A 66,432-nucleotide genomic window follows, 5' to 3' on the forward strand; every position below is an offset into this window, starting at 1 on the left:
CAGTCCCTATCATATCCTAAGATGTGATGTGTCTATTCATTAAATCATTAGAGGAGTTCTAGGATATATGTTTTCTTTGAAGTGATAAACGTCAAATTTTTGCTACTATTTGACTACCTGGATGAAATTTAAATTTCTAAAAACTTACTGCACATCTATAGAACAGTATCAATCACATCCCAAGATATGATGTGTCTATCCATTAAATCATAAGAGGAGTTCTTGGATCTATTTTTTTTTTTGAGTGATAAAGGTCAATTTTCTGCCACTATTTGACTCCCTGGATGAAATTTAATTTTTTTAAAAACCTTATTGCACATCTTTAGGACAGCCCCAATTATATCCCAAGAGATGACATAGCTACTTCAAAATTGTAAGAGAACATCTGGGAACCATACTTTTTTTTTGCAAAAAACGTCATTTTTTGTTGTCCACTGATCTCTTTAATAAAAAAAATTCTGGAAACTGATCACGCTTCAATATGACACCCCCAATCATATTCTAGAAGATCATTTGGATACTGGGGAAAAAAAATGACGTTTTTGAAACCAATATTTTTGTAAAAAAAAAAAAGGACGTCATTTTTCAGCCATTAAATGACCCCCATGACAAAATTGAAAATTCCGAAACCTTATTGCGCATCTATAGGATACCCTAAAACATATTCCAAGAAATGATTTGTCTACTGTTGAAAATGTAGGAGGAGTTCGAGGAAGAAGGTTGTTTGTGAATTTTTTTTTTTTTACCAATTATTAGACCCCAAGGACTACCAGAGAATTTTTGAAACCTTTTTACAAATCAACATGACACCCCAAATCAAACTCCAAGAGTTCAGTTTGCTGGTTTATAAGATGTAAGAGCAGTTTGAGAAAGTAAAACGTGACAGACGGACGGACGGAACAGGGTAACAACAATATACCTGAACTTTCTTTAGAGAGTGCAGGTATAATAAATTAAAATATGTATTATTCTAATTCATGTTTGGTTTCTTTATGAGTATACAATATTTTCGACTTGTGTCTACTTTTATGAATGAATCATCTATTCACGTTGCATATTAAACAAGTTTTACAGAATCATGCAATGCTACAAAATAAACTGATTCATATAAATAAATACATAATTCAGCTTCAGCAAGTCATTAAAGGGGCATGGTCACGATTTTGGTCAAATTCTATTTTTCTGTTTTAATTATTAAGAATGCTTTAGGAATGCATTTCTAATGGTCAAATGAAACTTGAGAGTCATTCGTTAAGTTGTAAGCATTGATACAGAGCTCACAATTCTTTGTCATGTTAAAAAGGCTCGTGCCCTGTTTTTGTTTACATAGGTTTAATATACCAGTAAAAATCTTTTAAAGCTAATTTTTCTATCTTTTTATTCATTTAAAAACAAAAATAAGCAGTTCCTAAAATTTAACACATTATATATTTTAGGTCTAAAATTTGAATTTTCTATTCAACATTCAAAATGTAGACAAATGCTTTGCAAAGAGATGGAAGCTCTGTAACACGCTTTTAATAACTCAACGAAACACACTCAAATTTTGATTGCCTATTTAAAATGTCTTACTGAAGCATTTGAAACGTTAAAATCGAAAAAAAAAATTTGACCGAAATTGTGACCACCCCCTAAAATGGTTATGAGATATATATGTGATTAATGGCAAGTAATAGCTTGTACACATGTTGAACCAATGCTACATTCACAAAGTATCACCACGCGTTTACAATACACCTTAGACAAACAATGCAGGACGACTTCGACTGAATTAGTTAATTAATAGGTTTATATAGGATCTCTCATGATTTGCGATGGTATATGATTTTTATCCAACTCGTTGTGTGTTTTCTATCCCCGAACCTTGGCGAGGGGATAGAAAACACACAACACAACGAGTTGGATAAAAATCATATACCATTGCAAATCATGAGAGGTTCTTTTTATCACATGTTTTACAAAGTCGGCCTTTTCTGTAAAAATTGTAATTGTGAGCCGCACAACACATTTACTACAAGACGTCAACAGCTTTACGCATGGAAGAAAGTTCCTTGAAGTTTAACAAACAGACATTTCATTTTCGAACATTTTTGATTAATTGAAAACACATCAAATGCTTCACATTTACAACTCAACACTTTTCAACTGAATTAATTATTTTCTTTTTCAATCTACGTCAATCAACTGCCTAAATGTACTTATTGTTTAATTTTGACGTCACGTCGCGTAAGAACACACAGTGTAATATAAAAAATTTATCCCATGATCTTGAGTGATATCCACCGCATATTGAGATAAACATGTGATAAATTGAATTATCTAACTCATGTTCAAATCATTAGATGATGTTTCTAATTTTGACCGGTCAGTCATTTGCGTATTTTTGCCAGAGCAACTCACCATGTCATTCATGCACACCGTTGCACATAGCGTTTTGGGAACCGGGATAACAAATAACTTTTATAATATTTTCATGTAAAATACTGGAATCTGATTGTTTTAGCAGTTGATAATCTGTTTTATTACCCTCCGCGTTAGCAATACACTTGGCAACGGGTAACACAACGAATTGTTACATGCGCGTAAATTATGTGCGTAAGGTTCGCCGTAGAATTCGTGTTATTTTTATATACTAAAGCATAAAAATTTATCTTAAATTAAGACATTCAGTAAAATAAAATAAATAATGCCTGTTTGGGAGGGTAACAGTTTAAATTGACCCCCTCGAAAACCTTTGTCGCAGAAATTATATGTTATTTCTATGTGTAAATTTTTAAAGCATAAAATTTTTCTCTTTTAATATTAACATATTCAGTGAAATACTGTAAACGTATTATATTCGGCGTGTACGATATTTGGCGGAAATTAGTTTTTAAACAAGTTGGCGTAGATTTGAATTAGCGTATTCCTGTATGTGACTATTCTTATGCACATATGCATGGCATTTAGCGATGTACTTGATTTTTCGGAAGCCGCATTCTGCCAAAAACCGCTAAATAGAATACACAGCCAAATGTAGTACGTTTACAGTATCAGAAATAGTACCTGTTTGGGAGGGTAACAGTTGAAATTGACACCCGTCGAAAACCTTTGTCGCAGAGGTTGAAAATGGTTTTCAAGGGGTGTCAATTTCAACTGTTACCCTCCCAAACAGCCATTGTTTATATAATATTCACATTCAGTGTATATTTCCTCATATGTTTGCATTGAAAATCTGCGGCGTTCAATTTCCTGTGAATACACTTATAGTACTGATCAGACACAACCTATCACCAGAGTAAACCCCAACTAAGCCCTGGGTTTACTTTACATTTACATTGGGTTTACTCCGGGTTTACTTTTTGAAAAATTGGGTCCACTCGGGGTTTACTTTGGGCTCCTGGGGGTTTATTTGGGTTTGTTTGAGAATTGCTTTTGTGGTCAACTGTACGCATTGAAGTGTGAAGCAGACCTTTTTTTTTATCTAACCATCTACTGCCTGTAATTCCTGCCCCTTGTATATTCCGAGTATACATGTAGCGTCTACTTTCGGGGTATTCTTCTGATAGGGGTTTACTCTTTGTGTCCCCTTTTGGTTTACTTTGGATTTACTCCTGGCCCACTCTAGTAAACCCGGAGTAAACCCAAAAAGTAAATCCATGGTTTAGTTGGGGTTAAATTTTTGTTAGGTTTGGTCTGATCGGTATTTCAGCCTATTCATGCGCCATGGGAACAAACATAGAAGTCATCACGCGTTTTGAGTGTATTTATTACCTAAGATTAAATCAACGTTTAAACTTACATAACTAATTTGATATGTACTTATGAAAAATGATCATCAAATCACTCGTTCATAATTTTTTTCTCTACAAAGTTTCTAGCATTATGTTTTAGTCAGGGAAGCAAAATAAATAACATGTTACTATGGCTGTTCCATGTATGTTTCATATATCTGACAAAGAGCGCGTATAAAGACATCAATATGAAAGTAAATATGAGCATTGAATGCTTATATTTGGATGTCGTCTGTCCTATAACACTAACATGACTAAGGCGGTGCAGACAAATTCAGTACCGTGCCAACGTGCGGTAATCAATTTGTCTGCGCCGCATTGGTGTATTATAGGTAAGACCGACGACATCCAGAAAAAATAAGAATTCAATGCGTAAAAATGTAGATGTGCATACATGTATTTTCAAAACCCTTTGTTTCTTTTATTTTTCTTGGAATACTGGCCCTTTTAAGCTTACACATTTGACTAATTACTATCGAAGATACATTACTGGATCTATGTACGATACGGCTGGATGCAGCACAACTCTTCGTAAATCACTGCTTTACACTTTATCTTAAAAAGCATGATATGAAGGATACAAGGAAGTTAAAATTGAAATTTTATTGTTTATATAGGGGAAATGGATTCCCCCCTCCCCCCCCCCTCCCCCAAAATCACTTTTGAAAAATCATTTTTTTGTTTTTTTCTATTTTTTTCGAATTTGCATTTTGAACGTATCTTAGATATTTTGGTATGCATAGTCAACGGAATAAATTAAAACAGAAGTTTTGTTTTCGGGGGCCCTGGGATCGCACTTTGGTAAAAAAAATATAAGGAAACAGATTTCTATCATAGTGGTCTATATTTACACCTAAGAGTGTAAGTTCTGGATAGCTCAGTAGGTTAAAGCGTTGGCTGTGTAACACGTACGTGTTGTTTTTGTGCCATGGATTCCATCTGTGGGCATACTTTTTTCTTTTTTGAATAAAAGGCATTTATAAACACCTTTTCTTATAAAAGTACTGCAAAGTAGATGCAGTTCGTTCTTTACCAAAAAAGTGTGTATTGGTAACAATTTATGCCAAAAATGTAGGAGGAAGGTTTATAGAAAAAATAGGGGTGGGTAAGTTAGTGTTTGAAATACGTCCCTTTGTCATCCCGGCATCAGGTAAGCCCCTTTATACAAAGGATGCAGTTGTTAATACGGAAAAGAGTTCAATTGAATGTACGATGAATGATGATAGTGTACGAACGCCTCATAAGAATCCTTTATTGTTTGATAATTGATATCTTTGTTATGTGATCAAATTTAGAGTCATGCATTCCCTCTTCGTTCAAAATTTACGCAATCACATCGTGTATAGCTTTAAAAGTTGTTGTATCTAGAATGTCAATTTTTTAAATGTTATATAATCAATTTTAATTTTCAAACCAAATGATACGTTTTTTTTTTAAATCATCGTCACAGAATCAAGCTGTTGTTAGTAATCGAATCTCTTTCCGTTTATATACGCTCATCAATTCGTATGATTGGCAATTTTGAATAGTAATACATTGTACGAAAAAGTAATATAAAGTGCGATTTACCTTTGAAAACTTTTAAATTTCATTAGAAACACATAAATATCAATTTCTTTGTGTCGTCTAAATATACCTTTGATATGTACATGTATAACTTACACCGTAGTGCAAATGAAAGCCTATTTTGAACGGAAGCGTAATAGTGCAAGGTTGTAAATTTCTTTCTTTAAAATTCCAACTGTTGATTTTTTTTACCTTACAGTTGGAATTTTCAGTTTATTGCATACTGTTTTATTTACAAGATATAAGTTCAAACAGAAAAAAATGGAAATTCCAAGATTAAAGTTAGAATAACAGCTTCGAACTTCGAACTCCCAACTTTGAAGTTGGAAATTTCAAGATTAACAAAAAGGTTGGAAAGTTTAAAACTTTAAGTTGGAAATTCCAAAGTATCTGTAATAAAGAAAAATGACCCCCGTAGAATAATGACCGGGGGTCATTTTTCGACGTAAAATAATGACCCCCCCCCCTGCTGAAGAATAATTGGATCTTTATGAAGAAAAAAGACCCAGGGATTATTTTTCTTTATGTTTAACATGATGAAAAATGACTCCCTTAGTAAAATGACCCCACTGTAAACAAAAATAGAATTTTTTTACCTCGTATCCAAGATATTACTTAAATTTTCACTCTATTGAACTGATTTTGAAGTTATAAACACCGAAATATATCGCTGTATATATGTTTTCATATCCGTAGCAAGCACACACAAAACACTCTTACATTGCCTCAAATGAAGCTATTGTGTGATAAATAATGAACAATAATCATGAAAGAATAATTGTTGTAATAATATAATAAATATTCATTGGTGAATGAATTGTCAATCTAAGAATGATACATGTATATAGTTTTAGGGGAAAAGACTAAGGAGGCAGGTAACGTTGGAATATGAATACTTCTTATTTACATTTCTGGGGGAAAGTGATTTTTAAAAAATATTTTACGTTAGTTTTGTTTTCTTCTACGTAATACATGAACATCGGTATTCTAAACATGTGTTGTAATGTTGTATTTGTGATTATGAATAGACTTTATTTTTTTAGAGCAAATGTGTGAAGAGTACCTGACTATAGTAAATCTTAAATAGATAATAAACACTGATTGATTATAATAAGAAGAGATTGTTTCTAAAAGCGTTGATAAGGGGTTCGGGCTCATATTAGGGGTTTATATCAGATATTTTTGTATTGTGTACCATTATATTAGGTGCTATAAGACGTATGTCTTCCGCAATAAAGAAATTGAAAACTGAAATTGTAAAAGCTATGATTCAGAGTTTGGGAATGTTGATTTAGAGTTTGGGAATGTTGATTTAAAATTGTTTCGTGTAATGTTTCAAAACTGAATTTATCTAAAATTATGTGATTATTGTGTGTTTTATTTTACATGTATTTTTACAAGCATATGTAAATGATGTAGCCATTTTTTTGTTGTAGAGAGTTACCTAACATCAGATGCTTGTTTTGAACAATCTCACATTGCTATTTTCAAAGAGAAAAGTAAGACTGATTTTTATAGAGATGATCAACATGTGGTAATTGCTAGGACACAGACTGATTTATGTCCTGTCAGTTTGTTGGAAATGTACTTTACATGATGTGGATTTACTAATAAATGTGCACATTTTATTCTTTGTAATATTTACAAAACACAGTCGGGCTATCACATTAGAAAGGTAAACAAACCTTTGACATATTAAAGAATGCGGGGATTGTCTATTGAAACTTTCCAGTATAGTTCGAGATGTATCAAAGTATGGTTTGCATAGTTCAAGAGCAGGTGACGCAACAGTTTGTATAAATTCTGGCGTTTCAAATAGATTGATAGATTTTATAAGAGATATGGGAGTTGGAAATCAGAGTCCGCGAAGGATGATTACATCAAAGATATGCGGGATTCTAGATAACAGGTTTTACTTTGATTCGGTTCATAAGTACATAATGTTTCGTAATTATCCTTTCTTTCATTCTGTAATGCAAGAACGCAAATGCAATAGATGAATATTGATTTTTGTTTTTGGTGTTTATAGTTCTTATGACGTGCAGGTACAAAAGATATATGATTTATTTCTGTTGAACTCGGTGAATTCGAATAAAATTATTTTTTTTATGGAAATAACATTTTTCGTAAAAAAAAAATTTCAGTATGAAAATTGCAGCTCATATTGCTATAAGGTTTTATAGGTTTGTCGTGTTCGATTTGTATTCATTTTGGCGTTCAAACTTTGCACAGGAAAGTTTAAAGTGTATGGTTGTACATGTGGTAATGAGTACTGGATAAGGTTCTTATTGAATATACCAGTATAATGGTCATATTGTGCTCTTGATCATTTATGACAAGCTGCTTGTCAAATGAAAACATCCGAAGTTTTCAGATATGGTTGAATATTGTAGAAAATTGATGTTGAATATTGCATATTGTGTGTGAGGGACTTTCTGTAATGCAATAACGCAAATGCAAAAAATAAATATTGGTGGGTTTTTTTGGCTGTTAATTGAAGTGCAAGTACAAACAAACAGAAGAATCACGCGAATAAATGCGCTATAACAAAGAAATGACATGTATCATTCGTATGGAAGGAATGTGTATTGGGATGTGAAAAATAAATTTCGTAATATTTGCATGCGCAGACTCCGTAGTATAAAATGCTTGCAGAAATTAAGTTTCATAATCTCTTTTTTCAAAGTTCGACTAGACTGACTAGAGAGAATTTTCATTTTCAACTTGAAACAATCGAATACAGCAATGGGTCTTTAGATCGCTCATCTGTCTAAAGACCACTTCCTTCTTTCCTTTTTATATGAAACAGTTTTTAAAATAAGTATAAGGATTGCATATTGCAATATGCAGACGAATCAATTTAGAACGGAATCTTTCAATAGCTGCCTGCATGAAATTATGACAGATTTGTTTAAAAAAGTTAAAAAACAATAAATAATCATTGATTTATTTTAAGTAAATACATAATAATTTGATTTATTGTTTGATATTTCTTGGGAAAATATTACCAGAAAATATTGTGTTTTTTTATATCCGGATGCAATTTAACTATAATGCTTTAATTGGCAATAATTTAACCGTTCTCTAGGTCGGTATGGGGTGAAATATGAGAACACAAATTAACACGTGAAGATTCCATAACTTACTTTCTAACTGCTGATGATACTGCTGACAAATACAAATAAATATAGCTATTGGAGACAATAAAAGGGATTCTAGAAGCACAACTAACGGATGTCATTGAGTAAAACGTCAATCTTAGTTTGTCAATTTTATAAATCGAAAGTTATGAAGTAAGGATCAACAAGCTGTTTAAGCAATTAAAATTTATGTGAATATTCTTTTACGACCGATCGATAAACGGGCCGGGGGCATGTAGATTTTAGTCCGGCTAGAGCTATGAATTAACTATACGTTTCCGTAAGAAATAAATTAAAGAGGATCACACTCGGTAGATGTAAATATATAATTATAATGAGTTCAATCTAAGTTTATAAAAAGACATTCCGTGATAAAAGTTTCGGTTTAATATAAACATTTTTAAAAATTAAATAAATGCAAAGAGAACAATAATTTATTATTAAATGTCCATTACATAATGCTGATCTTTTTGTAATTAATAATACTAAGAAATCAAGTGGGCAATGTTCTAAATCGGTGTTTTCTAATTAAATATTTGTCATCCCATTTTTTTAATCTATTTTTTTAAATTAAAAAAAATTGTTTCAGTAAATGCCAACAATAGACAAAAAGTGTAAAAAGATGTGCATTTATTATTCATACCTATGGTATGATTTAATAATGCCGTATTATACGTCGTACAATTAAAATTCGAACATGTATTGTTTTTTCTTTAAACTGGACTGCTAAATATAATCTAAATCTAACAATTTCTCGAATCTAAATACAAAGGTACATGAAAAAAAGAAATATGCAATACCTGCACAGATTTAAATAAAAGAAAAGAAAAAAAGGTTAGAATCGGTTTAGGTTGATATTATGTTAGACTCTCAGTAAATTTAATCTTTATGTTAATTATAAAAAAATATTATACATAAACATTCAACTTCAGTTTCCAAAGAGATCCAGTCTGAAAGTAATTTTTATATACTTCTTTACGTATTATATATATATCAACATTGGTTCTCACATAATAATGTACATACGAAATTCTAATATATAGCCAGTATAAGATATACATGCATTGAACGCTACAATGGCCAATGACACGAGCAATAAAAATTGTCTTTTTCAATTTTTGCTATCAAATTTAAACAACACATATACCATCTTTAACGTGTGTATATAAAGTACCAAGTAATACACTTTTATCTTGTTTAAAAAAATAACAATCACGTCAACATTTTGAAAAATTTCTTAGATTTGGTCAAAGAACTATATATGATATGAGTTAAATTTGGCCCCCATAATTCGCCATTTTTTAAAGTGTTTCGGGTACAATAAAATGTTATGTTATATTTTAGAAGAGTTGATGTAAAATATATTTTTCAACTAATTATTTGTTTTATTTGCACTCACTAGAAGTATATGACGTCAGAAGTGACGCCATTTCTATAATTCAATCAAAATCAGCCAAAAATTGACATTTTTCATATCGTTTTATGAATGGGAAATATACAGCGCATGCTTGAACAAGGAAACTTTTTTGTCACTTATTAGCCTTGGCTAGATACATCTCTGATTAAAATATTTTGTTTGTTCAAACATGCGCTCTATGCTTTCTGAAAGAAAAATTGCTTGAAAACAAGCTGTTTTATGCTAAAAATGGCGGGAAAAGGTGGTTTTTATGATGTCTATTTCTAAACTGTGGGCAGTTGTATCAAACTGAACATAATGTAAAAACATCACATGTGTATCTGTACTATGAAAACAAAGAATTACCGTAAAATGATGATGTTCATTTAAGGGGGCTATTTTAGGCCCATATCATATATAGTCCTTTATTTAATATAGCACATTTTCTCATAGTTTTTTGAGGAAAATGTGCCCGCATCCGTCGGCCAAAACGAAATTAATATATTTTACGTAATATCACATTGTAAAGTTATAATGTGAGTTTCATCGTGGGCGACGGCTGCGAACATAGTTTTCTATTTTAAAATTATCGAAGGAACTAGTGTCTTCTGCTCAAATATATAAAAATTAAGCAAAACTGCACTGTTCATAACGTCACAATTAGTCTAATCAGGTAAATATTTATAAATTCTTAATTTATGGGTATTCTTGTGTAAATGAACATTACATTTCAACTTTCTGTGATATCTTTAAAAGTCACTCTAAAACGAGGAAAATATGACTGAAACTGTACCTACATGTAGCTCTTTTCAGGACAACCAGTCCCATCCTCAGGACACAAAAATACATAAAATGAGAAGGAAAAAAAAGAATTTTATAAATATGTAACTGTTCGATGTTATGATTTCTTTTATAGTTTTAGTTTAAGTTTGTGCTAGTTTGTTATAATCCAACACTAATTCATCAATAAGTAGCAGATGTTTTAAGTTTCCTTTGTATTTTAAGGACAGTGCTAGGCTAATTTAAAAAAACACGCTCAAAAATTCTCATCACACGTTCATTAAAAATCTATATAAAACACCGGGGCACAGCTTTCGTTTAATATCAACGTACATTACCATACATTACCATACATACATTTTTCTTGCTAGTTTATACATGAAGCATAGGTTTTCCAGTATATTAAATGAATGTTCCAATTGAAGATGGGGACAACTCCACCGTACCCTTCTTGATCTGTGCATGAAATACAACCTCAGTAGTCAATTTAGTAGAATGTCAGAAAGTCATTCTAAATGTTATTTCTCTCATTGATATCACCTCATCATTTTGACTTTTTCATATGTTTGGGTCGCCCTTTTAAATAGCTGGAATATTTTTCTTTCACAAAATCTTCTGTTAACAAGGGATGGTCCTTCCACTTTTTTTTATATTTGGAAGCACATCGATAGACAAATTCTTTTCCAATTGACCTAAATGTTTCATCTTTATTTACATCCAGAAAATCACAGTGTAAGTCACTATGAGTGGTACCGGGAGGTCTAAAAAGCTGAAGCATCAAATCCACTTCAGAGTTTTGCACAACTCGCAATAAACAGTTTTCTGTTTCTGCTACAGATTTAAATAAAACGTCAGTCAAAATATCATGAGCAAGAATTGCTTTATTGTTGTCGATTTTAGCATAACCAGATGCTGCGGCATTCTTAAATGAATCTTTTGTAATATCTGCACTGATGTGAACGGCCCATTCTTGTGGTTTTTCTTCACAAATGTGCTCTTGGACACACATCAGATAAACAAGACAACTGTAGAGTGAATTCTTATCTTGTCTCATTCTTTGGAAGTGCTTCATCATTGTCTGAATAGGGTTGACAGAGAAGGCTTCGTCAGAGAACAGCTCGTGCTGATTACAATACATAAGACTTAAGAAAGGACTTCCAATCTGACCTTGGTTCATTGATAATTTATCTAACACTGACTGAAATCCAACAGTTTTAAACCAACAATTGGAATCCGTTTTACAATGGCCTTTTTTAAGTTGTTCTTTGTATATAAGCAATGTCTCAGCAGCAGAAAGTTTATCCATTTCTACTGTAATATTCTTTTGTTGTAGAAAACTTAGCTTTAAATCTGTCTTTACTTCATCAAAAATATGTGTGTGGACTCCAATGGCAGTTTTGATATTGTCTTTGGAATTTTCAATTGTTTTTAGAATCTTTTCGATTTCATCAACGTCATTTTGAGAAAATACACAGCTCCCAAATCTTCCAAAAAGATTATCACACAGTAGGATTGTTGGTTTTTCTTTTGAAGTGTTTTCTTTTAAATTCTGAAACTCTACCCATTCTGTCTCCCATTGTTTTTCTTGGAAGTGGTTTTGAATTGCCATTAATGCATGTGTTTTTCCACATCCAATAGCACCTTTTAGAATTACTACATTCTTGGAATCCATTATTTTTAATGCAGAAGTTGTGCCTTCTGTAATAACAATGCCTTTCTCCACACTGCAATCTTCATTTAGCTTATTACCTTCAAAATAAAAGGTACCAATGTTAAAGTAAATCACAAATACATGTACATGAGATCGATAAAAAACTATTTTAAGTAACTGATATTTGCCACTTAATATTTCAGTTTACTAGCGATGAATAATGTTATCACTTTGACACACAAGAAGCAAATAGGCCTTGACGGTAAACTGAGTACCATAGGCCATACCCAAACTTTAAGCTTTCATTCTGGAGTAGAAAAATTATAATTTGTAATGCCGACCTCCTGAAATCTTTATAAAAAAGGACCATAAAACTTATCATTTTAGCGAAAAACTTAAAAATCATATATCGTAGGGTGCATGAAATCTTAATATAATATATTAAAATATTAAAGTTTAAAATTGCTTGTAATAGGTATGATCATTATGTTAGGATACTTAGCTGGTGCTTAATGATTTGCGTTTTTAATGTTAAGGTTTTTTTTAAATTTTGATTTTGCATCTGATCCATCAAAATAGAAAATTTGATTCCAACTCACACATCTTATTATATGCTTTTCAAGTTATGTTTTTACAAATTCATTTAGCTTTGTGAACTAGCAAAAAAGAAAGTAACGAGAATTTTATGACTAAGCACAATTGGTTGAATGCAAAAAGTATATAAAAGGTATCACTCAGTATAACGTCAATATACGTCATCTGCTTCCTGAGAATATCTCTTCTGAAGTAGCGAAAGTGATTTTATTATGGCATTATCATGTGAAGAATGCATAGAAATTGTACACACTTTCTATTACGTTTGTATTTTGCACAGTCACTGCGAATTGCGAAGATCTTTTTTATATAACACTGTCAATATTTCTTATTTATTGTAAGGAAACAGAAACATATTTTTGCCTTTGAAAAAAAAACTTGAATCTGAGATGAGTGATTACCAGAACATAACATGTCTGTGCATGATGTTTCATCTTATGTAATTCCGTTCTCTTCCCTTTTATCACACCAATACGATAACATTCTATGCCTTTATTCACAAAAATCACTGATCAAAATAAGTGAACCTGATAAATCGGATTTCCAATATTTTAAGATTATTTTCTACAAAAGTTATCTTTCTTATCAAAGAGTCATCTCTCGTTAAGGTATCTTCATACTTGATGTTTTTATGATTAAATCAACGTAATTTTAGTTTAAACTTGAAGATTTAAAAGTTAACAATTAAATTGAACTAAAATTTTGGTATGTTACAAATAGTTTTCTCATGCTGAAAGAGCTACCATAGGTACATTATCAGAATAATTATATAAACGACTGCTCTCCAATCAAACATCAAATGATTTTTTTAAACTGATTTCCTTATAATAGAACCATTTTATAGAAATTAATCACAATCCTTAATTTCATGTATTTTACATTAAACGCCATTTAAACTTGCTAGAACTAAATCTATCACATTTACAGTGTATTCATTTCAAACATGAAAAACTACAGTTAGGCAACATAAAAATGTTTTTAAATTTTAAAATAAACTCACTGAAAATGATTCATTTCTTATTCGTTTTACATTCTTACGAAAATTTGCAAAAATATTTTCTTTGCCAGGTAAAAAAAAATATAGTCTCTTTACACGATTGCATATGTACGGTCACAGTAGTCGGCAAATTATCAATTTGTTGTAAATAAATAAGAAACAAGCAAAATCCTACCAGTGAGCTTCGCGAGCGTAGCGGGCGAAGCGACAGGATGGCAACGAGTTTTCTAGATTTTTTTTATTTTGCTATCCAACAGATATTGAACACCAGACATCAACTCTGTGGTGTTATTTTATCAATTCCTTGCATTTATGTCCCTAAAATTACCCTTCAAAATCATTTTAATTCCATTTCTGAACATCTCGATCTTCAACAGCGGCCATTGCCAATTTCGTGTGACGTCACACTCAGAGTCGAAAATATTTCATTCATAAAATTGAAAGATACGTTATTTAGAAAAAAAATAAGTGCAGTGATGCTTTCGTTTTAAAATAATCAAATCAACAGTAAGATAAATCAACATTTTACCTTATACTATGTTAAATCCAACATTCTTGTTTGAAAAATAAAGGAGGTAACCCAGTGCTTGCCTTTGCGGGGAATTTAAAAACAGATATGAAAATCGTTTTGATCGGATGATGTAAGACACCTTAAATGTTACACAACTTTGGAAAGTCTCTCTAGTAAGTGGATTTCCTTTCATTTATCGCACAATTACATACCATGTTAAAACGCATGAGAAAAAATCCAGTGTTGACAAGTCTAGTGAGTGTGACGTCACACGAAAATTGGCAAAGGCCGCTATCTAAGAACAAGATGTACAAAAATGGATTTAAAATGAGTTTGAAGGATAATTTCAGAGATATAAATGCAAGGAATTGACAAGATAACACCACGGAGTTGATGTCTGGTGTTCAATATTGGTTGGATAGCAAAATAAAGAAAATCTAGAAAACTCGTTGCCATTCTGTCGCTTCGCTCGCTACGCTCACGAAGCTCACTGGTAGGAGTTTGCCTGTTTCTCATTTATTTAAAAAAAAAATAAAATTGATAAAAATCGCCGACTCCTATCGGTTTAATCAGTGTTTCATTTTATTTAGCAATTTTAGCTCAAACTTTCCAAATTGTTTAAAAAATATGGTTTTTATTACACTTAAATAATTTTTTTACACACTTTTGCTTGAACTATGTTAAATCGATTGACAAGAAATACTTGAAAAACAATTAAAATCCCATTACACTAATATTAAAGCAGATAGCATACCGGTAAAATATCCAGAAATGCTCCTAATGACGTCATGCAACAATCGAAAGACCTTTAACGAAGAACTGTCTTTAAAAGCAATCCATATATTCACTGGTTGAATGAATAATAGATATCTGGAGTAGATATTATTTAGTCCGCATTTCCTCTAATTTTTATAAATTTTAAAAATATTTTTTTGTTTATGCTTCCAATATTAAAATATTTCTGATTTTTACATATAAGGAAGATTTTACATTAAGATATAGTCGACAGAAAACTATTATATTTATCTTTTGATAAGAGAAAAAATCGGATTTTAGTAATATTTTCACACAAATCTTTTCATAGAACGAGCTAATTATAATGTAATTTGATAAGCATATCATATTTTAAAAACATACTCTAAAACCCAAGTATCTTATAATTAGTTCACATTACTTGACAAATCCAACATTAATGTTATTGTTTTAAAAATGATAAATAGACTCATGACCAGCAAAAACATGACATGTTTTCCTACGTCAATGTTCCGCCAAAAATATAGTCCTTTTATATAGATAATTGTTTAATTAGTTCCGCCAAAAATATAGTCCTTTTATATGGATAATTTTTTAATTAGTTCCGCCAAAATATAGTCCTTTTATATAGTTAATGGTGTAATTGTTAGCAAAAGGAAGATTTTGCCAGTAAACAGGTCAGCATCACAAAAAGTTTCTACATTTGACAGGTCGACTTATTACCCCACCACTTCAGTGTATTGAGTGTCACTTACAGTTATTCATAATCAGTAACTATAACAATAGAAACAGTTCGACAAGAATATAGCATAAAGAATAAAACAGGATTGACTATCTTGTTATCATATATATATATATATATATATAACTACCATTAAAAGGAGAACAATAGACAAACATGCGCTGCCTTTGTATTAAGTCTGTAAAAAAGTGAGCGTCCCCATTATCCTACGCACATTCAAGAAAGTGTAATGACCCCTACCTATGAAATCAACTTTGTTCTTTGTTAATTTGAACTTTACATTTATAAAATTACATATAAAGGTTACAGAAAAGCCATTGGCAATCCCTAAAATTAAAAGAAATATGCCCATTTTTAACATTTATTTTGCTGCAGTTTTTAAATATCCTTAAGTGCAGTCATCCTTAACTTACATAATGTTGATGTTGAATGGTGGTTTTTTTTATTTATTAATGCTTCATACATTACATAGCTGCAATACTTAAAACTATCGAGAAACAACAAACTCAGGGTAAATCTAAATACCCCAATTGAATCTTACACTTGTTAATATAAGACTTTGTTTGAAGTTAGCCTATTCCAAATACCAACAAATTCAAATATTTAATACGTAACGGAAATTGTTTAGCTTATTTTTAAGTTGACCTCTTTTTATTTTAAACCAAATCATTAAGATGGAACGACAAATAACAGAAATATCAGAAATTTTACATTTTTATTATTCTGCGAAAAAACACCTTATAATTTATCTCGTTCAACCACAAACTCGTGTTATACAAAGCTGCATTACGTAGATAAATCTTGTGGATGAACTAGACCCTCATACATGTAATAGCTCCGCAGAATCGCACAGCTATTTTTTACTCTCATATCATAACTGGCCGCCTAATTAGTATCATGTAATCAAAATTTAATTTTTTTCTCAGCATAATTGTTCTCATGGCGACATTGAAATATGTTTTAAAGTTATAAACAAATATAAATTGAACGATTTAGTATAATATTCATAATTAAAGTAACTAAATTGAGCATAATCACATTTTGTTCATTGTTATTGAATAATAATATTCAATATTAAAACTATACTCCACCGTACAAGAATATTGTACATTAGACATTGACATAGGTGTAGAAGGGAGTGTAGCGGTAACAACTCTAAATATAAAAATAGGTAATCACAGATTACTAAGCTCACCGAGACGAGGCATCACTTTTATGAGGCATCACCTTTATGAGGCATCACCTTTATGAGACCACCTTTATCATATTATATGAAAATTATTCTTTATGATCTTGGATATTCATGGATACTGTTTTGACACAATATCATATATCATTTGTTAAAAAATTGTATGATAATCATATGTTCATTTCATACGGTATTATAAGATACAATGTTTATCAATACAATAATATAAAATACAATATTGCATCCTATCATACTTATAATTTATATCATATAGTACACTACAATACCGTAATAAACAACGACGAGATATGATATTGTAACATATGATATGACATTGTATTGTGTTATGAATAATTGTATTTTATCACATAATACAATACCATAATATGTAATACAATTTACCTAATATTATATAATACAATATCATATCACATAATACATCATAATAATGTAACATATGATATATGATTGTATAATAAAGTATGATATTGTATTGTATGATAATGTATCATATTTGATACATAATATGATATTGTATCATATGATACAATATAATTTGATACAATATTGTATCATATCAAATGATACAATATAATGTGATATAGTAAAATATTATATATATAATACAATATTATATTATACAAATTGTATCATATGATACAATGATATATATTACAATATCAGATAATACAATTTCATGTGATATAATAGTTTATTATAGAAACCATTATCATATTATACAATATCGTATGATACAATTTTATACATTATATACAATATTGTATCATAAGATACAATATTCAATATTATATAATATTATATGTAACAGTATCATGTGATAATATAATAAATAAATAATATCATATCATATTATACAATATTGTATCATGATATACTATACTATACATAATAATATTATGATCAATAGCATATCATAAAATATAAAAAAAAATTGATACAATATCATATCGTATCATATAACATTTTCCATTATAACATATGATATTATATTGTATCATATTTAACAATAGTGTATCATATCATACAATATTTTACCATAGGAATCATGTTATATCATTTAACAACAAACACATCTATCGATCAAGCAGGTTTGAGTGAGATAGGAGATTTTATTAGCATCTTTGATAATGGAGATCAGGCTCTGCATCTGAAGCTTCATCTGCATTTCTTTTATAATATAATTTAATCAACTATGCAAGCTAATATCTATAAACATGTGACCTTTTCCAAAAAACAAAACCTCATCCAGCATCTGAAACCCATGGCTCAGATTCAGCATTCAAGCCTGTCAGGTGCATCAGTATCATAAGACGCATCATCAAAGCAAGTTTGGTGAAGTAAGGACCAGTTATAACTAATATATCATCATCAGAAGGCAACTGTTTCAAAAACATTAACCAGCTATTAAAAACTTTAACCTCCTCCAGCATCCGAAACCTATGGCTTAGATTCAGCATCCATGCCTGTCAGGTGCATCAGTATAATAAGACACACCATCCATTCAAGTTTGGTGAAGTTATGACCAGTATTTACTAAGATATATTTTTAAGCATCCTTGATAATGGAGATCATCTGAAACTACCTCTGTGATTCATTCATATTATAGTTTAATCAGCTATGCAAGTTTGAAATAGTACTATTATCTATAAAACATGTAACCTGTTCCAAAAAACTTAACCTACCTTTACCTCAACCAGCATCTGACACCAATGGCTCAGATTCAGCATTCAAGCCTGTCTCGAGCATCAGTATCATAAGACGTACCAACCATGCAAGTTTGGTGAAGTTAAGACCAGTAGTAGCTAAGATATAATCATCAGAGGGCACCTGCAACAAAAACTTTAACCAGCTCTAAAAACCTTAACCTCCTCCAGCATCCGAAACCCATAGCTCAGATTCAGCATTCAAGCCTGTCTGGTGCATCAGTATCATATGACACACCATCCATGCAAGTTTGGTGAAGTTAGGACCAGCAGTTACTTAGATATTGCTATCAAAGGGCACCTGCAACAAAAACTTTAACATGCTCCAAAAACCTTAACCTTCTCCAGCATCTGAAATTGAGGACCCATATTCAGCATCCAAGTCTTTCAAGTCCATAAGTAGGTCAAGATGCACCATCCATGAAAGTTTAGTGAAGATAGGACAAGTAATAACTTAGATACAGGGCCTGCAACAAAAACTTTAACCAGGTCCGGACGCCGACGCCGAGGGTATAGCATAAGCTCCCCTTGACTTCGTCTCGGTGAGCTAAAAAGTAGTGTTTTGTCAATTTGGTCTATTGGTTGTAGAGAGAGGTTAAAAAAAAATGTATAAACCTTACAGAAGGGTGAAGAGACGCAGGAAGGGCAGACAGAGGACAACAACTGATCAGAAAAGCTTAATGACCTTTCAATTTCATGAGGAAAAGATTTTTTAATGTTTCTCTCCTAAGTATTTATGACACGCCACACTTACAAAATATGAGCTAAACATAGTTTCACAGACAATACACTAAGTTTATAGACTGTAAACTATACTAAAGTTTATGAACCGTAAACTATAGTTAATTAACGATTTGTTAACAATAATTTTCGTCCGTAAAGCCATATATAACAGTTGTAAACTATAGTTTACAAATGCTTTTCTACAATTATCTGTCTGTAAATAAACGTTAACAATAGATTATGCTGATAAATATAGATTCACATCTGTAAACTATAATTTACATTTTTTAGCTAGAGTTAAGATGTCTTTATTTTATTTCACAATCGTTAAACTTAATTTATTAGAAAATTAATCTAGAGTTTTGCAATAAAGAATATTTTTTTAGTGTGAATTGTAGTCCATTAACAACAGTTTACAACCAATTAACCTAGTTTATCGACTGTAAAATAATTTTGTGACCTCAGCTTGCGAATTTGGTTGTTTGGTTTTTGAGAAAAAGATTTCTAAACAACTCACTCTTATTTTTTTGTGATTGAAAGATAACTCAACCCCATCTAAACTCGTTCGTCAAACAAGTAAATCTAAAATGCATTTAAACTAAGTTTGCTTATGGCAAATAACTATCCTTACTTTGTATTTTCAACTTCACTGTTTCAAAACCTTCAGCTTTCTCTTTATCTTCAAGTGGAGATTTACTCACACCATCATCCCCATAAACTGCTACAGTTCCATACTTCTGTTTCATTCGGAGATACACTTCATCAAGGTGCTTAAATTCAAAATCATCATCACAATACTTGTTCCACATAAATCTTATTCTTTCAATGTCTGCACCAACATGTGTTTCATCATCTGCTGGTTCATAGTCCCAGCCTCTGCTTGGTGGCTTTATGCCATCACAGAAGTTACATAGCAGAGTAAATACTGAAGAGACATCCAATCGACTATAGTCACCTGGGTTTTTCACACTCTGAAGTTCCTTTATGAGTGGTTCAGAGAAATACTGTTCAATAGATTTTGAATGAATCGCCATTTTCTCTTTCAAATCATTGACACTAAGTTCTCGTTCCAATATATGAACAAGATACTTCAGAAGCTCCTCCAGTTTCTTTACTTTCACGTCCCGATCATCGAGTTTGCCTGTAAATGAGAAATGAAAAACATATAGTGATACATGTATACATGTATCTATGTTCGTGTAAATGCTCTTACTATTTTTTTTTAAATTTAGTTACAAAAGTATATTTGACATTTTATGTTTTAAATTTAAGCAGTTTTTCTCTTTTTGTAAATATAAAAAAAAAAGAATCTTTGAAATTCAATACTAAATACTTAACATTAATACGTTTGCATATTTTGTCTTTAGATTTTTTTGTCATTTATCTTGTAGGATTTTAAAATTAAACCAATCATTTTCATCTGGTTGCCGTTGTGTTTATTTTAATATAATCCTTTTATGATTTGAAGAATTAAAATTGCGATGAAAAGAATTAGATATTATTTACTTATGACTATGACTTATGACTTACAGTCATGTCCTAGTAACAATAGGTACACATTTCAAATCAATCTATCTTGCATGCCATATTAATCACAAATGAAGCAAACAAGTGTGCGTAATGAGCTATCCATGACACTAAAATTGATGACAATTGCGCATAACTTACGCTTTGAAGTAATATGAGCTGTATTTTTATTTTGCTGCAAAAACCTGCTAGTATGCTTAGTCTGCATGTTTCTTAAACTTTTATGATAAAAAAAATAGTTATTTTTTGTCATAAGAAAGATTTCTCTTCTAAAGAATATATATAGCAGTTCAATTTTTGTACAGGACGATTAGAATTCAATTTTGTCTCCATTAAGGCTACTTAACTGCTTTTCCTACAAACATAAGGAAAACAGATATTAAAAAACCATGATATTTTTTGTCATTTTAGTAGAAAATAACATTTTCGTAACAAAAAAATGTCAGCAAGAAAATTGCAGCTCATAATGCTTTAAAGAAATGGATAGGTCGAAAATGTATATTAAGCTAAAAAAAAATTAAAAATTAAAAAGCAAGATGTTACAAAAATATAACCAATTGACATTTGATCTATACTCCGTACATGCTCTCTTTTGCCACTTTTAAATCATGTAAAACATATAAAGAAATACACATGCAAACTTTCATTAAAAAATGATGTAATAATGTAGAAAATGATAATATTGTAGAAAAAATTTAAAATTATAAAGAAAAAATATATGGTGAAAAAAATCTTTGTTAATGACATATTTACTCTTTTAATAATTTGAGATATCAGTTGACAGGTACGAAAACTAATTTCTTACGCGGATATACTATTAAAACAATTTACTTTTTTATCAATTCATAAGTTTTTGAAACACTTATTTTGTCATTTGCAATAACTTTATTTAAAGCTACATGGGTCAAATTTTTAGCTATTACAGTATCAAATAGTTTTCCAGAGAACCCAATTATCTTAGAAAGTTATAGACATTCGCCGATTAAAAGCAGCAGGATCAGTTCCTTTCAAACTCAGAAATAATCAAAGTAAATAAAATAATTTCTTTATGGACAAACAAAAACAAAACCAAACGACATCATGGAAATGTTTAGAAAAGGCAACCGTTTGATTTCGTCCCCAGAATGATAGGGTTTATTCAACCCTCATGCTATGCATCGATTGTAAACAAAACAAACTTCAGAAAAATTAGTAAACAAAATGTACACAGTTTGTTTTTGATTTGCCAAAACAGTATGACTTTCATTTATAGCGATGTCAAAGTTGTTAAACAATCATAGCCACCTCGACATCAGAGGCATATTTTGATAATGCGGTACCCTTTTGTGTCGTTTGATTTTAAAACAAATTTTGTACATCATTTTTTTCATTGAAACATGGCTTCACTGACTGGTAAAACTTCTGCAATGTCTTTTATCATATACATACTAGGCATAACCACCATTTAAAAGCCGTCATTAAATTTGATATACAGTTGGAATAAACAGCTTTAATGTTATCCAACATATAAGTAGAGGTATTTCAAAAAAGAAATCCCAGGTTGTTTGTTTTAGTGAATGAAAAAAAACCCCGAGGTATATTTAAAAAAAAAAATTTAATAAAGACTGCTTTTATATATATATATATATATATATATATATATATATATATATATATATATATATATATATATATATATATATATATATATATATATATATATATATATATATTTATGCTTCATAGCGTTTGAAATCAGGAATGAAATCAATTTAAATCAAAATCGAACATAATATGTATTTTTCTGATCTTTTTAAATGGAAAATGTAAAGCGCAGAAAAAACGTTCAAAATCTGAAGTCTTTTGTGTATAACTCTGATTAAAATATTTTCTACGTTGAAGCCTGCACACAATAATAGTTTAAAAAAGAACTGCTCTAAGGTGTCTCACTACACCGTGACATGTTTTCTCAAATCAGCAGAAAATTACTTGATTATGATAGATATCATAATGGGTAAGAAGTATTTAAGTCTAATAAGCGAAATATTGGCAATTTGGATGAAAAATTACATTTTCAAAAATTTAATTCCGTTAACATGAACAAAAGCTCTAGGCGGATTCGAACTCATGATCAGCGGTTCAGAAGCCCAATTCTTTAACCACTGAGATACGACGAAAAACAACCCAATCGAACGATATAAACATTTTAAGAAATCATTTAAATCGCCATCTTGTGATGTAGTGTCTTAAAAAGTAAAAGTGTAGGTGTAGTGAGGTACCTTAAAAAAGCTGGGTTTTTGTTTTGGTAAAAAAAATTGTAAAAATGGTAAAAAAAAAAGTTAACTTTATTATGTAATATTTCTAAACTGAGAGCATTTAAACAGAAAATTAATATTGGACAAAAATTCATATGTATATCAGTACAAACAAACACATATCTACATGTCATTTGAGGAAACCATTTTAGGCCCCTATGAAAGGTGATGCAAAAACATTTTTGGAAAGAGTATATATAAAGTGCACGATGTAATTTCTACATGTTTAATAAACGATTTAATATGAAAATAGTTATAATATTGTAACACAATATCATATGTCATATCTAAAAATTTTTTTCAGATATTCGGTACAAAACGCTAGGTAAAAAACATTTGAACAATGTGCTGTACTTAGTTTATTATTTCTTATTCTCTGCAACCGAAATCTCTGTAAGCAATAAATATAAACTTAAATCCTGTATTGGCTGTTGTTACGCTATGTTATAACCAAAATTTTACAATGTTTAGTAACTTCGCAACATTTACAATCAGAGGTTTCTGGAAAGATTTTGAATGATGCATTCAACTTCTAGGGTGCTTGCAGAATGGGATTATTTATCTATTTCGATTTAAAAGATACCATCTATATCATACTTTAGATTATCCACTTAAAATTTGGCCTTAAACTTGCAATCCCTAAATCAGTGTCTATTTTTTATGGGAACAAAAATGTATAATGGGTAATAGTGCCTGGGTAGACACACTAAGTATGATCTATTTCATATTTATTCAATATAATAATCAAATTGTATATTTAGATTAGATGAAGAGTAACCTGTTGCGTCTTTGAAAAATATATTTTAATTAACATACATGTATGTTATATTCACATTCATAAGAAAATGAAACTTTCTTAACTTAGAGGGGCAAAGTAATAATTTCACTTGAAAAAAATAAACAAATTTGATATCTACTTGCTAAGATGTTTTTCAGATATTTTATAAATTGAGCAATTAAAATTGAAGGTTATATGTCATGGAATAAGATTTATTTATTATGGCTAAGTCAATTAGTTAAGAGTCCTTAGTACAAAATTTAAAAAGCTTGCTTTGGGTTTTTAAGATGCAAGTCTCTATATTTAAAGTTTAACGTGTAAAACATACACGTACATATAACGTGTAAAACGGTTTTCGAATATCAAATATCTACCAACAGTATTACCTAAAATTTGGTTAAAACAAAAACTTATAACAATTTTAGTTTATAAAATAAGGTTAAATTCATTTCTCTTTTACAAATCAATAACAACATTATTAATATTATAATTATTATTATCATTATAAAAAAATAATATGAACTGTACACAAACTGCAACTGGTTTTAATCGTTTTATTAAGTAATCTTTGACTAAGTTCCTTATAAACCAAGCTCGGGTTATCTGAATGCCAAAGGCATTAAACAGTATTAATAAGTTTAGGTAAGAAACTAGAAAAAATATACTGTCATTTATTATCTTTTATCACATTTGGATTTTATTTACCTCTGGGTCCTTCTTCTTTTCTATCACAAGTATCTGTGGTATTTGCTATCATTTCTGAGTTTAAGAAAAGTAGGTGCTTTTGTTTTTGAAAAAAATTAAACATTTTTTTTCATATATCAGAACAGTCCAGTTTGAAAAAATGAACATTTAAAAAAGCTTGTATATTTACCTTTCTTTGTTTTAGCCTTTTCTGGTTTGACAGGATCTGTGTGTTTTACCAATTATGTAAATATATTTTAAATATGTGGCTACATTAGATTTTGAAATACTAGATATTCACATTTTATGAATTAACAAGAGGCCCATGGGCCACATCGCTCATCTGAGCAACTCTAGCTGTATATCAATTGGCGTTCAAAGAATATAGTGCCATATGGCCCCTCGGTAGATTAAAAAAATGAATATCCGAATTTTACACTTATTTGTGCATATACTTAATCTTTGACATAATTACTTTTATGGAATACCATGCTTACCGAAAATAAGATCGTATGCAATATATATAACTAATTTTTCGGTAGGGGTTCAAGGATTACTTCCCGTTCCCTTTATTTTAGCCCCCCCCCCACCACTTTACAAAGCGATTAAAATAAATGAGAGCTAAAAGGTACATTTTCTCCCTCAATTACTTACTAGTTATTGTTATTGTATTTTATTAAAAAAATCCTTTACGTGAAAGAAGTGTACCTCAATGCGCTCAATTTCCAAAATTAAAAACATTTAAACATTTAATTGGACTTTTTCATTATAAACGATTGTCGTTTATCTTGCGTGAATTCATTTCGTCTGACGTTTCTAAACCTAACTTACTTTTCTGATGAAAAAATAAGTCACATGATATGTTAAAGAACTACAATTCTAATCAATGTATTGACAGGCATATCGCTCTATTGTACTAAGGCCCACCCATTATTTTCATTTTTATCAAAAAAAACAAAACAACAAAAACCAACAACAACAAAACACAAATGGCTACAAACAAAAATGATTTCCCGCTGCAACATTTTTTTTAAGAACAACAAGGCTAATGCTTTATTCCTCATAATAATAATGTGTTAGAACTATGGAAACTGTTTTAAAAGACGTCGTTTTTATATACTTGCGTTTGAAAAACTAACATAATTGGTGTATATTTTATGTTATTTATGGTAAAAGAAGAAGCACAAGAACGTAGTTAAAGCAAATCATCCTTTGAGCAAGACATTTCTGATGATCTACCAAAATTTTAACGTAGAATTTTAATCAAGATACAAGGCTTGGTTTGAGTCATGTTTTTGTTTACATGAGTTTATTACATTCAACGTAAGATTTTTTAACTTGGTATTTTCTATTCAGCATAGCTGCATTTAAAATATAAACAAACTAAAAGACATCAGCTCTGTGAACCAATGTAGCATTTTGTGCAAAGCTCTGTATCTTCCTTATATCTCAAAGCTTGACTCCCAGATACAGTTAGTAAGTAGAAAATTGTAAACAATTAAAACAAAAGAAAAACATTGCACTAACACAAAGAATTTATTTTTCATTATATCTATAAACCTATATATTTCAAGCAGCGAAAGTAGTCTCCGTTTAGACTGAAAATGCTTAGCACCTTAACAAAACACGTCGCATCAATCAACCATTACGTAGAGATCGTACCGAATAACATGTACATAGTAATTTAATACGTTGTAAGTGCATCAGATTTTGCTCATTTTGCGCAGATAAACACTCAGCTGTCTGATTTACCGAAGACTATATTTGATCTATTACGTAACAATTCCAAAATACAGGCAACAGTTCACCTCATGTTTAAAAGAGATGCAACGAAAATCAAAACAAGCTAAAACCACCACCACAAGTGATAATGTCAGTGAATTGAAATATTTAACCTTAGTTTACTTTACAAAATAAGCACAAATATATTTTGGATGCTTCAAATATTCCCTTCGCACGTAAACTGTTGCACAAAAAGCAAATTCAAATTTGTCATTTTCATGCGTCCAACATGGCTGCTTCTAACAAAGAACTTGGTTTTCGATATATGAAACATCGAGTCCGAAGTTAAAACTGATTGACCCCCCGTTTTTTCTCTCTCTCTCTCTCTCTCTCTTAATTATAATTTTCGTAAATTACTAAGAATTGAAACAGAATTAGCCTATAATTTTTTCAATTTATATTTTTCTTTTCATAAAAATTTTATATGCTACATGAATATTACCTTGAATTTCACTCAGTAGTTCTTGAGAAAAGGATTTTTTTTTATAGAAATGCACCCCTCTTTTTTCTACAGATTCGAGGTTTTCTCTGCTTTGAATAAAGATCGGTCTTTCATTTCATAAATTTATTTTCGTCTTACCATAAGGGTGCTCTGTACCAAATTTGGTTAAAATGGTCGGGTGGTTTTAGAGAAGAAGTTCAAAATGTGAAAGTACAGACGGACAGAAGAACAACGAACAAAATCTGATCAGAAAAGCTAACTTGAGCTTTCAGCTCAGGTGAGCTAAAAAGTCCAACTAAATAAAAGATCGAATAGATCTTGTCAATTTACCTTTTCTTGTTTTAGTCTTTTTAGGTTGGGCATAAATTGGCTGATCTATAAAACACATACATATTACTAAAATATCAATATCAAATCCAATTGCAATGGTTTATTTGATAATATAATACAGTGCATGTGCAATAAAAAAACCAGGTAAATGAACATAAGAGTAAACAATACTAAAAAAATATATATATTGTTTGCTGATTTGAGAAATAAATCGCAGGACAAATATCTGCCGTTCTCATTTAACCAGTTGACTAAAATGTGACTGAAAGTAACCAAAAGGGGCGGTTGAAAATACATATCCTTGACATTCATTTATCTTTTCAGACCTTTCAGTTAATTTGACTGGATAACGGAGCTCCATGCTGTGAATTTAATCATGTTTTAGGATGGCATCAGATTTTAAACCAATAATATACAAATGCAAGAGCTATAAATAAAAAAGTAAATTAAGTATCATGTATATTAAGCTAATAAAGTTTTACATTAATTTCATTGTAAAATTCATAACATATAGATTAAGAAATACATGTGATAACCCTTCTTTAATTTGAAATTTTGATACTATGATAACTATGTACTAAATTCAAGAATAACCCTGTAGAGTATTTGTAAAGCTTGATTTAACATGTAAACTTTGTAGTTGGATATTGAGCATCAATTAAATATAGTATAAAATCGATGTTGATTTTAAAAGAAAAATCCTAAAGGTCAATTTTGATTCATTTGCCATTCAAATCACAATATGGTACATTATCTGAGCAACAATGTAAAACTCTGACCCAACTTGACCTTAGAAGCCTTCAAGCTTTGCAATATCAAATACTTTCCAATATAAAATTAAAACAAGTATATCTATCTACGAGGGTTGTCACATGTAGCGTTTATCAGTTAATCGAAGACACAGGAAGAAAAAACTTGTCCTACAAAGGGTTCAAGTAGTTTACATTAAAATTATGTTTTAAAATATGCTATTGTTTAAGATCAAATAGATGAAATGAAAGCATACTAGATCATAAATTTGACATTCTGTGCAATGTCAAAAACAAAAAGTTAAATTCAAAATCATGAAATGAAATTTGCAATGAAAAGTACCTTCTGAATAAATATATTGAAATGAAAATTACATTTAAAGGACTATGTGCGGTATGGTCTAATATCTGCCCCCACTTTTAACCAATTTTTAAATAGTGTTGTATACAAATCAAATCTTCATATATCATTGTACAGTGGACGCCTATCACTTTAATCTTGATTTTAACCACCATTGCTCATTGGCTATTTATCTATGACGTCAACTTTATGACCTTATTCCCGCAAATTTGCAAACGGATGAAAATATTCTCATTTTTGCTTTATATTTTGCATTCGGAAGTATAGAGCGCAGGTCTGCTCAAGTAAGATTTTAACATATGTCTTTCATCAGATAATTATACACATTATACGAAAAAATGGTACTTGATCAAGCCTGCGCTCAATGTTTCCCAGTCGAAAAATCATCGGAAAACACCCATATTTTGCCTCAAAACATCAATTTATCAAAATTAGGCAATCTTCATGACGTCATTTCTACACTATGACGTCACTGTGGTGATAACCTTCTGCACCCTTATTTCTAATATGATTCTAACTATCTTCACCCTTATTTTTTAAGCGCTTTATAGAACTATAATTTTGGGGGCAAAAAAATGCTTAAAATCGCACATAGTCCTTTGTCAATAATTTTATTATTTATTAAGAAAATGTTTCGACTTTAATCGGCTTTGAAGGCGACATAGCGCTTAATGAAACGACTTTGAATCAAATCCTAAGCTGCTTTCAAAGTATATAAAATTAACGATACTGCTTAGAAATGCATTTTGTGACTAAATAGTCTATCATAATTGAAAATATTCAGACGAGTATGATGGCAATAAGTGAAAATATAAACCCCGACTGGTAGAAATAAACGCTAAAATGCTGAACGACACATTTCAGTAGGACGGACGTTAGACTACAAGTAATACAATGCAAGTTATGATTGGTAGATTATCGCCAGATAAAAATTCAAATAAAATACCTGACTTGGCTCCATTATTTGAATCATCTGCAATTTAAAGAAACAGTTTATAAATCAAGAAACCTCTTTATAAACTAATACATTCTAATTTATTGTATCAGAAATATAACCAAAACAATTTAGAATAGCATTAATATTTACCTGTGTTGTACAATAAAAAAAACCTTAAAGCAGTATCGTTCTATAAATTCCAAAGTAATTCTTAAAAACTCTTTAACGGTCCTGTAATTATGAGTTATTCATATGTCATTGTAAAAAATAAATTTTTCTTTTTCAATGAAATTTCTTCAATTGAGTTAAGTAAAAAAAAATGATTTTTTAAAAAAAAAATGTAAATTTCTGCAAAGTTTATAGGTAAAATATATTCATAACGTGAAATAATTGACTTTTTAAAAAATATTTCATTATGTAAATATATAACATAAATTGATTTGGCGGCTAAATACATCATACAATACAGCTGTTAGCCCAATCAAAAGGTGAAAAACTATTTGTTGGCTTGATTTTATCTGCTAAGAATGAAAAGAAAAACTAATATGTAGTACATGTAGATGCAACTTTACTTTCATTCATGTATGCTTTTAATGATTAAATAGATTCAATTATTATCTATTAGAATATATAAATATGATACCAAAACTGGCTCCGTTCTTCGTGTCATCTAAAATTTTACCAAGAAAAAAAGTATTATTCATAAAACGATATGTTGCAAAGTTTGATACTTGGAAATGTATCTATAATGTACGTCTATTTAACTTATAGTTATATCAAAACCCATATAAAACAAACATTCTTGCAACTTGGATTTTTATTAGTAGGCTAAAGTACAATTTACTTAGGTTTTTAACTTCTCTTTTTATATATCAAACAATGATTTATTATGGAATGTGATCAAAAGATGATCAATCAGTGTACAAAATTTGTTTTGCAGGCATTCACAATTAGAGTGACCGACTTTCAACTCTTTTTTATTATCAAACATATATACTTCGGACCACTGGGGATGAGAGCGTCTACCTTCGCCAAACAAATGACTTAAGGGGACTGGGGGTTGCAGCCATTTTAGACAATATAGATCTCCTTTAAAAGAAGAGCTCCATATAAAGATAATGGGAAGTGATGAAATTTTATATTAAAATATATGAAATTTGTCTTTATCAAATAGTACTTGATAGCTTCAGAAATCGCAAATAAAATTTTCAAATAAATCTGATGGATATTTTATATTATATTTTGACCCCCAGCCTCCTTTAGATTTGAAGGTCAATTTCATTATGAAAATCTATGATTGTTGAATGTTAAGTTTTCAATAGCTTGCTGAATAGCTTAATAAGTTATAAAATTTGGTCAGCCAGGTTTCATATCAAAGTCCTGTGATTACACAAATGTAAATTGTTTTTACAGTCAACCAATCTATGTTTTATAAAGACAGCCAGCTTCTAGAGCACTCTCTTCTTTTGTTAGGTTTTCTATAACTCTATAATCTTGTGTAGAGAAAATTCACTTTGTCAGCACATCAGTTTTGTTGAGAATAAGTTGGAAAAAATTTAGAAACGCAATTCAATAGACATTTAAGATAAACAACAAGGAATCCTTGGATCAAAGGCTTAAAATTATAAACATTTTTAAAAAAAATCATTGATATCTTCGTCATTTTCTCAATTTCAAGTACAAAATACATCACTACTTTGATAGTACTTTTTGCTGTAACTGTTTAATTAGTTCCAAGTGTAGCAACAATTAATGTTTGATAAAATATGGTTTACAGTATAACAAAGTGCAAATGTTAACTAGACATGGCTCACTTAATTGATGTCATTCGTATCACACAAAATGCAGCACTGTTGTCTGCTTAATTTTTTTTATCCAAAATAATCATACATGGTTCTTTTTCTTGGCGTAAAAAATAAAACAAATATCACTATTTACCATTATGCAGTAAGACTTCTCTTTCATTTTTTTCAGCATCTGTTAAATAAAAAAGTTAAACCTCATTTTAAATTCTTAAAATGGAATACTACATCGTTACGATATGTCTGACATCTGTTTCAAACACCATTTTGTTCCGGGTTTATATCATTCTGTCTTGGTACAATAAATCTATACACTGTTTAATTGAACTCTTCTAACGAGAGAGATTAGAGAGAAATGATATCACCAAATCGCTTTGAAAATTTGTCAATTTTGTTCAAGTGTCAAGATTTCAACTAACAATAATTATAAGCTGTTTGGTACGGAAAATGTGAATGATATACTGAATTCTTGCTATTGGCATACGTTTTTGGCATGTCATCTGCAGCTCACGATCATTCATACGTGACGGATTTACAATAAAAGCTAAGCAGATATAATATTTTAACTTAAATTATGTATGTATGATGAATATTAAACTGCCCAATGTAAAATATTTGAATGAAAAAAAGACTTGCTTTGGAAGTAAATCGAGAGGTAGGGGATGTGTTTAAATTTAACATGTTTTTGATTTTAATATTTAATTTGTAATAAACATGATTTTAATCTAAAACGTTATTGGTAGCAATAGCAGTGGATGATTTGAAAGTCAAATGAAGGAACAAATTCTGCAAAGGAGCATGTTTGTTTTTAATTACAACACATACTTGTGTATCACTAAAAACAACAAATGTATTTATTGATATACGGGTCATCATATCTATTGTTGTTTATAATTGCTATTTAACTAAAATATTATATATAATAACTCTCAAATTGACATATACCTGCCCATAGTGAAGTATATAGATATATATATAAAGCACAGAGAAATTCACTTTTGTTGGACCTCCACCGTCCGCCCCGACCCCGATCCTCTCAAATTGTACGATACACATTGCAGAGATAAACACATATATAACAAGCACAAATATTGCAATAACTCTCATATCCGCCCCGACCGAGGCTTGACCTCACGACCTCTGGAACCCATTCTCCTTGCAGTGAGCGGCCACCGCGCTCCCAACTCGGCCATCTAGGCAAGACAAAAATCTTGCTTTCGATGACGAACGGAACCTAGCGCGCTGGCCGCGCACTACACATTCGCTTGAGATACAGGTGGAATACAGCTAAACGACAATTTGAGAGGATCGGGGTCGGGGCGGACGGTGGAGGTAACGCACCATTTGAAATAAAATAATATTTACATCCTAGAATTTTTAAAAGATATATTTAATGTTTAAATAAGTCACCTTAATTATAAGTAAGACATTTAAATGTCCAAACGGTTAAATGGATGCAATGTTAACCGAAGCGTGACTGTTCTTTAAAAATGCTCAAATCGTGCTCACACTTCTTTTGGAAAAATAATTCTTTACTTTCTTTTTTGTGATCTTATTATTGATGCATGCATTACTAAAACCTCACAAACAAGAGGCCCATGGGGCCACATCGCTCACCTGAGCAACAATGGGCGTTTAAAAGAAATTGTGCCATATGGTCCCTCGGTAGAATTAATATTGTAAAGTATTCGACTTTTACACTTAAACTTGCATACACGTAATCTTTGACATTGTACCTTCATGAAATACTATTTTTTACCAGAATAAGAAAATCCTACGCAAGATATAAAACTAAACATCTGGTAGGGGTACACTGTTAAGTTGTTAACTTCCAATTCCCCATATTTTCGTCCCCCCCCCCTTTGTAAAGCGATCAAAATATATGAGAGCATATAGGTACATTTTTTTCATCAACTACTTACTAGTAATTGTATTTAAAAAATATATATAATAGTTTTTGTTTTTTATTTAAAAAATCCTACATGTATAGATGTGAAGAAGAAAATTGTACCTCAATGTGCTCAATTCCTCAAATTAAAAACATTCAACAATTTTATTTGTCTTCTCTATTATAATTAAATGACTGTTATTTACTTCGCGTACAAACCAGGATAATTTTCCGCTGTGATATTTTCTTAGGAATAGCGATAATTACTTTATCCCCGCAACAGAAATGTGTCAGAACTATGGAAACTGTTTTAAAGATGTCGTTTTTATTTACTCGTGTCTGAAAAACTATCAAAATTGATGTAGATTTCACATTATTTATTGTATAAAGAGGGGGCCCCAGAGAGTAGGTATATACAGAATATCATTCTTTTATTTTGTTTGTACAAGTACTGTGGAATCATTAAATTTCGTGGTGGATCAATTTTCGTGGAATTCATGGGTACCTCTCATCCACGAATTTACATCCTCCACGAATTGATAAATTAGTGTTATAAAACCTTATGTCCTTATGTTTGTATCAAAGAATACACGAAACTACATCCCCACAAACCTGTAAAAGTTAACAAATCCACGAAAATTGGCCCCCACGAATTATTATGATTTCACAGTATCTAACACACTCTAATTCATATAGAATTTCTAATGTTCAACCAAAATTTCAGCGTCAATCGTAGAATTATAAGCAAGATACAGAGCTCACAGTTCGCCTAGGTTTGAGTCATATTTTGATCACATGTGTTTATTACATTCAGCTTAAGATTTTTAACTTGGTATTTCCTATTCAGCATTTAAAATTGTAAAAAAGAATGGCCTAAGATTTTCAATTCTTTTATTCACTCAAGACCAGAGACATAAATCACATTATTATCTATGTCTCTGCTCAAGACAAGTTCACTGGCATTTGAGGTTCAAAATCAGTTTATACAAATGTACACAAACACAGTCAATGATCAAATGTACATTAGGAGTAATAACGACGAAAAAAGGTTAAATTTACAATACAATAAGTTGTTTAAGTTGGTTTCTGGAAGAACTTTATTAATCTTTAGTTTTTCAGATCTGTGTACAAACATAGAATTGTGAGCAAATCTCTGTTTCTTGCTTATAATTCGAAGCTTAACACCCAAATATGGTTAGTAAATAGAAATTGTAAACAATTAAACACATGAAACATGCACTATAACAAATAAAAAACACAATTTATTTTTTCGAAATGAATCATATATATATATATACATATATATACCTACATATTTCCGTCAGCGATATCAAACTCTATTTAAACTGAATAAACTCGAAAAAATGCCGAGCATCTCAACAAAGCCTATTGCATTAATCTGCCATTACGCAAAAGATAATGCCGAATTACCGATAGAATGAATTCTATTTCATTACTTTTTGAAACATCAGATTTTGCTTAATTTGCGCAGGTAAACAGTTAACTGTTTGATTTACCGAAGTCTCTGTTTGATTTGATACGTAAAAATCACGAAATACAGACGATAGTTCCCAGGTAACAAAGCATAAATATTGAAACGAAACAAAAATCAGAACAAGCTAACACCAACGTCATGTGTGAAAACTGTCAACGCATTGAAATATTTAGCCTCAATTTACTTCACAAAATCGGCACCAATATATTTTGCATGTTTCCAAGATTTCCCTTTATACGCAAGCTGTTGCACAACAAGCAAATTCATTATAGTCAGGTCGACCCTTTTTCGTATAATGTCATGGCTTCTTTAAACAAAGAACCTCGTTTTAGAAGTATGGAATACGAGTCTTGGTAAAACGGGTATGCAAACCCGGGCCGTGGCAAAATAATAGCCGGGGTTAATAACTGCCAATCTTTTGTTTTGCCCAGGCCAAGTCTTGCCTACCCATTTTACCTGATGCCGAACCCGAAGCTAATAAACTGATTGAAACATGCCTTTCCTTTATTATGATTTTCGTAATAACTCAGATTTGAAACAGAATTAGTCCTTAAATTTTGCAATTTATGTTTTTCTTCCCATAAGGATAATTTATGCTAAACTACGTTGAATTGGAATCAGTAGTTCTTGAGAAGAAGATTTTTAAAAATGCACCCCCTTTTTCTACAGTTTCAAGGTTTTCTCCGCTTTGAATACAGATCAGACTTTTATTTCTGCAATTTATATTCGCCCTCCCCTAAGAATGCTTTGTGCCAAATTTGGTTGAAATTGGATAAGCGGTTTTAGAGAAGAAGTTCAAAATGTAAAAAGTTTACAGACGGACGGACGGACGGACAGACGGACGACGGACAAAATGTGATCAGAATAGCTCATTTGAGCTTTCAGCTCAGGTGAGCTAAAAACCCGACGGGGAAGTCGCGGTTGATCGCAGAAGAGCGTGGCAGGACAGTTGGTATGGTCTCTGCAAAATGCTCCTTTAGTGAGTATAGAAAAAATGTTAATAATTGTACGATTACCGGTGATATTTGCTAAAACATGACACAGCATGCTTATCAAATAAAAAAAAATGTCGTTTAAGGTAGCCAAAGTGTTTAAAAGGCACCACACGTCAATTGCAAGGTTGTACCGGAAATTTGCGCAAACCGGAAGTGTGAGGGACCAAGCAAGAATTCCAAAGCGTCGCGTAAATGCTAGGCAAAAAGACAGACAGATCCCATTTATACGAGCGAATGGAGCCCACACCTGATATTGATATGTGATTCACATAATGGGGGGTACCAATGTTTCATAAACAGTACTTAAAGCAACTAGTCAATAAGATTACAACAAATGATGTTTCATTTTCTGTATTGTTATCAACTGTTTAAATAATATACAAATCAATCTTTGTTGCGTTCAGATCAAAAACAATCAAAGAAGTAGTAGGTTTGGTTCAAACATTATTATAAGCATTACTAACCTGATATCTACAAAATTAGTGTTAGAAATTATTGCTGTATTTCCTCGTGATTTTTATTAATTAAAAAATTGGTACAAAAATATTTGAGACCAGGTCAATGAAAGAGACAGACAACTATTAAACAGGATCTTGCACCCTTGCAATATATTTCATTAACTGAGCATTTCTTTTGATTTTTTCATCTCTTTAACAGACGAATATTTATTTTCTTTTTTTCGATTTTTTCTAAATTGTGCAAATGTAGATATTTAATTTAAAGTATATTATGATCAAATACACTTTTAAAGTTTTAGAATTTTCAAATTTCACAATATTTGGCCAAATAGATGTTTTAAAAATGCTTGGACAGGGAAAAATAAATAAAGGCTCAGTGTGTTTCGAACTTATGAATTTCAGAGTCCTAGCTAGCACCCAAATCCATTGCTATATGCTGTTAGGAGATATTTCTGGGGATAAACTATTAATAAAATAGTACGTGATTTTATCGTTAATTTTGATGGAGAGTATATCACAATATGAAGATGTCTAATACCACCTTTCTTTTTAACAACCTCCTAGAAGTTAGTAAGAGTAAGCATTAATATAATGTTACAAAAAGTACAACCAAATTTCTAAAAGTACTGAAAGCCAAAATCTCTTTTGGTAAAAAGTCAACATTGTAGGCAATGTAAAGTTTTTCTGAACATGATAAATAAAATTTATATTACCTAAAAATATCATACTTGGGAGCTTGTAATGATTTGTGTACACACAGTAACAGTGATTTCGTTCTGGTTTGGGTCTTTGTCCTCTCCATTAGTGAAAATAAATAGGCCTTGGTACAAAAGACGATATGTTTATAAAGAAATTAAGAAGATGGGACAGACTCATTTACATACCATGTGACCTTGTTTATCCCAAAATTCCGGTGTTTTAAACTCAGTTAAAAGGTATATATGGCTGACAGTTCCTGTTTACGAGCGGTGTTCAGCTTTAAATATCTAATATTGTACACCTGTTCTGTTTCAGTATTATGTAGATAATGCAAAACATGAACGCAAGTATTTCTAAAAATACAATATCGGTAGAAAGAGTTTTTAAACACATAGTACATTAACTTAATTAGACACACTATGGCCATTTTGGCACTGTATATTATAAGGAGACAGAATCCCTACCCAATTTCAATATAGGTAAAAGACTGTATTGTATTTCTGAATATTTACATTTTTCAACCGTCTTTGTCTCTGATGATATAACGATTCAAATTTGAAGCCTATAGCCCAATAATTGCATAAAAATTGAGCAACACAAAATGGGCGTGTCTTATAGAATATCGGAAAAACGGTGTTGGCTGCACGGCTTTGTAATGCAATGCATGTGCTACCTGAAAAACGTGGTTTCAAAATGTTGTTTAAAAGGGTAGAAATTTGAAAAATATATAAATATAAGTATTAAGGAATCATTCTTTGAATATTGTGAGTTGATATTTTCGGTCGGAGGACGGTAAAATCTGTCATAAAGCCTTTCGGTGTCAGTAAAAGCAAAAGAATATTTGTTACGGTAATATACATTAAGGGGGTTGTGCGGCCATCTTTTAAATATGAGAATAAACATGTAAATATTTCTTGAATTGGCTTTTTTCTGCCTGAAAATAATTACAACTATTATCAAAAGATAAAAAAAAACCAATAAATATGACGTTCTATACTTGTTTCAATGCAATTTACGTATACAAGAGCAGAACAATGCCATCAATTATCACTTAAAACAGCTGTAAAACCTAATTTTTATTACTCCTGTATAGTGTATTGCTCTTGAGAGGATATTAAACAAAACCCTACCTTTCTCTGACTCTTGATGAATATCTGTCCGACCACTGTGTTGTAAACGTTGTCTAAGTTCTAAAACAAGAAATTTTAGCAACCAGTGTCATATAGCACCACTTTCCACTAAACTGAACAAGAAGCAACACATTTTTCAAAACCCAATATCATGGTTACAAACTAATACATCTTTGAAAGAATAATGGTTCCGGAAATTCTCTCTCTCTCTCTCTCTCTCTCTCTCTCTCTCTCTCTCTCTCTCTCTCTCTCTCTCTCTGAATAAGAGAGAACAGATTCGATATTTTTGTAGAGAAATTTCTACAATTCTATAAATATTGGTATAACATTTTGACACCCATTCCTTTTAAAAGGGGTTGAAATTTGATGGATTTCAAAAACTCCACAAGCCATTCTACATGTATCCAAAAAGCAACGCTGTTAAGTTGCCGACAAAATAATAAGGAATGTTTAAAATGACATCACATAATAAAGATCATCAAAATGCTAAAAAATGATGATAATAATAATTTTAATTTCAACGAATGTTTACTATAAAAAATATAAAGTATAAGTATAGGTGTAGTGAGGTACCTTAATGATTATATTAGATGTCTACCAGAGAATTTAATGTATCGTGCAGTCATATGTTTTAAATAGTAATGTTCCCGGTGGTCGATTTTCAGTGCGTGGATTTATCTCAAAATGACGTCATTTATTCAATTACTTGGAAAACCGGATGTACGAAATCTCCTATTGTTTCTATATCACTAAAGTTATGCTGCGTGAAATGGTTAAAATCACAAAATTACCCAAGTGACTTCAAAAGGTAACATTTACTATTACTTTAATTGAAATCACAAAAATTGCAAAAAACATCTACTAAAATATCACAGTATCTAAAATTACATAAAATTACACAGACCTCTGATGACATATTTACTTGCTAAAAGTATCACATCTTGTAAAGCTGTTCTTAGTTTGGGATCTTTTAGTTTAAAAGTGTTAATTATAACTAATGAGACAGTCATTAGAGGAAGCGTTCGGTGGTCGACTATCGGAAACTCATGTCGCCAGGATACAAGTTCGACGTACAGACTTGTCTTTATCCTCTTTTTGCAAGGGCATAATAAATAAAATAAAACATTTTCTCGAAATTCATTGACAATCTGAAATCAGGTACAAAGTTCAGCAATGATGCATGTTCTAATAGTAATGATGTTTGAAAGTGAATCTCAAATGCTTTGTAAAACATTTATTCTGTACTATTAACATTTTTATTAAATATGTAAGTACCTGTATAGAGTTGTTGTACTTTTTTTCTGAATCCAAACTGGTTTGTGACATAAAAAACAACAAAAACGACAACCACAACCACAATGATCAGAATGAACACCACTGCTACTGCAAGTCCTGCTCCAAACATTGAATCACCACCTATTGGTCTATAAAGTAAGAAAAATAAAACAATGTAAAAACAAGCATTATGAGATTTTAACAAAACTGTTAAGGACGCTTTATTGTTTACAATTAATTCAATAACCCATAAGGCCCAACTACAAATGTGCAAAAAAATTGTCTTATGTATTAAACATCATTATGTAAAAAAAGTCTGTATGTCTTTATTTTTACAAAGTTTTGTGTTGTCCGTGTTTTCTATTTTTTCTCTGCTTTGGATGATCCATTCGGTCATGATATTTAATCCAGATTGTTTCATTAAAAATTCAAACACATTTTATCAAGGAAATATTAATAAGCGACGAACAAACACGGCTAGCAATACAAACGTACGTTACATGAGCCATTTTTGTGACATATGAATAAAAACAATGATTATCTATACATGTAATTTCTGTAAGCATATCCATGTCTTACCTATCTCCTACAAGAGTGTCATTTCTACAAAATAAAGTACAGTATATCTACGTTAACAGCTATTAAATTCAACGCATAGTGTTAAACATCAACACACAAGATCATGAAAAAAAACCTGTAGGTTAAATGGTGGAAAAAACCCTCCCCGGTATAAAAAAAATATACATACAGGTAGCATTCATGAGGTGCGTAATATCGGAATAAATTGCCTTGCAATATTAGATATACATTAGTTAATAGAAATGAGCATCACATTGAAAATATTTCTTTTGCTTTTAAATGAAAACCTGATCATAAAAAAATGTTTGCTGAACAGAAATCAATAGTATGCCCCCTTCTGTCCAAAGAGGTGAGTTATAAGTGTAAAAAGATTTAAGAAAGATTATATTAAAAAAAGGTTACAAAAGATCAAGTGTCGTTTTTATTTGTCATTATACAAGTTTATAATTGTATTATTATCAGGAGATCCTATATAATTGCATCTCTATGTTTAGACTAGTTTAAAGTGTAACCTGCTATAAGTGTTTTCTTTATCTGTCTCTGTATATTTTTTCGTACAAAAAATTAATTGCTTGTACGTGAAATCGACAAGTACAATATGAAAATTTAAGTTGTGTGTATTGTAACGATAATTTAAATGTTTAAATATTAAAAGTTCTTTTGACACAGGATGAATGACCATCTTTAAGTCCTCCTTAAAGATAGCTTAAAGGTGTTTAAAGGTAGCTTATAATTAAAGACGATCTTTAAGCCACCTTTAAGCTATATGTGTTGTTTAAAGGTGGCTTAACGAAAGCGTAAAGATGGCTTAAAGGCAGCTTAAAGACTATCTTTAAGCCACCTTTAAGCCACCTTTAAGGACAACTTATAGGTCCTTAATGTCCCAACTTCTTTAAGCCACCTTTAAACCACCTTTAAGCTACCTTTAAGCCACCTTTAAGCCATTAAAAAAAAATTAATTCAATATTGTGCTTAATTTCCAACAAAATGTATTAACTTTATGAAAGAAAATGTATTAAAACGGTTTTTGTTCTAGAAAAAAAAATGAAAAAAAACAAAACAAAAAAAAACCGCCCAAGGCGAGAATTGAACCCGGGACACTTCCTCTGCGCCACGGCACCTTACATATTTAACAGCGTTTTTATATCCTATATATCAGTGGATATTGAATCAATGTATTGAATGTGTTTACTTGAAAAGAATTTGACAAACCATTCAGTTTGTAACAATCAATTATATCTAATTTATATATTACATGCATGCATGTATTTAGAATGAAATACGAAACTTGGTCTTCAGTGAACAAAAATATATTATACCTAAATGGAAATTGTTAGGTTCACTAGTAGGCTTTCTTAGTAAATAAATTTAAACCGAGTAGATATACGTTCATCTAATTTATAGCTTTAAAAATGTAAGAAGGAAAATGAAATCATTTCTTTTATTAAATGCATTGATACTATTAGGGTATTTGTTCAATTTCCCGCAATTTCCCGGTTTTCATGATCGCGGCGCCGTTCCAATATGTTTAAATAATTATATGTAATTGTATGTTCATGATTTTTGAAACTATCAATTCTATAACAAACAATATTACCAATTACCGGTGACGTATTTAATGCATGTGGCAATTGCAAAATTTAATGATGTATACATATACTTGTACATACAATTGTATGATGTGCCAGGCCGGGTATGTGACATACTTACCCTTATACATATATTTAAAATCAACACCTATTTATGATCACCGGTACATTAATTAATTGGCCTCAAGATTTTACTCTTACATAATGTATCGTTAATTTGTAGACGTAACATTTTTGAACCCCAGAGCAAGGAAATAATACTTTGAAAATGAATTACAAATATAAACTAGAACTTTTTTTGTCTTCAACAAAAAGTAAGGGCTTTTCGACAGCCCCATTATCCCTTTTTAATTAAATTTTCAAAAAGATATTTATTCTCTACTTTATTTCCAAGTGTTCTAAACGCCTTGGTATCACCAGGTGCTTAGATAGGAACTTATGAGTAGTGCAATGTGAAAAGAAAGATAACTCCAGAACTTTACAGGTACCTACACTTTTAATGTCCAGAGGAATATTTTCAAAAAATCATATTGAAGTAAGTATTCCTTCCTCGGACACAAAATTTGGTATGCCTATAGTATTTATGCTGTACATTCTTACAGCAAAGCGAGATAACTCTTACTAAAAAACATTTTGAAATTTAAACAAGTGATGATCTTTGGGCTTTCTTAACCCCTATAAGGAGTCAAAAAGTGGCCCCTTGGACCATAAATTTAAGATTGTCCTCTATATTCATAACAATAAACTGAAAAGATTTTTAAAATCAAAAGAGAAATAAAAAAGTTACAGCTGAAGGGCTGTTTTGTACGTTGGCCCCTGCAGATCCCTAATTTTTTCAAATTGTCTACCCAAAAACTTTTCCGGTCTGCGCATTTTGTGTATCATTATACATCTGAAATATTGTAATGCTAACTTGTAAACTTTTTAAGAAAACGAACGAAGCGTGATTTTAGTTTAACATTGAAACTCCCATAGACAATTTTTCATAGGCTCATAAAACCGGAAGTACTCAATATATTTTATTGAAACTTGGAGTATATCTTGAATACTTCTATCTGAACAATGTCTATTCGTCTTATAAAATTTCTAAGGTTTTTTGAATTTTTTTTTCTTTTTCATCCCCCCTTATCTCAAGTTTGAGCCCTAATATCTCAAAAACGGTAAGAGATAGAGAAATAGCTACGCTTATGATTTTGTACATCAAGACAAGATGCATCTAAATCTTAAACTTGAATGTTCTAACTAAAAAAGTTATAAAGATATTGTGCATCAATGAATTTTTAGTATTTAGTATTTTCCTTGTCAAAACCGGAAGTGCCGGAACCGGAAGTCCAAAACCTTACATACGCGTGTCATTCAGAGATGCTATAAGACTATTGTATAATTGTTTCAAAATTGTTTTGCGTTTTCAAAAAATCGCTGACGGAAATTCTGTCGAGCATAAGAATAATAATAAGAAACATCAGAATAACAATAGGTCTTTTCGACCGAAAGCCGAAAAGCCCTGATTAACTTTTATTCACTAGACTTATCGTATACTCGTACATACTAAGATTCAACGCCTTTAGAAACCCTGACGTGCACCTGGGCACACGACACAACTGTTGTGTATATCTTGTATATTCTGTGTTAGTTCCATGGGTTTTCTTAAGTTGGACAAACAATAGACTCTAATTAGATATACACAAACGAACAAAACTATGTCTAGACAAACAAAGCAGTAATATCCTGCCCGATATAACAAAGGCAGTTGAGAGTCTTTTCATCTTTATCATGTATCTAGCAGATCTAGAGTTAGAAACTAGAGGTACTGTGAGCAAGCTCACAATTGATACCCCCCGCTAAGAAAAAAATCATAACGCATGTATTTTTGCTATTATAGAAAATATTGGATGAATCTATTTCACTGACCATTTTCTATAAATAACAACTGCTCTATTTTTTAAAACTGTTAATGCTAATAGGAGTAAACAAACCAATTTCTATCCTTTAATTCCATTTTATTTTAAGTTAACTGTTAATGCATGAGGACATTTGCATCCTTCCTTTAACAACCATGACTCTAATCAAACTTGAATCAAACGAAATCCACATGTCAAGCAGCCATTTAATATTTTGAATTATTGGTATACTGAGCCCAATTTTTTCCGAAATTTTTTTTCCACACATTTTTTTTTTCCAAATGAAAATTTCATCGTGGCAGGCCATTTTCAGAGAGACGGGGATGAAAATCTAAAAATAATATTATGTGGCCTGAGAAGAGCAAGCTTTGTGTCAAATTTTAGCTTCTAATATTTCCATTAATACAAGAAATGACACAGACAAAATTTAGCATTTTCGAAACAATGACCTTGAACTTCCTAAATTGACCTTGGGTCAAGGTCATGACACATCCTTACGTCATAAGCAATATTTGTGTGAAGTGAGAACATTCAATGCTTCTCCATAAGGAAGATATGGACCGGACACGAATTTTGCATTTTTTCTGCCAGTGACCTTGACCTTGCACGAATGACCTTCGGTCAAGGTCATGACACACCCTTAGGTCATAAGCAATCTTTGTGTGAAGTAAGAACTTCCAATATTTCTCCATAAGAAAGATATGGACTGGACAAGAATTTTGCATTTTTTCTGCTAGTGACCTTGACCTTGCCCGAATGACCTTGGGTCAAAGTCATTACACACCCTTAGGTCATAAGCAATCTCTGTGTGAAGTAAGAACTTCCAAAGTCAATGTTTCTCTATAGGAAAGATATGGACTGGACACGAATTTTGCATTTTTTTCTGCCAGTGACCTTGACCTTGCCCGAATGATCTTAGGTCATGGTCATGACACACCCTTAGGTCATAAGGAATCTTTGTGTGAAGTAAGAACCTCCAATGTTTCTCCATAAGAAAGATATGGACCGGACACGAATTTTGCATTTTTTCTGCCAGTGACCTTGACCTTGCCCGATTGACCTTGGGTCAAGATCATGACACACCCTTAGGTCATAAGCAATCTTTGTATGAAGTAAGAACTTCCAATGTTTCTCCATAAGAAAGATATGGACCGGACACGATTGCACAGACAGACGGACAGACAGACAGACAGACGGACGGACGGACAAGGTGATTCCTATATACCCCCCCCAAACTTTGTTTGCGGGGGGTATAATAATGAAAATTGAAAAAAAAAATACAAACCTTAAACCGATTATCAAATTAAATCATGCATTTTTGGTTCACCACTGAGAGAGAGAGAGAGAGAGAGAGAGAGAGAGAGAGAGAGAGAGAGAGAGAGAGAGAGAGAGAGAGAGAGAGAGAGAGAAGAGATTATTTCACCGATTAATTGATAATAGGAAACAAACATACTTTAATTAGTTTTATGCACATATAAAGACACAGAGACTGCGCTCACCCCTACAATAATTTTGAAACCCCCAAAAAATTATAATGAATTTTATAACGGCAATCTGTGTCCATCGGAGCGGTGCTGATGATAGAGATCTGTGTTTAATGGAGCTACAATTAAAACCGCCTGGAACACCCCCCCCCCCTTCCTTGGAAATAAAAATCACTCGGATGACCTCCTCCCATTCCTATAAAAGAGCTTTTGCATTTAATATATGTTTTTATTGTTCAGCTTGATCAAACTTGACTTAAAGGGAACTTAAAGATAGTTTAAAGACAACTTAAAGGGAGCGTAAATGCCACTTAAAGATGCTTAAAGGAGGCTTAAAGATAGCTTAAAGGTGACTTAAAGAAGTTTGGACATTAAGGACCTATAAGCTCAGCTTAAAGGTGACTTAAAGGTGGCTTAAAGATTGTATATCCTTTAAGCCACCTTTACGCCACATTTAAGCCACCTTTAAGGACTTGCTTAAAGATTGTTTTTCGACCTGTGTAAAGTAGAACAAATGTGGCAATGCTCTTGGAAATATAATTACGCAGTTTGAAATTTTTTTTTTCAATGTGCGTTAAATTTGGGACTAAGTAAACGCACTTGTAAAAGATTTGTCAAAGTTTGTTATGAGAGAAGATCAAGTTATTTATCATCAAGACACCTAACGAACCTTGAAAAAAAATTGTATAAATCATAAAATACGGAATTCGATCTTATAACTAATTTCGTATTTAGTCAAACAAAGTGTTTATATTTATTTTTTTGAAGAATGTATCCGCCTGTTTCTTCCCATACATCATATCAATTCCAAAAACTGTTGAAAAAAGTAATGTTAGTTGAAGGTCAAACTTAACCTAATGAATACTGAATTTTAATATTGCACACGAATCTAAAAGATTAACGTGATTGTTGGTAAACTGTGCAAAATGCTGTGATCAAGCATATATTTAATACCGGTTATCTTAATAAAGCACATGATGATTAAAGTGACATGGTGACTTAAAAACAATGTTTTACTTTTTGACTATGACAACAGAAATAAGAATATAAGAAATTTAATCATACAGAAAGTTTCACGAATCATAAATCATCACCTTCCGTTTACAAGTCAATAAAACTTTTTTTGAAATTACAATGGAAACAAACCGAATTATTTTGGACATTAATTTGAGTGTCACGTGATTCTAATTGCTGTCTAAAAATATTTACAATAGGATTTACACACTGAAACAAGAATTTAAATTTCAAGTTAGGCCATTCCAAGTTTTTGCTGTGTTTAGCGTCCGCGGACAGATTGGTTTCAGAGGAAAATATAAAAAACAAAAAACAAAAGACAATGGTTGTTCATAAAATTCGATCGTTTTTTCGTATATCGGGCTCGGGATCGCATTTTTTAATCGGGATCGGAAATCAAATATTTATAAACAGCATTCAAACTGCAAGATGTCAGTTCAACTATAATGCAGGGAATTTATTTGGTTTTTTTATTTCTTATATGAAGTTTTGTGCCAAAGATATGGATTTTTTTTTATTATATTATTTGTTATTTTTGTTACAAAATGAAGAAAATACTTAAAAAAATATAATAAATTTTTTATTGTTGAACCTTTATAGTTGTGTGTTTTTTCTAAGGTTTCTGTTTTTTCCTGATAGAAAGATAGGTTTTTTAGTTTTGGGTGGACGCTACACAAAGAAAAAACTTGCAATGGCCTTATTCGATGACTGTTTTGAGATACATGCACTCAGGGATGTATATAGTTCTTAAAGACATCATGTTTCACTGAGAGGCCGCTGGTTGATGATCTATGCCATGTATTTACATTTTCCCAGCGCTTGCATGGCTATGAAAGGGAAGGGTAACTCAATATTCATGTGTTAGGTTAACGCTTTATTTTATTTTCTCTATTTAATTTGATTTATTAACTTTTGAACACCTCAATTTTTCAAATGCTAATCTTTTCATCTGATATATAAAATATGTGGAAATCGTGTCAAAATTTGATATTTGATACATCATTGTCTTGTGCGTCACAATGTCTCTTTAAACAAACCTTTTAAAGATCATATTGACTATAAGCTAAATATATAAAGCCTAATACCTTGAACCTGCATTGGTGGTTTTTGGGGTTATGTTTTGTGCTAAGGTTGTTTTCCTTCAAAGAAAAGTGTAAAGATGACTAATAAATGGTAATTCATCAATGTGTTATTAATAAGTTAAACAATAGTTTGTAATATGACGAATATTTTCGTAAATTCCAACTTATTCTGGTATGAAATTAAGAATGTCAACGAAAATGTTTCGTTTGAAAATTATCAGAAAGAAAAACTAATTAATAATAAACACTTTAATTTTACTTTCAAGTTTAAACATTTTAAGCAATCAATATTTTTAAAATTCAAAAGTTAAGAGGACAAACAAATTTCACTTACATCTCATAAAAATTTCCGTAACAAATTGTATCTGAAAAGAAATAAAAAATTCGTATTAACATTAAACGATCTCTTTTCCAAGCTTTGGTAACGTTGGTATAGTTTAGAGGTCGATGGGCCATATCATTTACTAGAGCAATATAACCAACTCTAATCCAAGAAAATTAAAAAAACAAAAACAAATAAAAAACAAACATAAGGCCCATGAGCCACATATCTCTCCTGAGCAATAGTTCTTGTATCATTCTATTTCAAAATATGGTTTATGTTCCTATTTTATTTAAAGCCAAGACAACTGCACTTTGTTTTTTGATGTTAAGTATAGAGAAAAAAAAAGATCTAGAAATGAACACGTCATTTTTGAAGTAAATGGCAGAAATAAATATATACACCACCAAGGGGGTCAGCATAGACAATGAAACAACTGACCACTGTGTAACGTCTTTAGAAGTACATTATGCAATATGCTGACCCCAATAGTAAAACATAAAAAATCAAGGCAATGATATATGCCAGCATCAAAAAAAGGGTGGAAAATAACAAGATACACGCCAGAATACAATCGCATCCCCGCCCAAAGGCGTTTTGGCTAAATATGGTACTAATTAAACATGCATGCATAACATGTTATAATTAAATACCAAAAGGTATATTCAGCAAACATAAAATATAGCAATACAATACTGATAATAGGACGGTGGCCAGCAAGACAAAATCGAATGTAAAAACAAAATGGAGAAGGGTGAGGTATTTTGCAAAATTCACACATGCATAAAAAAGAAAATTTTGGGACTAAATACCAGCAGAATACTTCTGTACTGACGGTATGTGGTAACTATGCAAACTAAGGGGCAGCAGAATAATTCAAAACTGCCGTAACGTAACACTAGCCTATGAAGAATCAGCAGAATACTTCTGGATTGCGTATGTAGATACCAGCAGACAACACCTGCACTGATAGAGAGGGGCAAACCAAGGGGCAAAATACAATGAAACTGGAGTCTAATATATATTCATATTATAGCTTGAATGGCTGGATACGAATGTAGTGTTTAAAAGCATCTAAATTCCATCTTCTCATTTTAAAAGCATCCGAATTCCATCTTCCCATTTTCTGAATAACTTAATCAGAGAAACCCATGGAAGTTGCATGTATTGCTGCCGCAATTCTAAAACTGTGACCCATAAATTGCTCTGTAGACCAAAAAAATGTGTGGCTGATTTGAGAAAAATGACCAAAATTGTTATCAAATGATAAAAAAAAATATGAGGTTTAAAATGTTATTTGGTAATCAAATAACGCATACAAGAAAAGAAAATGTCCTTTTAATCACGTTTTAAAAATGTGCAGTTACCGGCTCATCTTGATAATTTAAAAACCTGAAAAAATCTGAAAGAAGGTCATTTGTTTCCACTAGACATCTCTTTGGTGAGAAAAAGTCGAAGCTTGCCTATTTTTAAAAGTTGTAAAAAGTTGTTAAAAAGTTGTCTTAAAATAGGGTATCCTATTTTTTAAACTTAAATATTTTCATTGACAATATATGAATAATTTTGTTTAAAATTTTTTTTTTTTTAAACCCATTCAAACAAATTTAGTTTGATTCATACATATAGACCTGAACATATATACATGGAACTGTTCTATATATGTCTGTAATATTCAACTTAGATTTTTAACCGGGTTTTCCAACGGAAAAATCTGGTTATTAAAATGGTGAAAATGGCGGGCGGGAGGGCGGGCGGCTGCCAAAAGGGTACCCTCATTGTACGGATAACTCCTCCTACAGTTTTCAAGATAGGAAGTTGTTCTTTTGCAAATCAATTGTGCATATATTAGAGGTGTGCATATTGCTAGGATTTAGATTTCCGATAATTTATGAAAAAAATACCAGCTTTTGAACTTAGTCATTTTTTGGCAAAATATTGCATATAGGGTACCCTCATTGTACGGATAACTCCTCCTACAGTTTTCAAGATAAGAAATTGTTCTTTTGCAGATCAATTGTACATATATTAGAGGTGTGCATATTGCTAGGATTTTGATTTTTGATTATTTATGAAAAAAATACCAGCTTTTGAACTTAGTCATTTTTTGGCAAAATATTGCATATAGGGTACCCTTTCACCTTATCCATTTCACTGGATACGGGTTGACATGGATTATGGATACAGTTCACATAAAAGAAAACCCGGTTTGCTGTCACATTGACAGCTTTTCACTTGATTTAAATTGACGTTTATTTTTTCATGAAAATCTTATGTCAGTGCGTCTCCAAAGACACAGGAGTTAAAGTAAAGACTGGATTTTTTCTAGTTCTAGAAATAGATTCCATGCCAACTGATTAAAAAAGGTACCCTATTCTAAGACAAAGCTACTAAATAAATGTTTAAGATTCAACCTTTTTCTCAACAAATGGTTGTAGAGTGGACAACAATAAACTCCATTCATATTTGCTCACATTTTTTAAATCTTCAAATGAAGTCTGCAGTGCGCAGTTCTACAAATGTTCAAAATGATTAGAAAAGGCCTTATTCTGCACTTGTGTGTGCAATTTGCATGCAAACGAAGATGTAAAAACTCCTTTTTATTGCTTTTTTAAAAATGTTTTTGACAACAGTGTTTGGTCAGTCTTTGGTAAAAACTAGTCAGTTCAAGAAATGTTTACATTTTTGGTTCACATATACAGTTCTTTTAATAATGAGTGTTCTTTGTAACATTTTAAAATGGTGACAAACATTTATGTTTGATAACTTAAGTATATTAGAAAGCAAAACGCAAAACTAAGATAAAAAATCTGAAACACAGAAGTTTTTTAAAGAGATATAAGAACAATAAAACAACATAAAGATTTGAGCAATGTTGACCCAATTGCTTTATTAAACTTAGTTTGAATGCTAGATCTAGAACTCGGGTGACAGAACTCGTACCTTGACAAACTCATTACAGTTTAATAGGTGTAACAGATAAAAAAAAATATTTTTTTGTTCGGACGAATTAGCTATGTGATGCTTTCAACCCTTAGAGTATTTTTGGTTATTAGTTTTTTTGGGTAAAGACTGTTCTTTGGTTAAATTGATAAAACGTAGTAAAAGTTACTACCCTTGTATTTATTTTGCTGCATGCAGCCATTGCGCTTCATGCTTTTTAACTCTAAACCTCGAAGCAACTGTGCCTACTACAGTGCATGTAAGTAACCAGTTATTAGGATTATGCATCAACATGTAGCTATGAATAAAAAGTAATCCAAGGTTTACTATGTTTTGTATCTTTTTAATGCGAACAATGCAATTTTTCACAATAAGATGAAGCATCATCATTTATCTACATGTGCATTTAAACCACTTGGTCGCCATTTTGACTCTCATTTAATTGCAAAAGTAAGACAGTTTTTGTATGAAATCTTAATACATATGTACATTTTTGTTAAGCATGACAAGCTTTTAAGCAAATGAATATATTTCATGATTTGAAAGAGACTTGATAAACTGTAAGAGAACTCCGTCAGCCCTCTATCACATGGTTACGAATTCTTCTAAATACAGGTTTCCCTGGGTAAGACTTTCTTCTGGTAACTTCAGTTTCCGGTATTATTTCGTATAACGTGTAATACAATAACCGCCTTGAATAAATAAGGGTCTATTATGAATAATCCCGACGTGTGTTGAATATTTTTCGTTTAATTGCAAAGCATCGACAATACAATTCTGGGGCTTTTAATATCAAACGTTGTGTTTGGTCAGGAATTAATATTTCATCTTCGCTAGCCAACTGTTTTCGATGCACTACTTTCCTCAGGTGAAAAATGAATGTGGTGTATCAGAAACCCATGACTAGCGAAGGTGTTATAATGTGTGTCTGCACATTTCCTCTGCATACAGATGATGAATAAGTTTTTTTTAAATAAACAATGTTAAAAGCATACACGCAAACTGCATGTAAAATGTTCTCCTATGTATCTCGATTTATCTAAAAATATTTTTGTGTTTGCACATCATAGATAAGACACTTTAACAATATTTCAAGTCAATAAATTATATCTGTATGGTACAATAGGTTGGTTGTTAACAAAAAATCTCATCTATAACTTTCAAAGTTACGTCATTGTTTGTCTTGTATTACAAAAGTATGTCAAGGTCCCCTTGCCCTAGTTATATCCCTGGCTGTTATCGATTCTTTTGGTTCACTGACAGGCCTATTTGAGCTTTGCAGTACCCAGCACGAAAACAAATTATAGCCTTTGTCTGGTTAAATACTACACCGGTATTTCACAACACAGAAACAAGAAAAAAAAATTAATCGACCCTACAATTAATTGTAGAAAATTATATAATACGTATTTGTATATCTGATTCCAGAAATTTACATTCTGATAATATTTTCTGAAAACTATTGATTTCCTTTTATTTTATGAAGCAAATAGGTCCTAGTATCTATTTTGATAATTCACAGTCTTTGAACAGTATGTCTTAGTTTCTTGCTTGACCCCAGCTTCAATATTTGTTTGATTGCTAGAGGGATTGTTATGATTAACTTATGAAGTCAAGATAGATACATGTAGATATCATTAATTTTAACAGATCATTTTTGATTAAATATAAGTGGACAATTTATGATCCTCACCATAAAAGCTGGTCTGTATATTTTAATGAATGGCGATAACCATAAATTGTTCATTTATATTTAATTGAAAGCAATCAATATATTAATATCTGTCTATCTTGATCAGTTACCATGACCAAATCATTTAAAACAACAATCCAATAAAACCAAAGAACATGTACATGTGTATCAGGGTTTCGCTAAATAAAGTTATTTTTAAGGTCTTGAAAAAAGGAGTTTTTAATGTGTCCCTCAAGCAGTACACTATTAATATATTTATCTCTGATATTTACACACTCTCTCTTACTTAATTAAAGAGTAAGAAAGAATTTTCAGGAAAAAATAATCAAGAATTGTAATAAAAGATCAAATTTTGAAAACATGTTGGTGGTCCCTTTTATATATATTTTTTGATTCTACAATGATTTTGATAATTTCCAAACGATTTAAGTGAATAGTTTTGACACATCTTCATAAGTTTTAAAATCTCTGATTGTTTTATTTAATATAATGATAGGTATATTATTGACGAATTTTCAACCAATTTATAACTAAAAAGAATGATGTGAAATACGGCCCCCCCCGGTAAATAGGAAAAAATAATAACTTCAGAACTACTTTTTTATTGTGCTTGTACTTAATCTTTGACATATGTTCTTTTATAGAATGTCTTTCTTACCCAAGAAGGAACAGTAACATGGGAGATGCCAATCATTATTAATGGTAGGGGTACACTGTTTCAATAAACGTAGATTTTAATCTCCACCCAACATCTGAAAACCCTTAAGATATACCAAAACATTTAGGTATATTTTTCACCTTCAGCTGGTCAATGTACTGTCAGAATCCATCTATATGTGACGGGAGGAAAATGTACTTCACCGTGTTCATATGTAACTTCCAAAATAAATGCAAAAGTCCAGTGGGTCTTCATTTATGAAAATACATTATTTGCAAATTGTATAATCACGGATTACATTCTGATTGCCAATTAAGTTTTTCCCTAATTGATGAGAATTTGGCGATAAAATAGAGTCACTTGATATGTGAGAGTCTTGTTTGATTTACTTAATTCATTCGTGTACATATCGTCTATTATACGAAGGTCCACCCATTCTGTTCATTTTTATTCAATGGAAGGACAGGGTTACACACCAGAAAAAAAATTCACTGTTTCAGGCCTAGGGTAAATAAAATTATCTATCATACCTCAATAATAACACCAAAATAACGATCCATGCTATAAACACTAATCAAGAATAAGCATATTATTCACCCCTGTTTTAAAACCTTACAAATCACGACGGATTTTCAATAATTCATTGTATTAAAAGGGGATGTTTTTTCTTTGTTTAGGGGTATCATCCTTTCATTCTGTGACCTTGTTCTTTCTAAGGATAGACATGAATGGAATGGGTTGGCCTTAGTACAATAGGCAAACAATACGCATATGAAGAAATTACATATATTAAACGAGATTCGTTGTCATATCACGTAACATTGTTTTTGTAATGGTCAAAATATCCCCTGTTGAAGGGTATCCTAGAGATAAGATATGACATCCATTGAAAGACAACTCGATTTAACGAATTATTTGAATTAGACAAAGCCAAAAGCTTTGAAAATTTTATGTAAACACTAGACTTTGACCCGTGCGTGCACGGGTTGACATTGCATATCGGACATTTACGAAATAAGTACATCGATACACCTTATTATTGACATTTACATAACAAAGCTATAAGCCTACAATAATGCTATTAGTTTTACTACACTTTCCTTAGTTTGAATAATCCAACTGTGTCTCGGGAAAGGCCCTCACCACAGTTAGATTGCCCCCCTTATACCCGTAATGTAGCAGAAAACTGCAGAATCGCTCCGGAACGATTTTGGAGAAAGTTAATGAATTTGCCTTGAAAATCACAGTCAAATTCATCACAAAAAACCATTTTGAGACTGCAAATACCTTTCGAATAAAAATTTTTATCCACAGAATGGAAGAATTCAACACCTTTTCCCCAACGTACACGTATTTTCTTTGTAAAACTGGGTCCGTAGGACATTACTTTTTATTCATTTTTACGATAAAACACATTCTATCTTCACTCTCCTAACAAATATAATGTTACTTTTTTGCATGTAATCAAATATTTTTTGTTATCACGAAGACAAAAGTAAGTACATAGTTGAAATGTGTATTTGTTATTTTATAATTTCTCTCATAAGAAATCATTAATATTTATGAACTGAATATAAAGCAAAAGTCCAATGAAAATTTACCCGTATTTGTATTATCATTTCTGAGTTTATTCATGCAGATGTGATATTGTGGAAACATAAACTAAAGATCCCGTTAGCGTGAATGTATTGCACAAGAGCAAGATTGTAAAATTCAAAACATCCAGGTGACTTCCGGGATTTTTTGAGGAATTTTCGTTGATTATTAATTAGCGAAGCTTAACTGAGAAAAAAATAAAAACAAATTGGTAATCTTCAAGTACCAATGATGTTTAAAATATATAAAATAAAAGACAGTATTTTTCAGATTTCTCGGTATTAAAGACCAAAAATTTGAGTCTATTTTTTAAATATAGTAGTATAGATTGTACCCCTATCATAAATTAAGATATAAAAAGGATTCTATGACGGTGTAAGTATGAAAGATATAACACAGGATGAAAGAAATTCCGACATTTGTTTTCTGTGAATTCACCGGGCCGTATATCACAGTATATTTGATTAGGCTCTTACAGATTAAAATCGAGTTTTATGTTCTTACATTCATTATAAAAAAAAAAATCTATGTGTTTATAGCAATAACATTTTATCCATAATATACATTAGAAATAATAAAATTGTAAAATCATCTTACATTTCCACAACTCGGATGGAATGTATGGTTGTGATGGACATCCTGAGGCAGCTTTACACTCCACAGAGTCCAGGTTATGAGTCTGTGCATTCAACACCGCACATTTGTCTGTAACAAAAAGAAAACATACACCAGGGCATGGCAAGATACTCTAGATATCCCTCCAGCATCTATATCAAGAGGTTCACAGCAAAATAGTTTCGGCATGTCACTAAACAGAATGATGGATATGCAGTTCCTTTTTCCCGAGTCATAATATGAGGGTTGGTTAAAAGAATTGATTAAGTTATAGTCAATAAAGGAGTCTCATGGCGGGGTTCTAGATACATGTACCTTAAGGTTTCCACACAGAACACGATATAATTGTAGTTGCATGTAATTCCGAATCATAATTCCTATTTTACCCTTCATAAGTATCATATGGTTTCTGGAATTTCTTGTTATCAGACTGGGGAAAGGGGCTTTTCTACTCAGCAAAATGTTATAACCACTCAGTTTATAAAGCTGCTACTTACTTTACTTTATGTACATTGTTTTAAAGTTTTGTATTTCACTTTGCCTTAATAATTTATGATTATCTTCCCTTTGAAAAGGATGTCGCCCTTTAATTTTAAATTTACAACCCCCTTCCCATATGAATGCTTTGTACAAACTTTGAAGGTTGGATAAATTTGGCCAGTGATTTAAATGAAGTAAAAAATGTAAGACTTTGCAGACAGACAGACAGGCGATTAACAACGGGTGATCAGAATAGCTCACTTGAACCTTCGGTGCGCTGATAAGAAGTATATGTGTTTAAAAAAAATCCCCCGCGTCCTACATGTATATGAATTAAGAATTTTAACTGATTTCCTTTTTATCGAAGTTTTCTATATAACTAATTATCAAAAGTTTATGTTTATGATACTATATAAACGATATCCTGCGCAAGCGCGGAAAGTAACACTAAACGGTAATTGACTTTGTATTATGTTTAACCTGATTTATGTTTTGATTGAGAGTTTTTTAAGGGGGGCCGGGATAGATTTTTTTTTTTTTAACATATTTTAAATATGTATACATGTACTCTGTCCGATTTTTTTCTTAACGTTATTTTTTATACATGTACCCATTTCTTAAAACTGAATAAAAACGCAGCTGGTTGGATATTTAGAGGAGTGGGCAGGGATGAACTTAAACTGAAATAGATTTAACATATGGCCTAAAACTGAAATATATTTAAAATTTGGCCTAAATTCTTTTTGTTGTAGCTGACTGAAAAAATATATTTTGTATTAAATGTCGACCCTTAATCGCATTTTCACACACAAGATTTTATTTCAAAACGGGGGCCGGGGAGGGGGGGGGGGTATAGTGCAAAATTTCTAACATATATATACGCCATTTTTGCATTTTTATTATAAAACGGCGGTTTTTCTTTCAGAAAACATAGAGCGCATGCTTGAACAAACAAAATATTTTAGTCAGAGATGTAACTAGCCAAGACTAATAACTGACAAAAAAAATTTCCTTCTTCAAGCATGCGCTCAATATTTCCCATTCATTAAAAGAAAAGAAAAATGTTAAGTTTTGACTGATTTTGATTGAATTATAGAAATAGCGTCACTTTTGACGTCATATACTGCAAGTGAGTGCAAATATATTCACCAAAAACTTTCTACTCTGTTCCAATATGGACATTAATGTCAAATCAACACGAGTCAAAATAACTGAAGAAAAGCAATACCATGTGCGAACAACATGATTGTTTTACCAAGCGGAAATTTCTTTTGACATTGGGAATAAAAACAATTACAATTGATGGAACTCACGTAAAACGACTGTCCTGACCAAATATTCAAAAGACTCGACCCTCTACACGAATTTTCTGTTTTGTCAACATTCAACGAGATCGACTCATCGAGAACATTCGCTGTTGGAATTGTTATATAGATCTAGACTGGAACGCCTCAACTGCCTTATGTAGATAATCTTCATAATATGATGATAGGTTAAAAATATATTTTATATCAACTCTTCTAAAAAAACATATTTTAAAAACACTTAAAAAAATGGCGAATTATGGGGACCAATTCAACTCATTTCATATACAGTTCTTTCCGATAAAAGCCTTTTTTGAAATAAATTACTAGGTCACCTACATGTTTGTCATTGATTTGCTCTAGGATAAACTGTGATTGATTGGGGAGTCCTACGACTTGCATGATTTGCGCTACTTCATTCATCCATAAAGGTCTCTCCACTTTTATAAAATTGCGCATTTAAGAAACACATTGGCGCCCACATGTATTTATATTCTATTCAACATTGTGAAATCTTTATTCCTATGTGTACCCTCAATGAATTTCCAATATTCACACTTTACGTAATTATTCAATAATTATATCATTGTAGGTAGATATTTTGATACATCCTACCACTGACTTAGATCCGCCAAAACGAGTCCACCACCTTACTCTCATTTTTGCCACAAAGTATTATGGAGTAGTGTACGTATCGAAAATGAAAGTAGGTTTTTAATTTTTTTCACAATAATAAGGTAAAATTCCAATATAGTTTACGGACTTTATTTTACTCGTGTTAAAGTATCAAAAGTTTTAACAGTTACTCCGCTGCAGTCATTACATTGTACGTAGTTTATTGGCAAAATGTCTTTAGTTATAAGCATCAATACTTACTTAATGGAGTCAACCCATGTTTAGTGCAAATTTCTCCGAATTTGCCCAATTTGTTTTCGATGGCTGCACATAAATAATCTGGTGTATCACCATAACAGTTCTTCCTCTTTGATCTCGTATCCCATTCATTGGCATCCTTTGGACAATCCGTAACATTAACGAAATTCTGACCGGCCCAGGTAAAGGTACAGGTACAGGTAAGCATCAAGATGAACACCGAACATAATAATAATGGCGACATATTTGATGCAGTCTGACCTTGAACACGTACTTGTCAACGCAAAGAAATAAGCAACGATCGAACGAACAAACTTTAAAATTTTCGCAAGGTTAAGAGACAACGCCTTTTACATGAAACCTGATATGACTTTCGGTTTGATTAGGAATTCCCAGTATATACCTGAATACGGAAACCCTACAGTACCATTATATATTAATTTTATACCATTCGCCATGTCCCCTAACGAATCAACTTTAACTTCGAAATTTAGCCGAACTTTCAGCAATTGAATAGTCATATTTCTAATTTAAATTGCGGAGATACAGAAATTTATATAAATTGCAATAAATGTATCTAATTTGGTATTGTATTCATTATATTGTCATTAAATCACTAATTATTTTATTCAATTATCAGAACCACTTTGGTCGACTTTTTCCGATAGCGTCACGATCAATGCTGTCAAGTACGTTAATTTAGCATTAACAATACACGCCGCAATCGCAACTTCTCGGGCCTTTCCGCCAGGCTCGGAAAAACACCTCGAATGTATTACCTAGGCGTCCATGACAACCCCTCTTTTATTAAAACTTGATATAAACACAACACATTTTACGATCTGTTGAGATGTAAGCTAAACTTCATTAAAGTAAATGATATACCCTAAAATATAACACAGAAGAGACTTATAAGGCTGTCTAGCCGATACTTATTTCAATGGGAAGCGCCTCCATTTTGTATAAAATTCTAACATCCGGTAATGTTAATACATTCGAGGTGTTTTACTGAGCCTGCCGGAAAGGCCCGAGACGTTGCGATTGTACACGCCGCCGTGTACAATCTGTTCATTTTTGTCCAATATCGACTATACCCTTTGCTTTTGCGCGAACATTACATGTATGTAGTCCGACATGTACAATGTAGGTAAATAATAATCAACTTAAGACAGATTTTAAATGATTATAATCCCAATTCAGACTGGTGTAAATAGACCGTTTCCCCGTTGTTTACACCTGTTTATTCCTAAGCTCCAGTTTTCCCACCTTGTCACAGTCACCCGGTCGTGTGTTTTGTTCCGTGTGTATACTTGATATCAGACAGACAAAAGATTTTACCTGTACACATACAAAAAGAAGGAGACAGCACGCCGCTCAATCTAATTAAAACATCTAACAACATCCCATGCAGGGTCACGTCAGTGTGACCTTTCAGTTAACCAATGAAATCACTTGTTCCGACTCTTTGGGTGAGTGCTCGGAACTTCTCGACTTTTTTTATCGACATACGTAGATGACCGAGGTGTTCAAAGCGAAAGAAAACAAAAATGGCGCAGTCCATCTTGTGTTCTCGGTGATGCCTGCATTATATGCGGATTTTCGTTTGAGAAGCGGTAGCGGATTCCGAACGTCTAATTTTAATTAGATTGGAATATACGGAATCATTAAGAAGCCTTTGAACAACTTAACCATTTACCCGTATGTTTGTATATACTGAAGGATGGGAAAAAATAGACATAAAACCCGAAATACAATATGATATTTCTTTGTATCTTGTACTTTTTAAGTGTTATTTGATTCCTTTAAGTCATGTGTTTTTTTTTTCCATTATAATGCATTTACCAAGATCTGTGAACTAGCTATAAAGAGAGAAATAAAATATATATATTTGAAAAAAAATCCTTATCTTATTTTTTTTGTTGGGGGGGGGGGGGGGGCATCGCTTTTAACCAATTTCTAAAAATCTGACTACTGTGTATAATTTCTTGTAATTTTTAACAGTTTTTAGCTCACCTGAGCCGAGAGCTCAAGTGAGCTATTCTGATCACATTTTGTCTGTCGTCCGTCTGTCCGTAAACTTTTCACATTTTCAACATCTTCTCAAGAACTACTGAGCCAATTTCAACCAAATTTAGCACAAATCATCCTTAGGCAAAGGGGATTCAAAGTTGTGAAAATTAAGGGCCACACCCGTTTTTAAGGAGAGATAATTAGAAATTAATGAAAAATTTCGAGAAATTTTCAAAAATCTTCTTCTCAAGAACCATACAGCCAGGAAAGCTGAACTTTGTGTGGAAGCATCCTCAGGTAGTGTAGATTCAAAGTTGTGAAATTCATGACCCCCGCGGGTAGGGTGGGGCCACAATGGGGGTTCGAAGTTTTACATAGGAGTATATAGAGTAAATCTTTAAAAATCTTCTTCTCAGAAACTTATCACCCAGGAAAGCTGAAACTTGTGTGGAAGCATCCTCAGGTAGTGTAGATTCAAAGTTGTGAAAATCATGAACCCCGGGGGTACGTTGGGGCCACAATGGGGGGGGGGTCGAAGTTTTACATAGGAATATATAGAGATAATCTTTAAAAATCTTCTTCTCAGAAACTAATCAACCAGGAAAGCTGAAACTTGTGTGGAAGCATCCTCAGGTAGTGTAGATTCAAAGTTGTGAAATTCATGACCCCCGGGGGTAGGATGGGGCCACAATGGGGGGTCAAAGTTTTACATAGGAGTATATAGAGTAAATCTTTAAAAATCTTCTTCTCAGATCAGAAACTAATCAGCCAGGAAAGCTGAAACTTGTGTGGAAGCATCCTCAGATAGTGTAGATTCAAAGTTGTGAAATTCATGACCCCCGGGGGTAGGATGGGGCCACAATGGGGGGTGAAAGTTTTACATAGGAGTATATAGAGTAAATCTTAAAAAATCTTCCTCTCAAAAACTAATCAGCCAGAAAATCTGAAACTTGTGTGGAAGAATCCTCAGGAAGTGGAAATTCAAAATTGTGAAAATCATGACCCCCGGAGATAGGGTTGGGCCACAATAGGGGCTCGAAGTTTTACAAAGGAATATATAGAGTAAATCTTTAAAAATCATGACCCCTGGGGGTAGGGTGGGCCACAATGGGGGGGTTGAAGTTTTATATAGAAATATAAAGAGTAAATCTTTAAAAATCTTCTTCTCAGAAACTAATCAGCCAGGAAAGCTGAAACTTGTGTGGAAGCATCCCCAGGTAGTGTAGATTCCAAGTTGTGAAATTCATGACCCCCGGGGGTAAGGTGGGGCCAGAATGGGGGTCAAAGTTTTACATAGGAATATATAGAGATAATCTTTTAAAATCTTTTTCTCAGAAACTAATCAGCCAGGAAAGCTGAAACTTGTGTGGAAGCATCCTCAGGTAGTGTAGATTCAAAGTTGTGAAATTCATGATCCCTGGGGGTAGGTTGGGGCCACAATGGGGGGGGGGGTCAAAGTTTTACATAGGAATATATATCGTAAATCTTTAAAAATCTTCTTCTCAGAAACTAATCAGCCAGGAAAGCTGAAACTTGTGTGGAAGCATCCTCAGGTAGTGAAGATTCAAAGTTGTGAAAATCATGAACCCCGGGGGTAGGGTGGGGCCACCATAGGGGGTTGAAGTTTTACATAGGAATATATATCGTAAATCTTTAAAAATCTTCTTCTCAGAAACTAATCAGCCAGGAAAGCTGAAACTTGTGTGGAAGCATCCTCAGGTAGTGTAGATTTAAAGTTGTGAAATGCATGATCCCTGGGGGTAGGGTGGGGCCACCATAGGGAGTTGAAGTTTTACATAGGAATATATACAGTAAATCTTTAAAAATCTTCTTCTCAGAAAATAATCAACCAGGAAAGCTGAAACTTGTGTGGAAGCATCCTCAGGTAGTGTAGATTCAAAGTTGTGAAATTCATGATCCCTGGGGGTAGGTTGGGGCCACAATGGGGGGGGGGGGGTCGAAGTTTTACATAGGAATATATAGAGTAAATATTTAAAAATCTTCCTCTCAGAAACTAATCAGCCAGGAAAGCTGAAACTTGTGTGGAAGCATCCTCAGGTAGTGGAAATTCAAAATTGTGAAAATCATGACCCCTGGGGGTAAGGTGGGGCCACAATGGGGGTCAAAGTTTTACATAGGAATATATAGAGTAAATCTTAAAAAATCTTCTTCTCAGAAAGTAATCAGCCAGGAAAGCTGAAACTTGTGTTGAAGTATCCTCAGGTAGTGAAGATTCAAAGTTGTGAAAATCATGAACCCCGGGGGTAGGGTGGGGCCACATTGGGGGGATGTTAAAGTTTTACATAGGAATATATAGAGTAAATCTTTTAAAATATTCTCAGAAACTAATGAGCCAGATGATTCTTTATAATTGATAAGACTTTGGCTCCAGAACAATTCTTCGGCCTCACAAGAAGGTTCAGAGTTCGATGTAGCTTTATATCCCATATATAAACAATTATTAAGGATCTTTTTGAGAACTGCAATACTCATAATGTGATATGACTATAAAATCAGCCTGTTAGAAAAGGGACGAATGATTATAAACATAAGAATATCCAGGGGGAAAAATGGATTTTATTTATACAGGATCTACATGTATTATTGTACATTGTCCAGATAGTTTGTATTATGACTCCATTAAGCTGATTTTATCATACCTATTGTTCCTCAGGTGAGCGATGTGGCCCATGGGCCTCTTGTTTATTATTGTTTGCGCCCTGCCTAAAGTTATGGATCAGTTCACTCGAAACTTATTTTTGTATATGTAAATTTGAGTAAATGTAGCTTTTTAGACGGGGTCACGTGACCCCGTCTATTGGTTTACTGTCAGCCGGAAGGCACGCGAAGAACACATGAATTGAGTCTACGCGTAAGAAAATAGTGCAGAAAGTTTTCATGTATTTCAGTAAATATGTATTTTAAAAACACGCATTAAATCTTTTTAAGTCCTCTGTGTATAAACAAAATTCTATTTAGAAAATAAACAAAAAGTTTTATTGATCAAAATATTCTTGCTCGGGTTCACATGTGGAATGAGTTACGTAACTGAATGCACAGCGCCGTTGACGATTCAGTTGGTGCACGGGCTCATTAAAGCTATACACGCTATAATTTACGTTCATTTTGATTGACAGTGAAAACGCATGTGTTTGTCTACTTATAAAAGTTATACTTAATCTGTAAATTACAATGGTGAATTCGATCTCGTTACAAAGATAGATTTTTAATTGTTTATTTTCCTGCCAGGAAAATATACCTTTTCATGAATATTGATGAAGGAAGAGCGAAACCGACCTCATTGCGCATGTCCGCGGAGAACTAGGTGGTCGTTATTGTTTGCCTAATTAAATATCCAACTTGATTTTTAATATGCTTAACAGTTGTTAATTTGAAATACATACATGTATAATGAGTAAAATACGTTTGTCATTCACGATACCATTACTTCTGCATTAACACTTATAGGATCTATAAATAGCACATAGGGAAAAACACAGGTCTACGTCATTTTTTTTAAAGGAAGTATTCATATCTACTCACAGGCTTGTATTTTTTCTTTTGTTTGTACTCGTTTATCGGACAAATTTATTCTTTACTGAAAATATCCTTTCCTTTGTGAAACTATCACAATTATGAAGATGTTGACCCTTCACCAGTTGTGGTATGATAGACTAAATTTAGCTGTCGAAATCACGTGATAGATTGATATTCACGAGGAGGCATTACTTTCCTGGCAGGAAAATAAATATTTTTTATTGTTTAATATTTGATAAATTTGTTACGTGATCGAATTGAGCATTATAATTAACAGCATAAAGGTAACTTTTATTAGTGACCAAACACTACATTTTCCCCTTTAAATAAATTGACGCAAATTATAGCGTGTATAGCTTTAATCAATAGAAGAGGTTGATGGTGGAATCGAAATTAAAGTTCCCAAACGCAATATGCCATTTTTGAAGAGTTGTGAATTTTATTTTGACAATCTTTCACCTTAATACTACCGAATTTCATGCGGAAGCCGAAGTTAAAATCGGGACGGGTTATACACAAATAATTTAATTCTGGTTGTAACGCGGCATTTGATTGGATAGAAAAATTTAGTTAAATTTGTATAACCTGGTTTGCACGTCACAAAACACGTCACAATGCACCAACGTACTAATTCACTTGACGTTACGTTTGAATTTTGAACAGATTTATATCATTTTTAAAAGTAAAACGGACTCAATTTGTACAGCAAATTCCAGAAAATTAAATTATAAGGAATGAACTCAATATCTACCCAAGTTATACTCGTATAACCTGGGTTGGAGCAATTTACGCTTTTTTATAATCCGCTTCGCGGATTATAAAGCGTAAATTGCCCCAACCCAGGTTATACGAGTATAACTTGGGTAGACATTGAGTTCATTTCTTAAATGTTTTACAAATTAAATAGGTGTTTCATTGGCTTCCAGTCTACTTGCAGTATGACTGCTGTTCGTCTCTAAAGGAATTTTTGTACATTTAGAAAATAAAAACAAGTCTGAATTTGCCATCTCGTTCGTTGGATCTTTAGTTGATTAAACTGAATTTAAATTTTAAACAATGCATTTTAAACAATGCATTGTAAACAAAATGTATAATAGATTATACATTTTGAAAGACTTATACATCATATAATATATACAATCTTATCGATTGAAGAACCAAGTTAAATGTTAATGTTCATGTTTTCCGGCTTAGTTGGAATCAGGCTTGTGGTGATTTACATTATATAAATAGTGCCTGTTTGGGAGGGTAACAGTTGAAATTGACACCCCGAGGAAACCGTTGTCAACCGACGCGAAGCGGAGGTTGACAATGAATTTCGAGGGGTGTCAATTTCAACTGTTATCCTCCCAAACAGGCACTATTCATTTTATTATACTGAATGTCTTAAAGGGACTTGGACACGATTTGAGATCAAAATTTTTTTTTTTATTTTTTATGTATAAAATGGTTTACTGGTGCATTTTAAATGATTGACCAAAATATTGAATGTTAAAGTCAAGTTACGTGTGAGATACAGAGGTGAGAATTGGTTGTAAAGTAAACAAAGCTCGAGTCTTATAGTTGTTTACAAAAAATGTATTGTAGAGAATTACCATTTCTTAGACAAAATGACATGTAAAAACAATTTTAACTAATTCAGTACCTTCATAAATACCATTATAAACAAAAGAAAGATACATCTGATTGAAACTTACACCAATACAACACATATGTAAAAATGACAATATTCGAGCTTTGTTTACAAAACAAAGAATTATGAACTCTGTAACTTGCTTATAACTTGATATTTGACTCTCAAATTTTGACATAGCACTATAAACTTCTATATTTATCAGTATAAACATTGAAAATGGAAAAATAAAATTTGAAAATTTTTAGTCAAATCGTGTCCAAGTCCCTTTAATTTTAAATAATATTTTTACTGCTTCTACATAGAATTGACGTGAATTCTACGGCGAAGCGTACGCGCATAATTTACGTGCATGTAACAATTCGTTGTGTTACCCGTTGCTAAGTGTGTTGCTAACGCTGAGGGTAATAGAACGATTATCAACTGCGTCTAAACCAATCAGATTTCAGTATTTAACATGAAAGTATAATAATGTAAAATAATGCATTACATTACCATTACTTCATGAATTAGGGCATGAAATTACCATTACCATTACTTAATATTCTTTAAGTAATGCATTACATTACCATTACATGAGTAAAGTAATGCATTACCATTACTTTGTGAAAAGTCAATAAGTTTTAAAAAAGTAATTTCAAAACTAAATAAAGAGTTTTTGTAAATATTTCATAAATAAAACATGCTTAAAATATTTACAGGTTCATGTTCATGTTTACTATCAGGTTCAAATTTAATGACTTATACAAGATTGCTGTTGCACTTGTAGTTCTCAAAGTAAGGTTGGTCCCGTAACATTTACACGCTAATGGCGGAGTTGACAAATCTGATTTTTGGAGTATGATTTTTAATGAAAGGAACGGTTGTATCGTAATTCGTGTAGGTGATGCACGAGTTTACACAAAAAAGTAGTAAGTGGCGAACGGATTTATTTTTACCTATTAATTTTGCATGAATCGCAAATGAAGAAAATCGTGTCAGATAAGTCGGTCTTAAAAATCAAAATTGCGACCGTGACAAATCTTTTTATTGTCAAAGTTCTTGGAATCTTATTGTAAAAAAAATATTTCTAGCGTCAGGTGCCTGTGTTTGTTATCGGTATACAAATGTTCACTTTGTTTGTTAATTCAGCAGTTTTAGAGTTTTGGGGGTTTTCATAAAACTTTTATTACAGATACCGTCCGACTTGTGGATTTTCCCTTGGATCACAAAATTGAATAAATCTAATGATTAAAATTATCTACTTTGATATAGTTGTCTGATTTTCCCGGTTAGTAGTTATTTTTAAAAATTTTCCTTTTGGTCTTATTTTACATAATATACCGTTGTGTCAATTTTCTACAATTATCAAGGCCGGGATAGAGGAAAATTTAGACAAAGAATCAGACAATTGCAAAAAAGCCGAATTTACATTTATATTCACAACTTTTTCATACTAAGAATTCTAAAAGCAGTACAATGTTGAATGCTTTTTCCGCAGCTTGTTCTTGTTGCATGAATTCCAGAAGAACAAGAGGCCCATGGGCCACATCGCTCACCTGAACAGCAGTTCCTTGTAACATTACATTTCGTAGCATATGCTTTTTCTATTTTAAACATTGAACCCCTTTCTGGGGACCCAGTAATGGTCCGAGGTTTATGGTTGGCTTGAACAACATAAATAGTAACATAGGAATGAAAATGTGTAGCACTGCGGTGGGACCGCACGTACACAACCTGAAAAACTGAACGTAGAAGAGTTCCACTTCAAGAGGAATAACTCTCAGACTGTACAGAACATTAAGAAAGATAACTCTTGGTTCCACTACATTAGAGTTTACACAATTTGAGGATCCTTGCATAGTAATCTCACAAACTGTAGCATTATAGTTCTCGAGAAGAACTTTTTAAAAACATTTTCAATATATCTTTCTATGTTAAACTTTGAACCCCTTTTGGGGCCACAGTATTAGTCCAG

The 66,432-nt window shown here is 31.8% G+C and overlaps 1 protein-coding gene across 1 annotated transcript; it reads right to left on the reverse strand.

Moving 5' to 3' along the window:
- Positions 1 to 11,174: 11,174 nt before the first annotated feature.
- On the reverse strand, positions 11,175 to 57,600 carry LOC128190564 (uncharacterized). Its single transcript, XM_052862655.1, has 14 exons — positions 57,299 to 57,600; positions 54,621 to 54,728; positions 47,149 to 47,179; positions 46,818 to 46,871; positions 39,745 to 39,768; positions 39,166 to 39,314; positions 37,891 to 37,950; positions 31,362 to 31,400; positions 30,067 to 30,093; positions 27,377 to 27,421; positions 25,013 to 25,057; positions 24,844 to 24,897; positions 20,171 to 20,680; positions 11,175 to 12,404 (listed from the first exon to the last, which is right to left on the reverse strand). The coding sequence occupies exons 1-14, from the start codon at positions 57,537 to 57,539 to the stop codon at positions 11,200 to 11,202; spliced, it is 2,592 nt and encodes an 863-aa protein (XP_052718615.1). The 5' UTR covers positions 57,540 to 57,600; the 3' UTR covers positions 11,175 to 11,199.
- Between the last annotated feature and the right edge of the window lie 8,832 nt (positions 57,601 to 66,432).

This window comes from Crassostrea angulata, chromosome 6, assembly GCF_025612915.1.
Source record: "Crassostrea angulata isolate pt1a10 chromosome 6, ASM2561291v2, whole genome shotgun sequence".
NCBI classification, from domain to species: domain Eukaryota; kingdom Metazoa; phylum Mollusca; class Bivalvia; order Ostreida; family Ostreidae; genus Magallana; species Magallana angulata.

Coding starts and splice junctions, on each gene's coding strand:
- LOC128190564 (XM_052862655.1), bottom strand. CDS start 57,539: ATGTCGCCATTATTATTATGTTCGGTGTTCATCTTGATGCTTACCTGT. Junction 46,872..47,148: donor TACGGAAATTTTTATGAGAT/GTAAGTGAAATT, acceptor TTTTCTTTGAAG/GAAAACAACCTTAGCACAAA. Junction 39,769..46,817: donor ACCACCAATGCAGGTTCAAG/GTATTAGGCTTT, acceptor TTTATTTTGTAG/AAATGACACTCTTGTAGGAG.